This window comes from Triticum aestivum, chromosome 6D (genome assembly GCF_018294505.1).
Source record: "Triticum aestivum cultivar Chinese Spring chromosome 6D, IWGSC CS RefSeq v2.1, whole genome shotgun sequence".
Taxonomy (NCBI): Eukaryota; Viridiplantae; Streptophyta; class Magnoliopsida; order Poales; family Poaceae; genus Triticum; species Triticum aestivum.
The window spans coordinates 259104077-259176165 of record NC_057811.1 but is presented as its reverse complement, the minus strand read 5'-3'; the positions used below and the strand labels follow the sequence as shown (position 1 = coordinate 259176165).

Sequence of the window (72089 nt, the reverse complement as noted above, 5' to 3'; positions counted from 1 at the left end):
AAGCCGTCAACTGAGGCACCTGCTCCGCCTCTTGCCGTGCTCTGTCTTGGTCTACCGCGTGAAAGGCTCCGTTATGAGCCGGGCCGTGGCCAGGAGGCAAGTCATGGCATCGGACGTTGCTTGAGCCGGGCACTGAGGCCATGTGTCTGCTATAACTCGGGCTCCGGCCTGGACGAGGGGTTGAATGAATCCTGTCCCAGCTATAAGAATATGCCTCCTGCTGTGCCAGAGCCGTCTGAAGGAGTTCTCTGACCCGGCGGGTTTCAACCGCTGTTGGAGAGTCACCATCGTTTGGGAGAGCCGCCAGTCGCGCTGCCGCGGCGACCATGTTTTCCAACGGGTTGGCATAATGACCCGGTGGTATTGGCACATACTGAGGCGGGGCAGCGTTCACCCAGGGAGGCCCCATCACTTGGGGCTGAATTGACGTTCCAGCCCCGGGCGTCGTGACCTCTGGCGGGTTACTGGGCCCTGCACCAGGCGTGTTGAAGAGGTTTCGAGGATCGTAAACCGGAGGGAGTCGAGATTGGGCCTTTTGATGCCTCCTTCTCATGACCTGATTGGACGCGTTCTGATCCATCGTGAGCCGGTAAGACTGTGCCTGAATTAGCTGAGTCTGGGCGTCGAGAGCCTCCCTCTCCGCAGCCATCCTGATCCCTTCCGCCGCCAGATCCTCCTTGGCTTTTGCTAGATCCAGCTTTAACTGTGCCACCTCCGCGTCATGCTGAGCTTGATCCGCTGGGGCGACCGTAGCGGTTAACAAGGCCGTCATCTTGTCTGTGAGATCCAACAGCACCTGAGCCGGCGAGGGCACAGGGCTTCCTGCCCCGGCGGTGGGGTTTTGAACAGGTTGTGCGCCAGCCATGAAGATTCCAACCCGGCTCGGCGGCTCAAAGGGGTCCGGAATACTGTCGCCATCGGAACAACCCCTGAGCCTGCCATCTTGAAGTTGGTATAACAAATCGGTCTACTCTGTGGATGACTCGCCGTCAGAACGAGCGGCCGTCTCATCACCAGATCCAAATCCTTCAGAGAGCTCTCCATGGACGCACCCCACGAATACACGCTTCAAGGCAGGCAAAGTCCGGGCGGGTCGTGCACGTTGAGCCGTCTCGATGAGATCGGCGCAGAGGTCCGGCTCAGGGCCCGGCTCACCAATCTTGCCAATGAAGACATGGATTCCGCCGAAGGGGACCCGGTACCCGTACTCAATTGAGCCGGTGTCGGGGCCCCAATTGGCATCGTCGATGTAGAGCTTGCCGCGACGACTCTTGGTCATCCGGCCCACAGCGTATCCCTTGATCCCTTCGAAGCTGCCCTTCAAGAACTCAAATCCACCATGCGCTGGCCCCACGGTGGGCGCCAACTGTCGTGGAATTGTCACGACAGATGTCCTCGTGCAAGGACTTAGTCGTGGAGCCATCGCTGCTAGGAAGCTTAAAGTGGTTAAACGGGACAAGGAACACGAGGGTTATACTGGTTCGGCCCCTTACGGTGAAGGTAAAAGCCTACGTCCAGTTGAGGTGGTATTACTTAGGTTTTCGATGACCAGGGAGCTTAATCGCTATGCCCAGCTCTCGATCTGTTGTCTCTCGTCCTGAACCGCCACCGGGTCGTCCCTTTATATAGAGAGGTCGACGCCCCGCGGCTCTCAGAGTCCCGGCCGGCTTATAACAGTATCCGGCTCGGACTCTTAACTACTCTTGCCTTACATTACAAGTCTTGCCATAACGGCGGGTTATCACTACGGGCCTTAAGCCGCCTCCGGGTCTTAAGCCCATTATTGATCCGCCATCCTCAAGCTTGGTATTGGGCTTCACGTGATGATCACTATGACGTAACCCGGCCCCTCCTGGGCGGGTGACTCCAATGGTTATATCCTCAACACTACGAGACCACTGTAAAACCAACCGTGGAAAGGCGGACCACTAGACGTCGAACCCCAATCTCATATCATGCATCTGTCGGAAAGATATCCTAAGAGCTACTTGAATTCCCACTTATAAACTCCCTAAACTTTCTGGTTATGCAATCTGGTGTTGGGGATACAGGGGACACAAAATATATCACCCAAACTAGCAATCCCTAGATCCAGCTGTATCCATCCATCAACACATAACCAAGAAACCTTCGGAAATCGTGTACCTCAACCTTCGAAAAGCATCCGTTATATGAGTTGTGGCAATACTCCCGAACTAGCGCCCCAGTACTGGGTGGCGTCGAGGTGATCTCACCAACAACTGCATAAAAGAGATTTTCGATGTCGGCGAAACTCAGGTATTCCAGAACTGCAACGATAAAATTGTGACGACAACACCTCGGAGCTCAACTCCCCGGGACACTGCCACAACCCCTAAATGTCAGGAGGCACCAAGAACAATATTCTCGTCACAAAACCATCGGAACGATTCCAAGATACCCGCGTGATCCTAAAAAAAATTAGTGAAATTTGAGGAGAGAAGAGTCAAAACTTCTATGTCAGGAGGCCTCACTAGAGCGACGAAGGGACTGAGGAGTAAAAAGAATCCTGCTCTCCGATATATATAATCCTAAGACTCAAAACATTTTTTTTAGACTGAACAACGCCAGCGATTCGATCAAGCAGGGGGCTCCTAAGTCGGGGATGGCTCTGATTACCAACTTGTAACGCCCACGATGCGGCTATATCTCCCACGTGTCGAGGCACAACTTAGAGGCATAACCGCATTGTGGTTTTGTCGCAAGAAGGGTCATCTTCACACAATCCCATGTAATGAACAAGAATGGGATAAAGAGTTGGCTTACAACCGCCACTTCACACAATACATAAATATAATTCAAACATCATACAAAATCCACACATAGACCGACTACGGTCAAATCCAAATGAAAATAAGATAACCCCAAATGCTAGATCCCCGATCATCCCAACTGGGCTCCACTACTGATCATCAGGAAAAGAAACATAGTAACGACCACGTTCCTCAACGAACTCCCACTTGAGCTCAGTTGCGTCATCTGCACTGGCATCATCGGCACCTGCAACTGTTTTGGTAGAATCTATGAGTCACGAGGACTCAGCAATCTCACACCCGCGAGATCAAGACTATTTAAGCTTATAGGAAAGGATGGTGTAATGAGGTGGAACTGCAGCAGGCACTAAGCATATATATGGTGGCTAACATACGCAACTGAGAGTGAGAAGAGAAGCAACGCAACGGTCGCGAAGCTAGAAATGATCAAGAAGTGATCCAAAAACTACTTACATTCATACATAACTCAAACCGTGTTCACTTCCCGGACTCCGCCAAGAAGAGACCATCACGGCTACACAGTTGATGTATTTTATTAAGTCAAGTCACAAGTTCTCTACAACCGGACATTAACAAATTCCCATCTGCCTCATAACCGCGGGCACAGCTTTCGAAAGATAATACCCTGCAGGGGTGTCCCAACTTAGCCCATTATAAGCTCTCACGGTCAACGAAGGATAAACCTTCTCCCGGAAAGACCCGATCAGTCTCGGAATCCCGGTTTACAAGACATTTCGACAATGGTAAAACAAGACCAGTAAAGCCGCCCGAATGTGCCGACAAATCCCGATAGGAGCTGCACATATCTCGTTCTCAGGGCACACCGGATGAGCCAGACGTCGGGTTGGCATAGACCCTGGTTGCCCAGGGGGCGCCGGACGTCGCTCTGTTTGGGCCAGCACTCGAAGGAGCACTGGTCCGGGGGTTTAAATAAAGATGACCCTCGGGCTCGCGAAAACCCAAGGGAAAAAGGCTTAGGTGGCAAATGGTAAAACCAAAGTTGGGCCTTGCTGGAGGAGTTTTATTCAAGGCGAACTGTCAAGGGGGTCCCATAAATCACCCAACCGCGTAAGGAACGCAAACTCAAGGAACATAATACCGGTATGACGGAAACTAGGGCGGCAAGAGTGGAACAAAACACCAGGCATAAGGCCGAGCCTTCCACCCTTTACCAAATACATAGATGCATTAATTAAATATGAGAATATTATGATATCCCAAAAATATCCATGTTCCAACATGGAACCAACTTCAACTTCACCTGCAACTAGCAACGCTATGAGAAGGGCTGAGCAAAAGCGGTAACTTAGCCAAACAACGGTTTGCTAGGAAAGGATGGTTAGAGGCTTGACATGGCAAATATGGGAGGCATGATATAGCAAGTGGTAGGTAGCGCAGCATGGCAATAGAACGAACAACTAGCAAAGCAAAGATAGAAGTGATTTCGAGGGTATGGTCATCTTGCCTGCAAGGTTCTCAGAGTTGTCGAAAGCTTGATCCTTGTAAGCGTACTCAACAGGGTCCTCGTTCGCGAAATCGTCTCCCGGCTTTGCCCACAACAAGAACACAAGCAACGGAACCACAATCAATCACGCGAAATGCACAAGCAACATGATGCAAAACATGCATGATATGCGGGATATGATATGCGATGCGTATGCGTGCTCCGGAGGAAAGATGATGAACAAGGCATTAACTTGGCAAACCAAGCATGCCACTGGAAAGATGAGATGATTTCAGTCGAAATCGATATAAAGATCACCGGAAACGGATGCACGGTTTGCAAATGGCAAGCAAAACAAGAATGACACGATTCTGCGATTAACAACATGATAGCACTTAGAATACAACAAGTAACTACGCTACAGCACCCCAACATAGTAACAAAGCATATCGCAGTAATCTACAGGAGCTTCTTGACAAAAGAGGAACACTGAGCTACGACTAGATCACAACATAACAGGCTCAAACAAGCATGGCAAAAGTGCAAAAGATATCAGGTTCACAGACTCGGTGAAATTACTGGACATGCTAGAATCAAGCATCAGGTAGCAATGTTCAGAGCAAGAAATCAACATCCTACAGGATCTTAACTTGGCAAAACAAGGCATGGCATGAATCTACTAAATGCATATGCCAAAAGTCCCTTACTGACCATAAGCCAAAAAGGACCAGAAGATATGAGGGGAACCATGTAAACATAGCAAGTTTCGTTAGCAGGTTTCAGACTTGGCAGAAAACAGAGCATGGCAGAAACAGTAATATGAAGGCATCTTGGTGAGGTTGATGCACTCACCACAAAGCAATTCATGACAAAACAAGCATACCTTCAGCAAGATGGCATGTTTATGAAGCTATACATGGCAAGAACAAATACATAGCATGTATGAAACAACTACAACAACCTTGGAAAAATTGAATATCATGTTAACAATCTGCCAAAGATATTTTATAGCAAAAGTAGAGCATGATTAAGATATGCTATAGCACTCCATAATTGCAAACAAGGGCATGGATGGATAGAGCACAATTATATCTACAAACCATCGTTAGTGAACATCACCAAAAGAAGCATGGATCTCTCTGTAGCCACATGGATACATAGCAACAAAATAACAGCAGTCACAGACAGCAAAATTACTAAGTCCCTGAAATCAGAAACATCACGAAGCCTTGTTTGCATGCTTGTGCTAGTCACCACAGAAACCACACAAATAAATGGCATACACCTCTGTAAAGATGGCATGGCATACATCAAAACACATGTAGAGCTCATGCCCATAAGATGCACACATCAATAGCAACAAAAATAACAAATCACCAAGATCTGATAAGTAACAGCAGTTAACAGCATATAGCACTCTTGCACCAGAGATTTGGGCATCAATATGGACTCAAAAGAACATGACACAATGGAATAAAATGAAGAAAATCTAGAGGCGAACATTTCAATATATTACACGCACGAAACGGAACAGTATGCACGGAGTTATGACACGTCAAAGTATGCAGCATATTGTGAAAATGTTCGGGACTTGGAGAAATTTGAGGGGGGGAGTCAACCGGTTGGATCTGATCTGGATCGGATCGGCGCGCAGCTCGAGGTTCGCCGGGGACGGAGGACGGGTCGGCCGAAGCTCGGGGAGAGGGAGGAGACCGGAGGAGGAGGTGCGCCGCGGGGTCGGGGACGACGGGCGGCGGCGAGGCGGGGTCCGCGCGGGCGGAGGACGGCGGCGGCGCCGGCGAGCGCGGGCGGCCGCGGGTGCGGGCGGCGGCGCCGGCGGGAGACGCCGGAGGAGCCGCGAGAGGTCGGGCGATGGAGAGCGCGGGCTCGGGGGCAGGGCGCACGGGCCCGCGGGGGCGGCGTACGGGCCCGGCGGGGCGGGCGACGGAGCGGAGCCACGTGTCGCGCTGTGATTGGCGCGGGGCGGCGGCGCTGAAGCGTCCGGCGGCGGTGGACACGTCCGGCGCGCGGAGGGGCGATTTGCTAGGGTTTGGACCCGGATTTCGGAGGGGGAGGTGTTTATAAAGGCATAGGGAGCTAGGAGAGTCCAAATGAGGCACGGTTTTCGCCCACACGATCGTGATCGAAGGACCTAGAGCATGGAAGTGACTTAGATGGGTTTTGTGCTTTTTGGAGGGGGTTTTGCTGCAACAAACAAAAGGCTTTTGCGGTTACCCGGTTAACCGTTGGAGCATCAAACGACCTCCAAATGGAACGAAACTTGACAGGTGGTCTACCGGTGTTATACCAAGGCCACTTGGCAAGACTCGGTCCATTCCGATAACGTTCAACACCCGCTCACGAAAAGAAACAAGAGGGGTGCGCCGGTGCGTGTGGGAGTGCCAGATTGCAAAACGGACAACGGGGAAAATGCTCGGACGCATGAGACGAACACGTATGCAAATGAGATGCACATGATGACATGATATGAGATGCATGACATGAACAAAATGCAAAACGAAAAAAAAAACCGACCACGAAGGGAATATCATAACCCATAGTCGAAAATGGCAAGAGTTGGAGTTACAAATATGGAAAGTTCCATCCGGGGTGTTACAATAAGCCGGAGGGTTTAGTCCGTAGAGGCAATCATAACCATACAGGCTAGACATCTAGGGTTTAGCCATTACGATCTCGAGGTAGATCAACTCTTGTAATTCATATACTCATCAAAGTCAATCAAGCAGGAAGTAGGTTATTACCTCCATTAAGAGGGCCCGAACCTGGGTAAACATTGTGTCCCCTGCCTCCTGTTACCCTCGATTCTTAGACGCACAGTTCGGGACCCCCTACCCAAGATCTGCCGGTTTTGACACCGACATTGGTTCTTTCACTGAGAGTTCCACTGTGCCGTCGTTGAAAGGCTCGATGGCTCCATCAATCATCTACAACAATGCTACCGCGAAGGAGATTTTTCTCCCCGGCTAGATCTTTGTATTCGGCGGCTTCGCACTGCGTGCCAACTCGGTTGGCCACCTGGAGCAGATCGAAAGCTACACCCCTGGTCACCAGATCAGTTTTGGAAATCTGAACTATGTCGCTGATATCCGAGGATACCTGATCTTCCAAGGGTTCGCGGCCCCAACCACCGCTCCGGCCTTAGATGCGAACCGCGTCACCAGGTCCGAAGTCGGGAGTTTAGAGCCCGTCGGACTCTCTGCAACTATAGAGCTCAACACTGGAGAACCAGAGGCGCCACCGGCAGTCATCACAAAGCCGAGATCTTCTCCGGACACTAGCTTCGAACCCTCGAAGTTCGCGTTATGCGAGTTCGGCCAGAAAACTTCTACCCCCATCAAAACCTCGCTCTTAAACGAGGCTCTGGACTTAATGCGATCCCTCGCTATTACAGAGGAACCGCTTCTAAATTGCGCCCAGCCCAGACTAGGGGCTGAAAATAGGGAATTTTACTTCCCACCCACCACCCACCTTATAGCCACTGTCGAGGATCTCACCGACATGCTTGATTACGCCTCCGAAGACATCGACGGTATGGACGACAATGCCGGAGAGGAACAGGCCCAAAACCCGTCGTTCACCGGATGCTGGATGGCCACCTCCTCATACGACGTATACATGGTGGACACACCTAAAGAAGGCAACTACGATGACGGGAAGGATCCAGCTGAGGATAAACCTCTGGAGATACCACCTAAACGTCGACGTCAGTGGCGCCGCTCTAAATCGCGTCGCGAAAAAGACAGCAATGCCGGCATCGGAGACAATGATACTCCAGAAAACGCTGAAGACCAAGAAGACCCCATCGAACCAACATCCGAACAGAATGATCGGGAGGACGGGCAAGTTGACCCTGACGAGCAAGCAGGGAATGAAAACTCAGAGGATAGCAACTATTTGCCACTCTCCGACGACGACGTGAGCCTCGGCGACGAAGATTTTATCGTGCCAGAGGAACCCCTAGAACAAGAGCGCTTTAAGCGCCGGCTAATAGCCACGGCAAGAAGCCTAAAAAATAAGCAGCAACAGCTTCAAGCTGACCAAGATCTGCTCAATGACAGATGGACTAATGTCCTGGCAGCCAAAGAATAAGGCCTCGGACGCCCAACAAAGAGTTACCCGAAGCGTAAGCTGCTACCCCAATTCGACGATGAGGTGTTGGAACCTATACCACCCGCGCGTAATGCGGCGAACGGACCCGATCGACCACCACGTGGCCGGGATAGAACGACAACTCAAGCCGAACACCAGCCCGCACCACCGCGGCGTAAAAGCAGAGAAACAACAGCTCGGGGATACACATATGACCTACGACAGGACCTGGAAAATAGAGCAGGTCAGACCAGATCAATCTATGGATCGCGGGGGCACACCCCGGCGCAAGAGGACGGTTACCAATCCCGGCGCGGCAAGTACAACCACGCCCCGGCCGAAAACTACATACGGACTTCATTCGAACTGCGCCATGACACGGCCCGATATAGGGGTGCCGCACATCCCCTATGCTTCACCGATGAGGTAATGGAGCACCAGTTCCCAGAAGGGTTCAAACCCATGAACATCGAATCATACGACGGCACAACAGATCTTGCAGTATGGATTGAAGACTTTCTTCTCTGCATTCACATGGCTCGCGGTGACGATCTACACGCCATCAAATACCTTCCACACAAACTTAAGGGACCAGCACTGTCAGGGTTCAAGAACGACACCTATGGGATCATGGGGAATCCCTACTACGGTTGCCGGGCCGCGGGACTGTACAAAGAGCGGGTTTAGAAGATCAACGCGGGGGAATTTTATCCAGCTCCGGGCCGCAAGTGATGCATAATACCCTAGTCCTGCTTTGGTGTATATTTGGTGTTCTTGAGATCTTGAACTAGCTGCGGTGCATGCCTAGCCCAAAAAGTCTGAATCCTCTCTCAGTACGCCTCGGGCCTCCTTTTATATGTCAAAGGGGCTACCACAGCGGCACACAGGAGGTGGAAAGTGTCTATGGTGTACAAGTTTATCTCTGACATCGTGGGACAAAGCGCATTAAATGCGTTGCCGACGTGTCCTCTTGCTTTATCGGGGACGGCAAGGAAGCTCGTCCCGTCTGTCGCCGCCTCGCCTTGCTTCGACGCGCGTCCAAGCTGTCAAGGCATGCAGCGCCACGCTGGCTGGCTGGCTGCTGCGCTGGTGCGGTGGCAGCGTCTTCACGAAGATCTGCATGCCACCACGCAGGTGCTTGCCTGGTTGGCCTAGAAGCCACATGCTGCCACGTAGGTGTGTGCCTAGTTGGCAGGCTGGCTGCTGCGTCGGAACGGCCATGGGGCAGTGGAACCTGAGTAAGTGCAGGCCTGGCTGTGGCCCCACAGATGTCCCCCGCAAGGGTCTTGCCGGGGTCTTGTGGGCGTCCCCGGCAAGGCCTTCGTCTTCTGGTTCTCATCTAGTCTTGTAGGCCTTTGGTCTTCACAAAGATCTACATGCCACCATGAAGGCGCCTCCCGAGCCTTGGTTCCAATGTTGTCGATGGTGTTGGAACTCTCGGGCTCAAGGGTGGCGGTCCTGCTGGTGTTTGGTAAGCTGCCCCGGCAAGGCACTTGCCGGTGCAGCGTAGGTCGTCCCCGGCAAGGCTCTTGCCGGGGGAAACCCACCTTGCCCCTTCGCACTTCGCGCCTCTGGCCTCAGCCCAGCCCTGGTAGTCTTGTTCCTTGCTTCCTCTGCCCCACCAGGCGTGGCCGCAGGTGTGGGTACAACTGCCCATGCACAAGTAAAGGGTTACAGAAGGCCCCTACTTTTGTACACCGACAGGAGCCCCCGGGCCTAGGCCACACATAAGCACAGAGTGTTGTTGGGTCAGGCCCAGAACGGTGCGCGGGCACGCGTGGCAGAGTTTCACTGCGGTAATTCCGCCAGTTGCGCTTCCCCACGACCCATGTTGAATGCGTGACATGGGGGTCGTGCATGGGGCGGTTGCTGCACACTCGCGTCACGTCGTGGTAAATGATAAAGAGGCGGCCCGCGCCTTCCCCATAAAAAGGAAAAACCGCACGTGTGCTGCTCATTTACCCTCTGTGCCTTTTCCAATCTCGGAACCGTCGTTCCCCTCTTCTTCTTCCTTGAGCGCGAGCTGAAGCTCTTGCCCCTGTTTGCTGCCGCCGCGCCCCCATTACCCTCGACTCTTCTCCCATCTAGGCCGGCCCCATCTCATCGGGACCGGGGCTTGCCGGGGGTTCCGCCTTGCCGGCGTTAGGCCCTGCCGGGGAAAGCCCCAACCCGTCATCTGACGGCTCCGCTGCTACTGCTGCTTCTACCTCAATTTCCCTCAGTGCCACCAGTGCAGCACTGACCACTTGATTTGTTGCCGCTAGATATAGCAGCAACGGCTCATGTGGCTTGGGCGCGACTAGTATTGGAATTGAGGAGAGGTACCTCTTCAAATCTTGCAGTGCTGCCTCTGCCTCCGGAGTCCATTTCATTGGACCCGCCTTTTTCAAACTTTGAAAAAGGGGAGGGCGCGCTCAGCTGATTTGGAGATGAACCTACTCAAGGCAGCAACGCAGCCAGCAAGCCTACGGACGTCTTTGACCCGTCTTGGCGCCCCAATCTGCTCAATTGCTTCGATCTTGTCGGGATTTGCTTCAATCCCGCGTTGAGACACAAAGAACCCAAGAAGCTTGCCGGATGGGACACCGAACAGACACTTCTCTGGGTTGAGCTTGAGGTTGATCTTGCACAGATTTGTAAATGTTTCTTCTAGATCTTGCACGAGCGTGGTCCTATCCTTGGTTTTGACCACTATATCATCCATATAAGCTTCCATGTTTCTATGTAGCTAGGGTTCAAAACCAATTTGGACCACTCGGGCAAACGTCGAACCAGCGCTTTTCAACCCGAAAGGCATTCGTACAAAACAGTACGTACCACATGGAGTGATGAACGCGGTCTTTTCTTCGTCTTCCGTCATCATGAAGATCTGATGGTATCCTGAATAGGCGTCAAGGAATGATAGCAGGTCGCACCTGGCAATGGAGTCCACTATCTTGTCAATGTGTGGCAAAGGGAAAGGATCCTTTGGACACGCCTTATTGATGTCTGTGTAATCAATACACAACCTCCACTTCCCATTTGCCTTACGCACCACCACTGGGTTGGCCAACCACGTGGGGTAGAGCACTCCTCTAACCAAGCCTGCTGCCTCCAACTTTTTGATCTCTTCCATGATGAACTCGTGTCATTCCAAAGCTTGCTTCCTGACCTTCTGCTTGACGGGCCGCGCATGAGGACAGATAGGAAGATGGTGCTCAATCACCTCCCTGGGAACGTCGGGGATGTCGGATGCTTGCCATGCAAACACGTCGACATTCGCCCGCGGGAAGGCGACGAGCGCACTTTCCTATTTGCTGTCAAGGGTGGAGCTTATAGTAAAAGCTCCGCCCATGCCGTCCTCCTTGACGGGCACTTTCTTGGTCTCCGATGGTGCTGTCTTGGATTTCTTGCTCTTGCCGGTGGAGCTCTATGGCACGTCCTCAACGGGAGCGCTGCACTCCAAAGAAGCGCGCTTGTTGGAGTGGGTATAGGAGGTCCTGTCGGAAGAGGTCTTGTCGAAAGAGTTCTTGCCGGAAGAAGTCTTGTCGGTCTTCTTCGGGGGGCTACAGCGGCAGGAGCAAGTGCCTTGGCGGCGGTTGCTGCAACTGCCTCCCGATAGAGTTGGTCGGCGCAGATGAGCATGTCTTTCTTGTCAGGGGGGCGGTGATGATGCTCAGTGGCCCGGGCATCTTCAACATATTGTAGGCGTAATGCGACGCCGCCATGAACTTGTCCAGCGCTGGGCGGCCAAGGATCCCATTGTAGGGCAAGGCGATCTGGGCGACATCAAAGACGATCTTCTCCGTCCTATAGTTTAGCTCGCCCCAAAAAGTAACGGGCAACGTGATTTTACCCTTCGGCTGACTCCTCCCTGGGTTGACCCCTTGAAACGTGCATGTTTCCTCGAGATCTCCATCGGGGATTGGCAGCTTCTCGATCACAGCGGGTGAGATCAAGTTCAGATCGGCCCCACCATCAACTAGCACTTTGGTCACCTTGAGGTTGCGTATTGTTGGTGAAACCAACAACGTCAGGCACCCGACCGCAATTGTGCGGTCAGGGTGATCCTCGGTGTCAAAAATGATAGGTGTGCTGGACCACTTCAGTGGCTTTTGGGCATCGAATGTTGGCTCTGCCGCAGTGACCTCACGCGCCCACTGCTTCAGCTGGCGGTGAGAGGTGTGCAAGGAAGCGCCACCGTCGACGCACATGGCCTCCGTGGCTTTCTGGAACTCGTGCTCACCGTACTCGTCGTCCTCACCATGATCATCATCCTCCTCCTTGTCACGGCCCCGAGCGGGCCTCTCTTGTTGATTATCCTTGCCGCAGCGACCCCCTTGGCCGCCGCGCTTCTTGCCGGACCCCTCGGCGCCATCTTGACCCTTCTCCTTGTCCCGCCTTTCATATTCAGCTTTCTGCTTCTCCGCAAGCAGCTCAATCTGTCGGTAGTTCTGGAGGTCATGGCCCTTGGTGCGATGGATCTTGCAGTACTGCTTGTCGGAGCCTCCTGGCTTGTCGGCAGCCGCCAAGGTCCGGCAGGCGGCACACCCGGCAACTTCCTTGCTGGGGTCGTCTTCCTTGGCCTTCTTGGCGCCGCCGGGGTCGCCGGATCCCTCAACGGCAAGCACGGTCTTGCCCTTACGCTTCCTGTTGCGGCGTCGGCCCTTCTTTGCTAGGGCGGCGGCGTCTTCGTCTGTGGAGTCGGTTTCCGCACCGGCGTCCTTGCCGGGATACTTCCTTCCTTCTTCAGCCCGAGCACATCTGTCAGCCAGAACATAAAGCTCGGCTACATCCTTGACCTTGTTCATCGCCAGCTCTTCACACATCTTGCGGTTGCGCATGTTCTGATGAAACACACTGATGACGGCGGCGGGGTGAACATCTGGGATGTTGTACTGCACACGGCTGAACCTTTGGATGTACTTGCGCAGGTTCTCGCCATCCTTCTAGGGGATAGCATGCAAATCACTTGCGTGGCCAGGACCTTGGTGGCCTCTGGTAAAGGCGCCAACAAACTCGTGGCACGGGTCCGACCAAGAAGAGATGGACTCCACTGGCAAGTGCATCAACCATGACATGACGTTCGGCTTAAGTGCCAACGGAAAATAATTGGCAAGCACATTGTCATCGCGAGCCCCGACGGCTTGCATCGCGATAGTGTAGATGCTGAGGAATTCCAACAGGTGAGTCTTGCCGTTGTACTTCTCCCCAACATCAGGATTGAACGTGCGGTGGGAGGCCCACTGGAACTGCCGCAGCTCACGGGTAAAGGCCGGACAACCCACCTCGTAGGGTAGGTCGCCGGACCCCCCCCCCCCCCGGTGCTGGGTGGTCCATAGTGGGCCCCGCACGCCTATCTGACTGATAGCGCGCTTCACGGCGTTGCTTGATGGTGGTCCGAGCTTCCTCCTGGGCTCGCTCCCGAAGAACTTGACGTTGGTCACGGCGGGCTCGTGGGTCGGACGACGCTGTGGAAACATCATCATAGGCATCGGCCCGACGAGCCGGCGGCTGCTGTTGCTGGTGTGGGGGAGGAGAGTGCACCGTGGTTGCAGTGCCTCCGGTCCTCCCACCATCGGCATGTGCCGGTTCTATGGAGCGCCGGCACGAGGGTCCTGCTGGTCGCGGTTCATCTTTGTTGGCGAAGCTGATGAGGCTCCAAATGGTGGCTCTCCACTCGTCAAGCTTCTCCACAGCAGGAGGGAAGTCGAGGAGCAGATGCACGCGCGCCAACGCTTCCGGTGGCGTGGGAGGTGGCGAAAGCTGCGTGGACCGTGACGCGCTTCAACTTCTAACCATGTTAGAAGGAGCTCTATCATGGTCTCGCAGTCGCGCGCCGCTCCCGCCTGCATCCAGGCGTGCATGCTGGCCCGGTGCGTCATGAGAATGACGCAAAGGGCTCTTCCCGCGGCGGCGCCCAGGGGCACCGTCATCGCGGTGTTGCTCATCGCGCGCGGCCTGGGAAGGTCGCGGCGCAGGCGCCGGCGGGGGCGTCGTAGAGGCTGCTGCGCCGCCCGTGGGCAGCACGGCCCCGCCTCTGGACCCAGCGGCTCGTGGCTCGTCGTCTTGGGCCCGAACGACGCTGCTTGCCTGGCTTTGATTGCCAGAGTGTCGTGGGTGCTTGCTGGCCATGCCTCCGGCACCACCCACGGCCACCCCGTCGCCCGCCCGCGCTGGTGCGGACGGGCCGGCCCCGGATGACTCGATCGCTGTGATCCCCTTCTTCTTGGGGGCCATGGCGATGATGAAGTTGGTGAGTTGGCTTCAAAAACCGGATTTTCACAGCTTGCGCCCCCTACCTGGCGCGCCAAAGATGTCGGGGTTCAAGAACAACACCTATGGGATCACGGGGAATCCCTACTACGGTTGTCGGGGCGCGGGGCTGTAAAAAGAGCGGGTTTAGAAGATCAACGCGGGGGAATTTTATCCAGCTTCAGGCCGCAAGTGATGCGTAATACCCTAGTCCTGCTTTGGTGTATATTTGGTGTTCTTGAGATCTTGAACTAGCTGCGGTGCATGCCTAGCCCAAAAAGTCCGGATCCTCTCTCAGTACGCCTCGGGCCTCCTTTTATATGTCAAAGGGGCTGCCACAGCGGCACACAGGAGGTGGAAAGTGTTTATGGTGTACAAGTTTATCTCTGACATCGTGGGACAAAGCGCATTAAATGTGTTGCCGACGTGTCCTCTTGCTTTATCGGGGATGGCAAGGAAGCTCGTCCCGTCTGTCGCCGCCTCACCTTGCTTTGACGCGCGTCCAAGCTGTCAAGGCATGCAGCACCACGCTGGCTGGCTGGCTGCTGCGCTGGTGCGATGGCAGGGTCTTCACGAAGATCTGCATGCCACCACGCAGGTGCTTGCCTGGTTGGCCTAGAAGCTGCATGCTGCCACGTAGGTGTGTGCCTAGTTGGCAGGCTAGCTGCTGGGTCGGAACGGCCATGGGGCAGCGGAACCTGAGTAAGTGTGGGCCTGGCTGTGGCCCCGTAGATGTCCCCGGCAAGGGTCTTGCCGGGGACTTGTGGGCGTCCCCGGCAAGGGTCTTGCCGGGGGCCTTCGTCTTCCATTTCTCATCTAGTCTTGCAGGCCTCTGGTCTTCACAAAGATCTGCATGCCACCATGCAGGCGCCTCCCGAGCCTTGGTTCCAATGTTGTCGATTGTGTCAGAACTCTCAGGCTCAAGGGTGGCGGTCCTGCTGGTGTTGGGTAAGCTGCCCCGGCAAGGCCCTTGTCGGGGGAGCGTAGGTCGTCCCCGGCAAGGCTCTTGCTGGGGGAAACCCACCTTGCCCCTTCGCTCTTCGCGCCTCTGGCCTCAGCGCAGCCCTGGTAGTCTTGTTCCTTGCTTCCTCTACCCCGCCAGGCGTGGCCGCAGGTGTGGCTACAACTGCCCGTGCACAAGTAAAGGGGTACAGAAGGCCCCTACTTTTGTACACCAACAAGCACGGCACTGGCCGAACAGTCTACCAGAAAATTCTATTGGTAACTGGGAGGACCTGGAGGATGCATTCAGAGACAACTTCCAAGGTACCTATGTTCGGCCCCCAGATGCCGATGACCTTAGCCACATAATCCAGCAACCCGGGGAATCGGCCCGACAGCTTTGGACAAGGTTCCTAATCAAAAAGAACCAGATTGTGGATTGTCCGGACGCAGAAGCCCTCACGGCCTTCAAACATACGTCCGGGACGAGTGGCTTGCCCGACACCTCGGCCAAGAAAAGTCGAAGTCCATGGCAGCCCTCACCACACTTATGACCCGTTTCTGCGTGGGAGAAGACAGTTGGCTTGCTCGCAGAAGCAATAGCACCAGCGACCCTGGTACCTCCGAAACCAGGGACGGCAATGGCAAGCCACACCGCGACAAGCACAAGCGTCGAAACAACAATGAAGGAACACAAGACACGGCGGTTAACGCCAGATTTAGCTGCTCCAAACCCGGTCAACGGAAGAAGCCATTCAAGGCAAACAAAGATGGCCCATCCAGTTTAGACAGAATACTAGATCGGCCATGCCAGATTCACGACACCCCCGATAAACCTGCCAATCATACCAACATAAACTGTTGGTCTTTAAGCAGGCCGGCAAGCTTAATGCCCAATACAAGGGAAAAGGATCGCCAAGCGACGATGATGACCAAGAGCCTCGTCAACCGAACACAGGGGGACAGAAGCAATTTCCTCCCGAGGTAAAAACAGTGAATATGATATATGTCACACATATCCCTAAGAGGGAGCGCAAATGCGCACTACGGGACGTCTACGCCATGGAGCCGGTCGCCCCAAAATTCAACCCATGGTCGCCTTGTCCGACGACCTTTGATCGAAAGGACCACCCAACCAGTATCTGTCACGGAGGTTCGGCAGCTCTGGTCCTCAATCCAATCATCGACGGATTCCACCTTACGCGAGTCCTTAGGCGGCAGCAGTCTCAATCTAATTTATCAAGACACTGTCCGCAAAATGGGTGTTGATCCGTCAAGAATCAAGCCCACTAAAACTACCTTCAAAGGAGTAATACCTGGCGCAGAGGCCCGCTGTACAGGCCCAATCATGCTGGAGGTCGTCTTCGGCTCGCCGGACAACTTCCGAAGCGAAGACTTGATCTTCGACATCGTCCCCTTCCGCAGGGGCTATCACGCACTGCTCGGACGAACCGCTTTTGCCCGCTTCAATGCGGTCCCACACTACGCCTATTTGAAGCTCAACATGCCCGGTCCATGTGGCATCATTACAATCAATGGAAACACGGAGCGCTCCCTCCGTACTGAGGAGCATACCGCGGCCATTGCGGCCGAAGTACAAAGCGGCCCTATCAAGCTGCACACCTCATCGGCTATTAACCCACCGGAATTCACCGCCCAAGGCCAGTCAGTTCTACATGCCGGCAGTCCGGCAACTTCAGGGCTGGATTAGCAGCTTCGCGTCCGTCGACCGCCGCGTACATTAGCAAAATTCATACCGCGCGTGCATAATTATGCACTCAAAATACCTTGGGCATCGGCGGAGGCAATATACGGACAGGCCTATAACACGGTTCGACCTTACACGGCCTTCCCCTTTATTTAATCATCTGTTCCCTTTTACCACAGTTGAACAAAACCTACTCGTTCTTCGGACTCACGAGGACTCTCTCTGAGCCCGGTTCCATATACATAGCCGAAGACCATTCCTCTAAAGGAATCTTCCTTATTTGGGTGAAAGCGGCGCAGACGTGCGGCAGGAAGGTGCCAAACATTTTGCAGACCACAACTTTACTCAAGAACCTGTATAGAGCTTTTCCCTTAACCCTAGGCCATCGGCATGTAAAATGGCCTTGGTGATTATGGTACCTTCTGTAAGATTACGTTTTGACATATCTATTAGATTTCAGAGAACCAAAATTCTTATTCAGTATCGTCTTTACTTATAGACCTTATTCCGCATGTTAAGTTGTTTCACGCACACACCTCGGCATAAAATTTCCAGGGGCTCTATAAGGCAACATATGTGTTGCCAAACAAAAGTCTAAACAGTTGTATAGCACAATTCGGCGTCCCGAGTTCGGCATTATATGCATTGGCTCTGAATCATGTCTTTGGTCAATAGTTGGGTTGTCTGGCTCCTATGCTTGCTACCTTATGTTCTGTCTAATCGGCTAGGGTAGTAAAGGGAGAACTACTGCAATTGTGTTTCTGGTTCGTCCGGTTAAACACCTCAGTAGAGAAAGCCAAAAACTGACTGTCATGATGCGGCAAGAGCTGGTCAGCCACTCGGCGATTCATTACAATCCTTAGCGATTTTTCCGTATTACACGAAGGACTGTTTCCCGGTCAAATATGTAACGCATCCACATCAGGGTAGTCGTGTACATACCAGGGGCTACCTATTAGACCCATTGTCAAACTCCTACAGCTAAGTGAGAGCAATAAAACCTAATAGTCTGATTGCCTGGTTCGCCGCACTGACACCTCCTTCAGGGACCAAGACATTTGATTAAATGTAGTCATGTGCAATTCCAAACACCCTAGTAGTATCTACATGGGGGATGAAGCCGACGACTGGGAACTCTCAGATATAACAAACGGCCGCACAGGAGGATAAAACTTTTCATCAAGAAATGAATATATTACAAAATACTTAGTTCATAATACAAATCCCCGGACAGTTGGGACTCTTTTATTCGAACACTACGTCCTTAGAGCATTGGCCCTCTATAAGGCGAGCACCTTTTAGCACGTCTTCAAAATAGCACTCCGGTGTGCGGTGGGCCTTGCTTTTGGGAGGGCCCTCAACTGCCACCTTTTCAGCACTCATCTTCACCCAGTGCATCTTGACACGGGCGAAGGCCATACGTGTTCCTTCTATACAGGACCACCCCTTGACGGCGTCAATCCAGGGCAGCGCATCAACGAGACGCCGCATGAGGCCAAAGTAGTTGTCTGGAATGGATTCGGCAGGCCACAACCGGACTATGACGTCCTTCATGGCCGCGCTGGACATCTTATGCAGCTCCGCCCATTGTTTCATCTGGTCATTTAGCAGTACGGGGCGCTCCTGCCCCACAAACTGCGACCAGAAGAGCTTCTCCGTCGCATACCCCTCTTGGGCTTGGAAGAATTGGACGGCGTCCGCGGCACTCTTCGGCAGATCCGCATAAACGTCTGGAGAACTCCACAGTCGATTAAGCAAGGCATACTTCGGATCCCCAAATTTAGCCTGTAAAAGAAAGGGCTTACCAGCCGCTATCTGTCCGGCTTGATGGATTTCCTCGCGCGCGGAGCGGGATTCGGACTGCGCCTCCGAAGCATCGTGAAGGGCCTTGGCGAGTTCGGTCCCCTTCGCCATATTTTCTGATTCCAAGGACTCGCACTTGGCGGCAGTGTCCTTGAGCTTTTGCTCCATCTCAGTCACCCGTTCCTCAAAACGGCACCGAGCGGCCTGTTCGGCCGTTAAGTCCACAGCCGCCTTATCAGTAGCTACCTTGCTTACCCGCGCTTGCTCCTTGGCTTGAGCAAGCTTGCCCCTGAGGGTCTCCACAGCGGCGGCACCATCTGTACAAACATGCACATGGCAGCTTTTCAACTTCCACAAAAACACAGACATAAACAGGCATACAGTAAGATGTATATTATACCTTGCGCCTGGTCGAGCAGCGTGTTCACAAGGACTAGATCCTCATCGGCTCACTCCAGTTTCTGTTTGAGTCCGGAAATTTCTGCTGACTGGGTAGTCGCCGCTAACAGAGAAGCCTGTTTTACACCCAAATAAAATAGCATGTTATCACCTAAATGTCAGGAGGCACCAAGAACAATGTTCTCATCACAAAACCATCGAAACGATTCCAAGATACCCGCGTGATCCTAAAAAAATTTTAGTGAAATTTGAGGAGAGAAGAGTCAAAACTTCTACGTCAGGAGGCCTCACCAGAGCGGCGAAGGGACTGAGGAGTAAAAAGAATCCTACTCTCCGATATATATAATCCTAAGACTCAAAACATTTTATTCTAGACTCAACAACGCCAGCGATTCGATCAAGCAGGGGGCTCCTAAGTCGGGGATGGCTCTGATTACCAACTTGTAACGCCCACGATGCGGCTATATCTCCCACGTGTCGAGGCACGACTTAGAGGCATAACCGCATTGTGGTTTTGTTGCAAGAAGGGTCATCTTCACACAATCCCATGTAATGAACAAGAATGGGATAAAGAGTTGGCTTACAATCGCCACTTCACACAATACATAAATAAATTCATACATCATTCAGAGTACAATCAAGGTCCGACTACGGAACCAAAATGAAAGAAGACAACCCCAAATGCTAGATCCCCGATCGTCCCAACTGGGCCCCACTACTCATCATCAAGAAACGAAACATAGGAACGACCAAGTTCCTCGTCGAACTCCCACTTGAGCTCGGTTGCATCACCTGCACTGGTATCGTCGGCACCTGCAACTGTTTTGGAAGTATCTGTGAGTCACGAGGACTCAGCAATCTCACACCCACGAGATCAAGACTATTTAAGCTTATGGGGTAGGAAAGGGTAGTGAGGTGGAGCTGCAGCAAGCACTAAGCATATATGGTGGCTAACATACGCAAAAGAGAGCGAGAAGAGAAGCAACGGAACGGTCGTGAAGCTAGCAATGATCAAGAAGTGATCATGAACTCCTACTTACGTCAAACATAACCCAAAAACCGTGTTCACTTCCCGGACTCCGCCGAGAAGAGACCATCACGGCTACACACGCGGTTGATGTATTTTAATTAAGTCAAGTGCCAAGTTCTCTACAACCGGATATTAACAAATTCCCATCTGCCACATAACCACGGGCACGGCTCTCGAAAGTTTATACCCTACAGGGGTGTCCCAACTTAGCCCATCACAAGCTCTCATGGTCAACGAAGGATATTCCTTCTCCCGGGAAGACCCGATCAGTCTCGGAATCCCGGCTTACAAGACATTTCGACAATGGTAAAACAAGACCAGCAAAGCCACCCGATGTGCCGACAAATCCCGATAGGAGTCGCACGTATCTTGTTCTCAGGGCACACCGGATGAGCAAGACGTCGGGTTGGCATAGACCCTGGTTGCCCAGGGGGCGCCGGACATCGCTCGGTTTGGACCAGCACTCGAAGGAGCACTGGCCCGGGGGGGTAAATAAAGATGACCCTTGAGTCTGCAGAACCCAAGGGAAAAAGGCTTAGGTAGGCGAATGGTAAAACCAAGGTTGGGCCTTGCTGGAGGAGTTTTATTCAAAGCGAACTGTCAAGGGGGTCCCATAAATCACCCAACCGCGTAAGGAACGCAAAATCAAGGAACATAACACCTGTATGACGGAAACTAGGGCGGCAAGAGTGGAACAAAACACCAGGCATAAGGCCGAGCCTTCCACCCTTTACCAAGTATATAGATGCATTAATTAAATAAGAGATATTGTGATATCCCAACATATCCATGATCCAACATGGAACAAACTTCATCTTCACCTGCAACTAGCAACGCTATAAGGGGGGCTGAGCAAAAGCAGTAACATAGCCAAACAACGGTTTGCTAGGAAGGGTGACAGAGGTTAGAGGTTCATGGCAATTTGGGAGGCTTGATAAGCAAGTGGTAGGTAACGCGGCATAGCAATAGAGCAAACAACTAGCAAGCAAAGATAGAAGTGATTTCGTGGGTATGGTCATCTTGCCTGAAATCCCGCTAGGAAGAAGAACGAGTCCATGAAGAAGACAAACGGACGTAGTCGAACGAATCCTCACAACTCCGGAACGAAACCGAAGCTAACGAGAGAAGCAACCCGGAAAGAAACAAACAACATAGTAAACAACCATCACAAATACATGGCATGATGCACAATCAAGTATGATGCATGTCCGGTTTAATGAGCATGGCATGGCAAAGTGCAACAAACAACACTACAAATTAAGTGGAGCACAATATGCAACAAGTTGCATATTGACGAAGCACCACATCAATTATTTAGTTCTCTCTCGTTTATATACCCAACAATATTAAATGTTATTAAACATGGCAAGAGGTGAAGCATAGTAAGACTACCTATCTAGGCAAGTTTAAATGAGGCCGGAACAACAAACAACAATTCCGGAAAATCCTCATATGCATATTTTGGATTTGGTACTGTTCTGCCATAAACACAATTTTAATGTTGTTAAACAGCAAAATAAAGTACACCATCTTAAACTACGCATTTTTCTACCCCATTTACATATAAAGAACATTTAAATCTGAGCTACGGTTATTTAGTTATGAAATAAATCATTTTAGCATTGCATTTATACAAATTTAAACAAACAGCAAGTTTAAACATTTTTAACATGGATGAAAGTAGCATCTTATGAAACTAGATGAAATTCTAAGCATTTTACATATATAATGTTTTTACATAAGATGCACTGTTAAAGAGTTATTATATGCATGATGTTTGAGGGTTTTTTTGTAAAACTGCAGTCTCTGGATAATTAGGAAAATCGTCCAGAACTGGGAAAAAATGTGTCGGGCCGCGTCTGGAGCACTGCTGGGCTGAATCTGGAACAGGGCAGCGGCTGGGAGGCTCACCATGGGCTCTTGGCCCGGTCGGCTTGGAGAGGGAGGCTGCAAGGGGGGCGCTGGGCCTGCTTGCTGGTGGCCCACGCGACCGCTGCAGCTGGGCCAGGGGCGCTGGCTACGGTCAACGCGGCAGGGATGAGCGGCGTCCTCTGCACGACAGGGGGCAGAGCCGCGGCGGAACGGCTGCTCACCGGAGAGATGGCAGGGAGGCGGAGACGGCGGATCTGGACGGAGGGGGCCGGATGCCGATGAAGAAGCTCCAGGCTGTAGTAAAATATTTGGTTTCTGTTTGAATTAGAACCAGGTCTGCGGTGGAAATGAAGTTCTCAAAGTCATGCCGTGTGAACTGGAAGACCTGAGGATGAGTTCTACTGCTAAACTATCCAGCTACTGTTCCTTGTCGCCACGTGTCCTGAACTAGTGTTTTCCTGTAGCATTGTTGTCAGGCGTGTTCTCGAGGGTGTACTGGACCACAACAATTTCCTGGTTGTGCCTTCGATTACGAAGGGTGTGGTTCTTGTAAAGCTTCCCGACAAATCTGATGCAGACTGTCTTCATCGTCATGTTTATGAGTGGAAAGACCACTCTGTTAGGTTCTCCAAGGTTGACGAGATGGTGATGGTGCAGGTAGACATCTCTCACGAAGTCCATGGCCTAGTCAGATATGCGGGGTTCATCCCATAGGTCGGTGGCAAGAAATAGTCTACAGAGTTTAATTAGTGCAACTTTTCTTGTCTGTAGTAAGTACTAATGTTCAGTACTTGATTTGCGTGTGTGAACCCTGTATTGTTTAGTACTGCCGCTTTTGGTGTGTGGTGAGTCCTAAGAATAGTCTATGTTAATGTATGTCCACTCAATTCAGTATGTATATTTTGAAGTATCCAGATCATCTTTTTTGTGAGGACGGTTTATCAATTATGGTTACACTCCAATATCTATATGCATTACAGGGTTTATCGCACCCACCAGGATTTCCAGTCCCATGGATGTTATACGATTTGTCACGACATTTGGACTGTCCTGCTTATTGGAGTAGGCGGGGGCCCCGCATGCCACACATAGTTGGACGATCAATCTTCTGTTTAGTACTTGAACATAGTAATTTCCTGGTAAGGATTCACTCGTGTCACATCAAGTAAATCTTATTGATTTACTGTCTAAATCTTACTGTTTTAATGTCATGTTTTCTTACTTTTGCTGCAACTTTACGATGTAGGTTTTGCCATTTGACATTCATCACAGAATAGACCGTTTGGTTTGCTCTACGATGGTTATTTTTGTAGGTTTCACTTCTTACGTCGTGTCAGTAACGAAGGCATTGTCCATCACTTATATTACTGGACACAGTTGGATCAGTCTGAGTACAAGTTGAAGCCTTATGATGAACTGTAGTACGGTTTAACAAACACGCCACAATTAGTCCTTCTCGCGTTTAAAAGAAATGAACAAAAAGACTGGATCACGGTCACGGAGCCTAGTCAAGTTAGAAAGCTGGTCATAGCAGACCAGACACGATCGTTGTTGTCTCGCACATCGCTACCACCATCAGCAACGGATCAAGCACCGGCACCTTCTCCGACGGCACTTGCTCTAGCACTGACAGCGGCAGTAGCTCAGTCTGATCCACCTGAGGATTGGGCATCGACCGCGTCAACGGATCAGGCTGATCTACTAGAGGATCGGGCATCGACACCGGCACCTGCTCCGACACCGGCACCAACTCTACAAGGAGCACCATCTCCGGTAGCAGCAGCGGCACTACCAGTCACACCGGCACGGGCACCAGCAACGGCTCCGGCACCTGCACCAACACTTGCACTTGCATCTGCTCTGGCCCGTGCAGCGGCAACGGAACCAGCAGTTGCACCGGCAACAGACTGGGCTGCAGTTCGCACTGCATATACCAAAGTCCTTACAAAAACCGACATCTCCACCTTCTTGGTAAGCATTGGCCGCCCAAGTACTTCGTTCTTTTTTCTTTCCATGTTGTTTCACATGATTCACTATGTTGATCTAACTGCTTGTGTATGTCTTCTTGTTTGCAAATAGAGAATTCCTAGAGCAACGAGAGAGTCGTTGAACCTGCTCAATATACCGTAAGTACAAAGGATGGTCGCATGATGATTGATGCTAAAGGATGGTCAAGGTTCAAATCTTGTGGTAGGGGGTGATGTCAAAATTGAACTTTCTCGGCAAGGAGAGCTGGTCCAAATCAACTTTGAAATTCTTCAGTAGCAGCACGCAACTGCCGAACTGATCTATCCTCCAAGAGATTTTGATGTAATAATCTGGCATGGTGAAACAAGTGTCATGTGTGCATAAGTAGTACGACAGTATTATTTATCATGTAGTATATCGTTGATAGAATTGCAACTCAGATTGCTGGTTAGGAACCATCATTCGATTTCATTCTAACAACCGCCGCACTTTATTCAATTTTCTATATTCGCCTTGCGACAGCATCTAAAACCAGCGCTGTACCGATCGCTTGCAATATGAAAAGCGCTGAGGTAGAACACATGGGCCCCCAAACATGCAGGCCCACTGGCCTGTGGCCCAAAGTCCAGAACCGTGAGCCTGTCTGAGTATTACATTCTTAGCTGAACCCCCATATTATGTTATATATATTCCCCTTGATTTCTCTTATGTATAAAGTTGTGATATAAAAGATTTTTATATTTCTTTACAAAGGGAATATCTCTCTCTCAAAAATATATTTATGTGTAACTAGTTACTCCTGCCTTTCTACTTCCTTTCGCGGATATGTGGGGCATCTGGCAACGGGGTCCATGTGCCATGCACAAAATTAGAGTGCACAACTGCACGGTAGACTCAGCCCGGTTGTAGCGCCGCAGTAATGCCCAATGAGCCGTCAAATCACAAAAAACCCCACCTTTCCAGCTTTAGCAGTAAGCTGGATAGACGAAGTAGCAATATTTCACTGGGCCTGAATCCCCTTCTCCCTTGTATGCTTGTTCAGAGAAAACCCCCGCTCAGCGATTGCATAGAGTTTTCTCATGGAGAACCAGGTACGAATTCTTCATCCATCCTCGATAAATCCAAGTCCCTTGGTCACGGGTAATCCTAGGATGGCAGCTGCCGCCATTGATGCATTTTTCTTCCTACTGAATCTAGTGTGTTTCATTTGCAATGCCCAAAGTGCGAGGACCCTACAGATTTCTGCGCCCTCGGCGAGACACCACACTTGTTCCTTCTCATCCTAACACTGGATTTTAAAACGCGCACAGTATGTTCCTAGAATCCTCTTTTCTATCCGGGAGGGTGGGGTTTTTCGAACATGATGTCGAGTAATTTGGAAATTTGAATTGCTACATTTGGATAAAAGGTACTAGTACCATGGTCAACACTGACGTGAAGGAGGAAATTTCTAGATTTGGATAGGGAATACATTGTGTTCTCATATTATTTTTCCTGCGGTGCATTCCTTTCTCTGCCAGAACACATGTACTCAAGATGCTCGGCTTTGCCATAACTGAAAACACCAGTTTAATGGTCACAGTGACGACAAGCCGTGGATATAAGTTCCGAGTTGGGTTCACGAACCAAGAAGATCGCTACTTTTTTAGGGCCGAACTTGGATAAACTTTCTCAAGTGTTACAGACTGAAAGTTGGCGCACGAATGTTGATGGAAATAGCAGAACCTGGTCTCATCTTCACTGTGATCTTCCACCCCGACGTCATTCCAATTGTTCATCCATGTTAGTTTTGTATCTGGTTCTTGCTTGTTGCCTCGATTACTTCTTAATCCACCTATTCTGTCTAACTAATCACAATTTAACTTTAGAAGTAGCAACGAATCTCTCAGAAGATGCTACTTCTAACTAATATTTCTTATAATTGGTGGCATGTGTAGGTTATTTCAAAGTTAAGCAGGCTACTCGTTTGTTATTCTATAAGAACTCGATATTTACTGATGGCACTTAAGTTGACTGGGACAATATCCACAAGTTCCTACACTTTAGTGATCGTCTTGAGGTCCTTGCGGGGCGTTTCAATGGTGGAAGGCCACGTGGGATATGTGTGCCACTGCTGCACTCGTTGAACAGGTCCAACTGGGTCGAGAAATTTATGGTATGAGTTGTTTTCTGTTATATATGTTGTTCATAAACTCTTGATTATACACAGTTTTACCGTTGTGGTCTTCTTGAAACAGAAATTGCCCAGTTCTATTGTTCCTATACAGATGTTTGACCATGGTTGGGTCAGACTTGCGCTTGGTCACAACATGATGCTTATGTCGAACTACTCCATTACCCTTGGAGGTGAAAAGATATTTATTCATGGGTGGTCTCAAATAATGAAGGCCCGTCAATCTTGGAGAACGGGACAGAAGATTATGTTCATGCTTTTCCATGGCTCTAAAGCGAATATCTTGTTTATTGACCATATTGCGAGATGAAGCCGCTTTCAGAAGGTTGTGGATGAGCGGGGTGGCACCTGGGCCTTGTCCTGGGGCTTGGTGGCCTAACCCTTGGTTAACTGTAGGCAAAGTAGCACTGTTCGAGGCGTGCTTTGTACGGTTGAACCTGTATAAGTACTCATACTGCTTTTAGCTATGGTTGTTAAGTGCCCCTGCTGGCTTCAGTTAAGGTTGTTAAGTACTCATGCTGCTTTTACAGTCTGTCGTGTTTCTTCAGTCCTGTCTTCTTCCAGTCGCCAAAACCAAACCAGCGCCGGCGGGGCCGCCTGCTTCCGCCTCCCACGGCTGGTTGTGCCTCAGCGCACGCATCGCCTCCCCACCGTCTTCTAAATCGTTAACGCCGACATCCGAGGCCTCGCCGTCGTCCTCCGCGCGCTTTGGTGTGCTCGCCGTGGCGCCGCCCTCTCGCGTTCTCAACATGGTCAACAAACAAGAGGAATCGGGAGAGGACTGTATGTGGAGAGGATGACAGTATGGGCCCACCATGTCCATGGCCGTATGCAAGGAAGTTCCTCTTTTTTTTGTTATATATACTCCACTGTCAGCGTATAGAAAAAGAAAATGCTTCCTCCTAGTGGTTTCCTGACATCTGGGACTGTTGGCGTTCTGGGAACGGGGGTCCCCAGACTTGCCTGTCTGCGGCCCACGGCGTGGCCAAGCAACAGGTCGTACGGCCCATCTTCGTCAACAAGGCACCCAAGACCCTCGCGAGGGTCCAAGCCTCGCGAGGAGGATGACGCAAGACCTCCTATGGAGTGGCCTAGCCAGGCAGGCTCACGAGGAGCGGAGATATCAAGGCAAGGCAAACCTCACGAGGCTCTCGTGACGTGAGCCATGACGAACGGTACCAGGCGGGTGCCAGGCGGGCGCCGATGCGCGCAGTGTCCTTATTTCCTCTTTGGTGCTAAGGAGGCCAGTGCAGGCGAAGAGTACCGAGGCATCAGGCAAAGGTTGCCATATTGGTGCAACGAGACCAAGACCAGGAGGACGGCAAGGCGGAGTTCATCGTGGAGCCCAAGACGGCATCACCCTAGAGCTTTTCGCAGGCGAAGACAGCTTTTGTCAGGATAGCTTGTACTAGCTGTCCCCCTTCAAATTTGCCCGCCGTTGTTGGCTCCCTCCCCGCTCGATTTTTGGGAAGAGGACCAGGGCCTCTATAAATAGGACTAGCCACCACAGTAGGAGAAAACAGATCTCGAACTAGTTCAAATCATCCTCAACTACACAAGTATAAGAACACCTCAACCTCAGGACGCTGTTCTTCCCTTGTACTGTTCATCATCAGCCCAAGAGGCAATCCACCACCACCACACTGGAGTAGGGTATTACACCACAATGGTGGCCCAAACCAGTATAAACCCCGTGTCTTTCTATGTTGCAAGTTCGTCGAGTTCATCCGCGAGATCTTAGCGAGCTAGAGCGTAGATCGGTAGGAGGGAGAGACTTTCCGCGCACCCCAGTGTTCGAACCTTAAGGGTTTGCCGGAACCCCACATCCGACATTTGGCGCGCCAGGTAGGGGTGCGCCGGAGCTCCTCTCCACCAACCTGCGCCCCGTGCCGCCGCGCTTCGCTCCCATGGCAGGTGCGCCGCCATCCGCCTCTGCGACCGACACCAGCAGCAGGGAGTCTGGGTACCGAGCCCTGGCCCCCGCCCTGCGGCGAGTGCGGTGGCCAGCCAAGTTCAAGCCGGAGATGCCGCCGCATTACGATGGCGCGGCAGACCCGGCGTCGTTCCTGCAGGCGTACGAGGAGGCCGTCCTCGATGCCGGAGGTGATAGCAAGATCATGGCCAACTGGTTCCCCATGGCCCTCACCGGCGAGCCACGCGCCTGGCTGCTCAACCTCCCAGGGTCCATGGTGGCGTCCTGGGAGGAACTCCGCGACCTCTTCATCGCGCACTACGCGGTGCCGGCGCACCATGCGGTCGCGGCGCTACTGGGTGGCTCTCAAGCACCGCCTTCAGATCACCACGTCAAGCCTTTCTTCCGTCAGATTGGGGCAGCCTCCAAGCGCCCGGGGGCTCCGCCGGGTTGGGCTGCGCCGGAGGCCGACCTCACCTTCGATTCAGAAGACCACCCCGGCTCCACCACCGGCTCTGGCATGCTCCCAATGCTCTGCACGCCTACCATCTGCAACGTGGCCGTCACCAAGACCCTCATCGACGGCGGTGCCGGCCTCAACTTGCTCTCCGTAGAAGCCTTCAGCCTCCTCCACATGCCGCCTGAGCGGCTCAACCTCAGCAAGCCTTTTTTGGGAGTGGGTGGTGGAGCTGCCCACTCTCTGGGGCACATCCGCCTCCCCGTCACCTTCGGCACGCGCGACAACTACCGCACTGAGCTGGTGGACTTCGACATCGCCCGCATCGGTCTCCCGTACAATGCCATACTCGGGTACCCGGCTCTTGCTCAGTTCATGGCGGCGACTCACCCGGCCTACAACCTCATGAAGATGCCAGGGAGCAAGGGCATCCTCACCATCAAGGGGGACACTAAGGAGGCGGTGACGGCGCTTGGGCTCGCCTTCAAGACCGCAGCCAGCCGGCGCCAGTACGCCCGAGACCAAGGAGACCGCGCCCGCCAAGAAGAAGCAGTTGTTCACCCAAGACAAGGCGGAGACCAAGCAGGTGCCGGTTGACGAGGACGGGTCTTCAGGAGCCACCTTTACCATAGGAACCAGCCTAGACCGGGGACAAGAAGAAGCTTTGGTGAGGTTTTTGCGCGCGAACAAGGAGATATTCGCGTGGGAGCCCAATCAGCTGGTAGGGGTCCCGAGAGAGGTGATCCAGCATCATCTAAGGGTGTGCCCCAACATGCGCCCCGTGAAGTTTGATACCCTGATTGGCTGGCGAACCCCGTCGTAGTACCGAAGAAAGGTGGGAAGGAACGGATGTGCGTCGACTTCACCAACCTTAACAAAGCTTGCCCCCAAGATCCGTTCCCCCTCCCGCGCATCTATCAAATCGTCGACTCCACCTCCGAGTGCGACTTGCTATGTTTCCTGGATGCATTCTCTGGATACCATCAGATCAAGATGGCGGTGGAGGATGTGGAGAAGACGGCCTTCCTGACACCATGTGGGGTGTACTGCTACACCTGCATGCCCTTCGGCCTTCGCAACGCGGGCGCAACCTTTCAGCAGCTGATGCACTTCGCCTTGGGGCGGCAGCTCGGCAAGAACATAGAGGCCTACGTTGATGGCATAGTGGTCAAATCTCGCGAGGCGAGGACGTTGATTCAAGACTTGGAGGAGACCTTTGAGAGCTTGCGCCGGGTGCACTTGAGGCTTAACCCGGAGAAGTGCATGTTTGGCGTCCCCTCCAGCAAGCTACTAGGGTTCCTCGTGTCCCACAGAGGGATCAAGGCGAACCCGGAGAAGATCAAGGCCATCGAAGACATGAGCCTACCGCAGATCCTCAAGGAGATGCAAAAGCTGGCAGGACGGGTGACCGCGTTAGGGCGTTTCATCTCCAAACTAGGCGAGCGCGCCTTACCCTTCTTTAAGCTCATGAAGAAGAAGGGCCCCTTCGAGTGGACCCCGGAGGCCGACCGGGCCTTCCAAGACCTCAAGAAATACCTCACCAGCCCCCCGGTGATGGTGGCACCGCGGCCTCTCGAACCTCTAGTACTGTATCCGCCACCCCGTACTCCGCCAGTGCGGCGCTGGTGGCGGTTTGGGAGGAGCGCCAAGACAAGGGTGTGCCGCGCCAAGCCAGAGCCAATGCAGCGCAGGGTCAAGAAGGCACAGCAGAGCCATCAGCGGTGGAAGACCAAGCTCAGCAGGGCAACATCGCAGAAGCTCCTGAGGACGGCCAAGTCTCAGGAAACCCTCCACCTCAGGATATGCCACAATCTCCGTAGGACCCGAGCCTCAACAGTGTGCCAGCCCTCGTCGAGCACCCGGTGTACTTCGTCAGCACCGTACTGCGGGACGCAAGGGCACGCTTACCCATGCCGCAAAAGCTCCTGCTCGCACTCTTGGTGGCCTCGCGCAAGCTACGACACTACTTCCAGGGCCACCCCATCAAGGTCGTCTCATCTTACCCATTGGAGAGGGTACTCAGGAGCCCAAACTCAGCCGGAAGGGTCGCTGAATGGAACATCGAGCTGCAAGCATTCCAGCTGGAGTTCAGCACCACTAGGGTCATCAAGGGAGCTGCGCTCGCCGATTTTGTGGCAGAATGGACAGATGCCCCGGCTCTTGAGGAAGGAGAAGACCGGTCCACCTCCCCAGGAAGTGAGGCACCAGACGGCTGGGTCATGCATTTCGATGGCACCTTCGCGCACCAGGGCGCGGGGGCTGGAGCAGTGCTCATCTCGCCCACTCAGGACAAGCTTTACTACGCCGTGCAACTCTGCTTCCAGCACGGCGAGAAGGTCTCCAACAATATCGCAGAATACGAAGGCCTCATAGCAGGCCTGAAGGCTGCGGCGGCTCTGGGGGTGAGGCGCCTTACCGTCAAGGGCGACTCGCAGCTCCTCGTCAACTTCTCCAACAAAGTGTACGAGCCGAAGGACGAGCACATGGAGGCCTACCTTGCGGAGGTGCGCAAGATGGAAAAGCAGTTCTCGGGCCTGGAGCTGCAGCCGTGCCCCGGGGCACCAACAAGGAAGCCGACGACATCGCCAAAAGAGCATCCAAGCGGCAACCGCAAGAGCCCAGCATCTTCGAAGAGCGGCTCTTCAAGCCGTCAGCTATGCCACCTCTTTCCAGCACGACTCAGCCTCGGGAGGAGCTCCCACAGCCCCCGGCCACGGGAGCCCCAGCTTGCGGCCCAACCTCAGGAGCTCGGCTACTCTTGGCGCTCGAGCCCCAAGAGGAGTGCTGGACCAAGGAATTCAAGGAGTACCTGATGCACGGGACGCTGCCGGAGAAGGAAAAAGACGCGGAGCGCGTGGCCCGACGGGCCACGGCATACTACATTCAAGACGGCGAGTTGTACAGGAAACGGCTGAACGATGTCACGCTGCGCTACATCTCCAGCAATCAAGGAAGGGAGCTGCTGATTGACATACACGGCGGGGACTGTGGACATCACTCATCGTCAAGGACCCTCGTCGGCAAAGCCTTCCGCAACGGATTCTATTGGCCTACAGCACTCAACGATGCAGCCGAGTTGGTGAAGTCCTGCGAAGCTTGCCAATTCCAGGCCAAGCAAATCCATCAGCCCGCTCAGGGCCTCCAAACCATTCCGCTCATGTGGCCGTTCGCGGTCTGGGGGCTAGACATCTTAGGCCCGTTCCCACGAGCGCCAGGGGGCTACCGTTATCTCTATGTCGCCATCGACAAGTTCACCAAGTGGGCGGAAGTGGAAGCCGTCCGTACCATTCCAGCCGGCTCTGCTGTCAAGTTCATCAAGGGCCTCGTGAGCCGCTTCGGGGTCCCCAACCACATCATCACAGATAACGGCTCGCAGTTTACTAGTAACCTCTTCAAAACCTACCGTGCTAACCTTGGAACGCAGATCTGCTACGCTTCGGTGGCCCACCCCAGGAGCAATGGTCAGGCCGAACGCGCCAACGCTGAGGTCCTGAGGGGTCTCAAGACCAGGACCTTCAAGAAGAAGCTGGAGGCCTGCGGCAGGGGCTGGCACGACGAACTCCAGTCTGTGTTGTGGTCCATCCGTACCACCGCTACCAAGCCAACGGGCGAGACTCCGTTCTTCCTCGTCTACGGAGCCAAAGCAGTCCTCCCTCACGAGGTCAAGCATCGCTCTGCGCGGGTCCTGGCGTTCGACGAAACGCAGCAGGATGCCATGCGGGGGATGGATCTCGTGCTGGGGGAGGAACGCCGACGCAAAGCCGCATTGAGGGCGGCAAGGTACCAACAAGCGCTGCGGCGGTACCACTGCCGCAACATCCGCTCCAGGACGCTCGAGGTGGGTGACCTCGTCCTGAGGCGGGTCCTCTCCAGGGAAGGGCTGCACAAGCTTTCGCCCATGTGGGAGGGCCCGTTCAGGATCGTCCATGCATCCAGGCCGGGTGCGGCGCACCTGGAGACGCGGGACGGGATACCCATCCAGAACGCCTGGAACATCCAGCACCAGAGCCTGTGAAGAAGGCCTGGTGCCTGTGAAGAATCGCCGCCCGTGACACTCTCACGTAATAATGAGTGGGGTTGTACACGCCCCGGAGTCTCAGGAGCGCCGGCCTCAGGCCCTGGGGCTCCCTCCCACGCCTAGTGGACAGCACTTAGCTCCGCGCTGGTGAGAAGACTTGAAGACTAGATTAGGTGCCGGACGCGGCTTTTCATTTGATTTCCGTAGTTGGCTCGCTTTTCCTTAATCAGATTTGCTCTTGGTGTTCGTTGCTGATTTGGTTCCCTAGCCTTTTACCGCTTTTTTGGCTCTAGTTTGCTATGTTCTCTCTCTCGCATACCTCACGAGGGGGCTAGGCAGGCGCCCTCGCGAGCATTTCTCTTCTCTTTGCCTTCTCGCAAGCCACCCTCGTTCGAGCCTGGAAGCTGGCACATCTCTCCTAAATCTGTGCCCCTCGGGTACCGCGATACAAGGTGCCAAGTCAAGGCTTGGGTAGACGCAAATCCTTTAGTGCACCTCCTAAGGAATTTTTTGCAGTTTCCAAGCAACGCACACACCACGTGAGGGAAAGGGCGTCCCAAACGCACCAGGTTAAGTTATCTTTTGCACAAAAAACAACACGGCATGGGAGCGACACGCACAGTGCATTAACCAAAGAACCACAGTTCGATACACGCCCCTCTGGGCCCATACTGGTTTCGTTTTCTGATGCAGGAAAGAAAGAAAAACTAAGCTAAGCAGCGTTGCAGCAATCCGCAGAGGCAGGCCCTTGGCGACGCCCCGAGCCTAGCCAGACCCCTCCTCGCGCTTCACGGAGGCGCAACGACGAGATGACCCGCTGCCTCCTTTGAAGCGGGCGCGGTGGCTGGTCGTAGCCACCACTGCTGGAGCTGTCACCGGAGGAAGAGCCGCCATAGCTGGAGGAGACACGGTCGCCGCCGAGGGCAGGCTCGCCCTCGTCCTCATCGCGACCATCACCAAGGCCGAGCACCTCCTCATCGTCTTTCGTCTCGGGGCAGCACCCGGCGCGGCGACCATCTTCCCCGAACACCCTCACATAGAGGGTCGATTCACCATCGTACCTGAAGTGGAGAGTGCACCACCTGCCCAGGCCGCGCGCGCGGGCGAACGTCTGCCAGCCGCAGGCCAGGGCTATGTTGCCCGCGGCGGAAGTCTTGACCGCAACCCAAGAGGCCCTGCTGCAGCAGCCGTCCGCCTGCAGCCAGAGCCCGCCCGGACCAAAGCCCGGTAGTTCACCGGCGAAGAAGCACGGAAGATGGAGCCAGTTACCGGCCGGGCTCTCCGACCAGACAACGAACTTCGGCGACACCTCAGCCGAATGGAAGCACGGGCGGGGAGGCCGCGCCACCATCGCGCGCCTCCCCTCATCGGCTGAACCACCATGGATGGGACGATCCCCTCCGCGTGCCGCGGTGCCACCTCGACGGTGGGCCACGGCGGGGGTCGCGGCATGCTTGCGCGGACGGCCGCGGCCGCGCTTGGGCGCCGGGGAACCGAGGCCCTCACGAGGGGCCTTTCCTTTCTCGGCGGCAGAGAACTTCTTTCGTGGCGCCATCGATGGCACTGCAAGCAATGGAGCAGAGAAGCAAGCAAGCGAGGAAGAAATGGGCAACGGGGGCTCCGCCTCCCTCCCCATTTATAGCAAGAGAAGGCCAACCGGCGTCTCCCACGATGGCGGGTAATGATGGTTTTCCTTGCATGTCACAGGGACTTGTCAAGTCATGCAGTTGCCGAGGCAGCGTGGGGAAGCGGAGATGCCCACGTCCAATCAACCGCCACGCATCGACCGAGGCCGCAGGCTTTTGGTGCCCGCGGTGCTCCGAACTTGACCCTTGGCTTCGCCGCGAAGCCAAGCCCGAGCGCACCTTGGGCCCGGGGGCTACTGTCGGCGTTCTGGGAACGGGGTTCCCCAGACTTGCCTGCCTGCGGCCCACAGCGTGGCCAAGCAACAGGCCGTACGGCCCATCTTCGTCAACAAGGCACCCAAGACCCTCACGAGGGCCCAAGCCACGCGAGGCGGACGATGCAATACCTCCTCTGGAGTGGCCTAGCCAGGCAGGCTCATGAGGAGCGGAGATATCAAGGCAAGGCAAACCTCACAAGGCTCTCATGACGTGAGCCATGACGAACGGTACCAGGCGGGTGCCAGGCGGGCGCCGGTGCGCGCAGTGTCCTTATTTCCTCTTTGGTGCTAAGGAGGCCAGCGCAGGCAAAGAGTACCGAGGCATTAGGCAAAGGTTGCCATATTGGTGCAACGAGACCAAGACCAGGAGGACGGCAAGGCAGAGGTCATCGTGGAGCCCAAGACGGCGTCACCCCAGAGCTTTTCGCAAGCGAAGACCGCTTTTGTCATGATAGCTTATACTAGCTGTCCCCCTTCAAATTTGCCCACCGTTGTTGGCTCCCTCCCCGCTCGATATTTGGGAAGAGGACCAGGGCCTCTATAAATAGGACTAGCCACCACAGTAGGAGAAAACTGATCCCGAACTAGTTCAGATCATCCTCAACTACACAAGCACAAGAACACCTCAACCTCAGGAGGCTGTTCTTCCCTTGTACTGTTCATCATCAGCCCAAGAGGCAATCCACCACCACCACACTGGAGTAGGGTATTACACCACAACGGTGGCCCGAACCAGTATAAACCCCGTGTCTTTCTGTGTTGCAAGTTCGTCGAGTTCATCCGCGAGATCTTAGCGAGCTAGAGCGTAGATCGGTAGGAGGGAGAGACTTCGCGTGCACCCCAGTGTTCGAACCTTAAGGGTTTGCTGGAACTCCACATCCGACAGGGACCCACGACATTGTCAGCGTATATAGTCAATAGACAAGAGAACAGCACAAGATCGGCTGACACCTGGGATGTAGCTGCTCGAGCAGTATTTTTTTGTTATTGTTGAGACGGAGCAGGGTTTCAACTAGGTTGTGGCCCATCTAGCACAGGCTTATATTTTACGTTCACCACATGACCAGCCCAGCTATTTTCTCTTTGTGAAAATGAGCCCAGTTTATTTTTTCTGAAGAATACCCAATCTAGGCCTACCTATTTTTCTACGCCCTGATGGGCTGCAACTCTTTCAAGACGCCTGCTAATCTTGAAAGTGATACGAAATGGGCTGTAAATATAAAAAATAGATGACAAATTGGAAATTACTTTATAATTTCTGAATTTTTTCACATTTTCATATTCCAATTTCACTCGGCTTTAACCTAATTTAAATATATCTTCAAAGTACTGTAAATCTGGCTTGATATTTTGGTATTAAAAATAGTTTGGAACCCACAGAAATATGCGGAATTTTGTTTAAATTTTTAACCCTGGCTCTTGCCAACAAAAAACGAACTGCAATAAATTGCATAAGAAGTTGCAATGAGCTGTAAATTATTTAAAAAATAGGGAATGGTCTGATTTGTGGGCCTATTAAGTTGGCGTGTATGCAAGAATTTTTTACTTATTATATACGTCAACAAACGACTCTAGTAGACCTAACCATTGGATGTCAATCCAACGGCCATCGTGCTTCTTCACTCTCTGGTCTTCTTGCTCCAGCCACCAAATCCAGCGCCGGCAGGACCGCCTTCTCCCGCCTCCCGTGGTCGGCTGTGCTGCCGCGCAGGCCTCACCGCCCCCTACTACCCCCACCGCTGGCCAGGCCATCCCTCTACTCACCCACATCCCTCCACTGGTGTGGCTTCGCCGCCTCCCGGTCATTCCCTTCCTGGGTCTCGCCGTCGTCCATCACGCTGGTGTTCTCGGCACGGCGTGGTCAACGTTGTCAACAAACGACAACATCGCAAGACGGGTGTACATGGAGAGGCTAACAGTTGGGACCCACATGGTCCATGGCCGCACGCAAGCAAGTACCTCCTTATTATGCCAAAAAGAATGAATACTCCCAATGACAACTCGGACTCACCAGCTATATCTTCGCACGCAAGGAAGTGCCTCCTTATTACGCACAAATAAATGAATACTCCCCCTACTAGCTGGGACCCACCATAGTGGGAGGCTGACTCATGGGCCTACTAAGTTGACGCGGACGGAGGGCTTTGTCAACTTAGTCAACAAACGATTCTATCAAGAGTGACCGTTGGATTGTTAACATCCAACGGGCGTCCTGCTTCTTCAACCTCTGATTTTCCTGCTCCAGCCGTCCAAACCACTGCGTGCTCCTGCCTCTCGTGGTCGGCTGTGCTGCCGCGAAGGCCTCACCGCCCCCTACTACTCCCACCACTGGCCAGGCCATCCCTCTACTCACCCACACCCCTTGTTATTCTGCGGCGACGGCAGCCTCACACCGCAGCCGAACCAGTCAACCCTCGTACTCCTCTCCGCGTGGGCATCCACTGTCACGTCTTCCCCGGCTCCGTGTCGTCCCCTTCCTAGGCCTCGCCGTCGTCCACCGCCTTGGTGCTCTTGGCGCGGCGTGGTCATATGTGGTCAAGGAACGACTTCCATCGGAAGAGTACTATACGTGGAATGGCTGACAGCTGAGTCCACGGCCGCAACAAGGAAGTGCAACCTTATTACGCGTAAAATAATGATTCCTCCACCTGACAGCAGGGACCCACTGGATGGGCCACCGTATTTCGCGAAAAAACATTTCCCCCTCACTGCTGGGACCCACTAGCTACATCTTCGCATGCAAGGAAGTGCATCCATATTACTGGCATGAAAATGATTCTCCCCCTGACAGCTGGGACCCACCAGCAATAACTTTGCATGCAACGAAGTGCCTCCTTATCCTCCCTGACAGTCGGGACCCACCTGGTTGAAGCGTACGTAGCGTTGTCATTCTGGTTGCGAACGTGTCTGTACATACTGGTCGATCGATTTGTCTGCAGGCTGCAGCGATGAACTGTGGCCGAGTAAGGAAGGGCACGTGTCATAGTAGAGGCGCGGACGTAGCATGGCACACAGTCCCGTCAATATCGTGTACATGTACGTATAACCAGGGTGCAATAAAGTAAATACGGCCACATACGTACATACGGACGGGGTCTCGAACGCCTACCCGCGCATACGTACGGCCAAGGCTCTTGTACATGGAGAGGCAACGACGGCGTCCTGTTCATGGGCAGCCAACCGGCTGGGTCGAAACGGAGGAAACAACGTCGTGTTCACCGGGAGCCAAGTGACTGGGTCGGAACGCGTCTTGTTCATCGGGAGGCAACAGACTGGGTCGGAATGGGTCGTGTTCAATGGGAGCCTACTGGCTTCAACGGAACAGCCAGAACGGGGTCTGGCGTACCGCAAAACGGAGGAAAACGGTCTTGTGTTCGACCGCGTACGGTCGAAACGGGGTCCTGTTCATCGGGAAGGGTCTGGCGTACCGTAAAACAGATGAAACGAACTTGTGTTCGAGCTCCTACGGTCGAAACGGGGTGCAGTTGATCGGGAGGGGTGTTGCGTACCGCAAAACAGAGGAAACGGACTTGTGTTGGAGCACCTACGGTCGAAATGAGGGTCCTGTTCATCGAGAGGGGTGTGGCGTACTGCAAAACGGTACTCCACGGGCTACTGTTCATCCACCGTCTACTGCCTCGCTCCAGCCTCCACGGGCTACTGTTCATCCACCGTCGACCTCCTCCAGCCTCCACAAGTGACTGTTCATTCACGGCGTCTCCCTCCTACCTCCACCAGCTATTGTTCATCCACGGGCTCCTGTTCATCCAGCCTCCACCGCTCCTCCACCAGCTACTGTTCAACCAGCCCTCTCCACGGAGTCCTATTCAACCATCCCTCCACGGGCTACTGTTCATCCAGCCCTCCAACGGCTACTGTTCAACCAGCCCTCCACGGGGTTCTGTTCATCCAGCCCTCCACGGGGTCCTGTTCATCCACCCCAACTGGCTTGATCAGGGTCATGTTCATCCAGCGGCAACGGCCTCTACTACCACGGGGTCCTGTTCATCCAACCCCCACCGGCAACTGTCCATCCAACCCCCAACAATGCTCACTATTCATCAAGAGGCAGCAGGTTCGATCGGCTTTAGTTAGCAGTAGTAGTGAAGGAATCACTCGATCGGGTTCAGTTAACAGCCAGCGATCGATCGATCGCTCGGGTTCAGTAACGCGTAGCCTGCTGTGCAATTGCTCGGGTTCAGTAGACGAACGCCTCGCTCGGGTTCAGTTAGAGCCCAACGCCTCACACCCACGCGCGTACGTGTATGAGAGAAATGTGCATCGCTCGGCCCCGACCACCCACCGTAACCGGGAACTCCCCGATATTTTCCTCGCCCTCGCTTCTACCATGGTTTTTTCCGTCATGGACGGCCCAAAGAATGTCATGCAGCCATGTCTCCGGCCCGCCCAAGACGAAAAGCCCATTTTCTGCCATGATTTTTTGTCATAGAAGTAGGAGCCCACCACATCTATGATGATACCGGGTTTTGTCACAACTATCATCATAGAAGTGTCATAAGCATGACAGAAAAAAAATTCGTTCGGCCCAAAATGTCACGGATGTGTCTTTTTTTTGTAGTGAAGACTTGCACCCGAAGGAACATGATAAGATTGTTTACCTGCATCTTTACCTTCGGCGCATCCTTTAAGATAGGAAGTGGTGTCTTTACCTAGGTAGACCTATTTTTTCACCACTGATATAGGGTAGCAAGTTCTTCCACGATATCAACATAAGGTGGAGACCCGCATTGTTCCACCTTGATGCTCCTCTTCCCCTTAGCTAATAGTGTTCCCTCTGGCTTTTTGCCACTTGGCTTACGATAAGCTTACTTTTGGTTCTCGGGTGGAGTGGTCTTTTTCACTATTTCTTCTACCATGTGGATGGATTTAGACTCCCTATTGTGTTTCAAGTACTTCTTCTCTGGCAAATTCAAGAACTTAGAAAAGTTTTTCAAAACATGCAACATGGGGTCAGTTCCAATATTTAGCTCACTACGGAAGTCTTTTACCTTTGTAGTTCTAAGGTAATACTTAATAATATCATAAACAAGATCAACCTTACTCTTTTCCTTTGAACAAAGCTGATAATCTTCCTTCTTATCGTGTATAATTTCCCTTGAGGATAATAATGAGCATAGAATGCAGCCAATAATTCTGGCCAGTTTCTCAAGACAATCGCAGACTGGCGTTCTAACCATCTGGCAGCTCCTCCATCTAATGAATAAGGAAATATTTTTGCCATTATCTCTTCATTAGTCAAGTCCTACAACTGAAAGTTCCACACGCAATGTTAATTTTGTTAATATGCATATATGGGCATTCAGTTGCATCACCTTGGAATATATTCCCTTTCAGCACATCAATTAACCGAGGGTTTATCTCATAAGCTTTGCCAAGTAGGTCGGGACCAAATGATATAACATTCTCTCTTCTAGACGGTCCTGCCATCAATTCCACTCCTACCTGACAAATTTGTTCGTAAAGGACCATGGTTGCTTTCTATCTGCAAAAACCATTAGGACATAAAATAATTCAAAACATAAGGCCTGCAGATAATTACTTCGAAATGGCCTGCAAGTGCATAGGCTTTAGTTGTAGCTTTTTTGAAGTAAAAGTATCGATCCCACAAGGAACACAGGAATCAGCCTTTTGCCTCTTGTAGAGAATTATGTATTTTCGTGCCTGCAGATAATTGTAGACTTAAAGTAGAGTGAGGGTGGATATAAATGATAATTGAGTAGTGGAGTGACTTATAACAAAATAACATAAAAGTAAATAAAGTGTCGGTGGGAACGACACCTATGGGATCACGGGGACTCCCTTCTACGGTCGGCGGGCGCGGGGTTGTGGAAAGAGCGGGTTTAAGAGATCAACACGGGAGATTTATCCAGGTTCGGGCCGCAAGTGATGTGTAATACCCTACTCCTGGTGGCTTGTGTTTATCTGGTGTTCTTGGACTAGCTACAAAGCGTGCAGGGTCCAAAAAGTCTGAATCCTCTCACAGTACGCCGCGGGCCTCCTTTTATAGTCAAAGGGCTGCCACAGTGGCACACAGGAGGTGGAAAGTTGTACAGTAGTCGAGTTTATCGCCTGACATCACAGGACAAAACGCATTAAATGCGCTACTTAGGTGTCTTCTTACTTTATCGGGGATGGCAACGAAGCTCGTCCCGTCCGTCGCCGCTTCGGCACGCGTCTAGGCCACCGAGACGTGCAGCGCCATGTAGGCTGGCAGGCTGCTAAGCCGGTGTGGTGGCAGGGACTTCACGAAGATCTGCATGCCACCACGTAGGTGCTTGACTAGTTGGCTCGGGAGCCACGTACTGCCACGTGGGTACCTGCTTAGTTGGCGGGTCGGCCGCTGAGCTGGGGCGGCGACGGGGCGGCAAGGCCTTGCCGCGTTCTTGCTGATATTCCCGGGAAGGGTCTTGCCGGGGCCTTGTGGGTGCCCTCGGCAAGAGTCTTGCCGGGGCCTCATGGGTATCTTCGGCAGGAGCCTTGCCGGGGCCTCGTGGGCATCCTCGGCAAGGGGCCTCGCTGTTGTCTTGTCCTTTGGTTCCTACCTAGGCCTCGCATGCCCTTTGTCTTCACAAAGATCTGCATGCCACCATGGAGGCGCCTCCCGAGCCTTGCTTCCAATGTCGTTGGTGGCGTCGGAACTTTTAGACTCAAGGGTGACAGCCTCGTTGGTGTTGGGTAAGTTTCCCCAGCAAGGCTCTTGCCGGGGCTGTGAAGGCCGCCCCGGCAAGGGCCCTGCCGGGGGAGTTTCGCCTCGCCCCTCTGCTCTTCATGCTTCTGGTCTTGAGCGTGGCTCTGGTAGTCTCATGACTTTGCTTCCTCTTCTGTTCCGCCAAACGCGGCCGCAAGCGTGTGGGTGCGACTGCCCGCGCACAAGTAAAGGGGTGCAAAAAGGACCCCTACTTTTGTACACCGACAGGTGCCCCCGGGCCAGGGCCACATATAAGCACAGGGCGTTATTGGGCCAGGCCCAGAACGGTGCGCGGGCGCGCGCGTGATGGAATTTTATCGCAACAACTCCCCCGCCAGTTGCGCTTCCCCATGACCTGCGTTGAATGCGTGACGTGGGGGGTCGTGCGTGGAATGACCGCGGCATGCTTGCGTCATCCTGCGGTGAATAGTAAAGAGGCGGCTTGCGTGTCCCTTTAAAACAGCAGGGCCGCTGCTCATTTACTCTCTCTGCCTTGGAACCATCGTTCCACGTTTCCCACTACGCCTGGCCCTTGTGCCACATACGCCGCATGCACGGCGTGGGGTAGGTGACAAACGCACGGGATATGGGAAGGCGCGTAGTGGCCGTTACTTACGTGCCTTTGATTGGGCGGGGAGGGCGGTCGATGGACTTGCTCATTGCCACTTAATGAGCCGGACCTGAACGGGCTCTTCAGAGGCGTAGAGCTAGTCTTTTGGCCTCCCCCGCCCAGCTATAAAAAGGGGACTCGGGGGGAGGAGGAGCACCTCCTCGCGTCTTCCCTTCATCTTCATTCTCTATCCACCGCCATGGCGAGAGGGCGTGGTCGCGGCCGTTCTTCTGCGGAGGCGACCAGGTCTTCCTCCCGCCAGAGAGACGCGGCGGTCAAGGAAGACCCTGCCGTCCAAGGCGAAGGCCATGCTCGAGGTGGAGGCGCCGGACGGGGCCGCGGTCGGCGAGGTGGTCGAGGCAGAGGCGGTCGCGGAAGGGGAACACCTGCGTCATCGCCATCTCCGTCCCCATCTCCGCCACCGTCTCCTCCTGCTTCATCGAGCGACCATGTTGGGGACACGGTGCTGGAGTTCATCCTGCAGCTGCGTGAGCCAGCCGCCTTCACCTTCCCGAGGCGTTCGCGAGGGTGGTCGAGATCGACCAGCGGCCGAGCAAAAGGCTTCACATGAAGGGGTGTTGCAATGGCGATATGTGGGTGAACACAGGGTTCCCCGCCCCTCACGTCAACCTTGGCTTGCCGATAAGACTCTGCCACGCATGGGGTTACATGCCTTGCCGGCAAGGCTAGTACATAGGGTTACATGCCTTGCCGGCAAGGCTAGTACAAAAAGGGGGTTGTCGGGGCTCCCGGTAACCGCGCCTTAGGGGTAAAACTTGCGAAGATGTTCGATATTCCAGGAGCTGCTCACTGGAATGCCATCTTCGGTCTCCGTGCGGACTGCGCCGGGCCTGGTGACTCGCATTACTCGATAAGGGTCGTCCCACTTCGGCGTCAACTTGCTTGAATTCTTGGCGGATTGAATCCGCCGAAGAACAAGGTCGCCTTCCTCAAGGCTTTGGGCATGAACCTTGCGGCTATGATAGCGGCGCAAGGCTTGCTGGTAGCGAGCAGCTCGCACAGCAGCCCGAAGACGATCTTCCTCAAGGAGCATCGCATCCTCTTGGCGCAACTGCTCTTGCTCAAGCTCATCATAAGCGAGCACTCAAGGTGACCCGTATATGAGTTCCGTGGGGAGAACTGCCATTGCCCCATAAACCAGGGCAAATGGTGTCTAGCCAGTAGCTCGATTTGGCATTGTTCTAATCGACCAAAGAACCGTTGGCAACTCATCAACCCAGCGCCTTCCGCACTTGTGCAGCTTGTCAAAAGTCCTAGTCTTGAGACCTCGCAGCACTTCTACATTCGCCCTTTCGGCCTGGCCGTTACTTCTGGGATGGGCAACAGAAGTAAAATAGGCCTTGCTGCCGAGGTCCTGAATGTACTGCATGAAGGTGCGGCTCGTGAACTGCGTGCCGTTGTCGGTGATGACTCTGTTGGGCACACCAAAACGGCAGACTAGTCCCTTGAAGAACTTGATGTCTAACTGTGTTGTCACCTTTCTCACTGGTTCCACTTCTGGCCACTTTGTGAACTTGTCGATCGTGACATACAAGTACTCAAAGCCCCCGACAGCGCGGGGAAAGGGGCCCAGTATGTCGAGCCCCCAGACCGAAAATGGCCAGGAAAGAGGGATTGTCTGAAGGGCTTGGGCTAGTTGATGAAGATTCTTTGAATGGAACTGGCACTCTTCACACTTGGTTACTAGGGCAGTTGCATCCTGGAGGGCGGTGGGCCAAAAGAAGCCTTGCCGGAACGCTTTGCCGGCAAGGGCTCTCAACCCTATGTGGGAGCCATACATGCCTTCGTGTATTTCTACCAACAGCCTCAGCCCGTCTTCCCGAGGAATGCACTTCAACTTCACACCGTTCGGTCTCATTCTGTACAGGGCATCATCCACAAACTGGTACATGCTGGACCGACGGACTACTTTCTCTGCTTCTTCTTGTTCCTCAAGAAGCTCCCCTATTTGGAGGAAACGGACAGTGGGATGCGCCCATGCCGGAGCCTGGGGCTCAACGGCAAGGACTAAAGGCACATCTTCGGCCGTGAGGGCAGCTGCCTCTACGGCTAGGGCTTGAGGCCCTGCCGGGGGTTGCTGCTCTCCGGCAAGCTTGGGACACCCGGCAACGTCCTTGCCGGCAGCTCCTGGGAGCTCAGCGGGAAAGTACTTTGCCGGGGCCCACCTTCCTTCGTTTGCTCTGTCCTGCTGATGGTTCAACGGATGGCTGAGTTAATTGAAGTACAAAGGTACCTGGTTCCACAGGCAACTTGAGGGCAGCGCGTTTTGACAGGTCATCAGCAATGCCGTTCTCCGCTCGGCAAACATGCTCTGCTTGGAACCCGTCAAAGCGCTCTTCCAACTTCCTCACTTCATCCACATAGGCCTCCATCAACAGGCTCTGGTAATCCTTGTTCACTTGCTTGACGACGAGCTGCGAATCACCTCTGGTGATGAGCTTCCTGATTCTGAGGTCTGCCGCAATCCTGAGACCAGCCAGCAGTCCCTCGTACTCCGACATGTTGTTCGTTGATTTTTCCCGGGGAAAGTGCATCTGGATTACATACTTGAGGTGCTCTCCGGTGGGTGCGACGAGTAGCACGCCGGCACCAGCACCTTGGAGTGAGAAAGCTCCATCGAAGTACATAATCCACTCACTGCTCGTCTCCTTGCCGGGAAGGGTCGTCTCTTGAATCTCCTCGTCGAGCGTTGCGGTCCATTCTGCTATGAACTCTACGAAGGCTCGGATCTTGATTGTTGAAGTACTTTCAAACTTGAGGCCAAAGCTCGACAGCTCCAATGCCCACTCCACAATCCTCCCAGTTGCATCTGGGTTGTGCAAGATTCGTTGCAACGGGAGGCGGTGACAACGGTGATCTCATGTGCTTGGAAATAGTGGCGCAGCTTTCTCGAGGCCATGAGGAGGCCGAAAAGTAGCTTCTGCATACCAGAATATCTTGACCTAGCCCCCTGCAAGAGGGAACTGACAAAATAAACTGGGTGCTGCACCATCTTCTTGTTCTGTTCAACTTCACCCATCTGTGCAGACTCCGCCTTGCCGTGACCGGGCCTTGCCAGGGGTTCCGCCTTGCCGACGTCAAGCCCCACCGGGGAGGGCCTCGGCCGATCACCTGGCGGCTCCGCTGCTGCCGCTGCTTCTCCCTCGAGTTCCCTCTGTGCCACTAGCGCAGCACTGACCACTTGATTTGTTGCCGCTAAGTATAGCAGCAACGGCTCTTGTGGTTTAGGTGCGACTAGTATCGGCGTGGAGGAAAGGTACCTTTTCAAATCTTGCAGTGCTGCCTCTGCCTCCGGAGTCCACTTTACTAGACCCGCCTTCTTCAAACTTTTGAAGAAGGGGAGGGTGCGCTCAGCAGATTTGGAGATGAACCTACTCAGGGAAGCAACGCAGCCAGCGAGCCTACGGACGTCCTTGACCCATTTTGGCGCCTCAATCTGCTCAATTGCCTTGATCTTGTCGGGGTTCGCCTCGATCCCATGCTGTGACACAAAGAACCCGAGAAGCTTGCCAGACGGAACGCCGAAGACACACTTCTCAGGGTTCAGCTTGAGGTTGATCTTGCGCAAATTTGCAAATGTTTCTTCTAAATCTTGCACGAGTGTGTCCCTGTCCTTGGTTTTGACCACTATGTCGTCCATACAAGCTTCCATCTATGTAGCTGGGGCTCAAAACCAATTTGGATCGCTCGGGCAAACAACGAACCAGCGCTCTTCAACCTGAAAGGCATTCGTACAAAATAGTACGTACCATATGGGGTGATGAATGTGGTCTTTTCTTCGTCTCCCTTCATCATGAAGATCTGGTGGTATCCTGAATAGGCATAGAGGAACGACAGCAGGTCGCATCCGGCAGTGGAGTCCACAATCTGATCGATGTGTGGCAGAGGGAAAGGATCCTTTGGACAGGCTTTATTGATATCCGTGTAGTCAATACACAGCCTCCATTTCCCATTTGCCTTACGCACCACCACTGGATTGGCCAACCACGTGGGGTGGAGCACTCCTCTAACCAGGTTGTCCGCCTCCAACTTCCTGATCTCTTCGATGATGAACTCTTGTCGCTCCAAAGCTTGCTTCCTGACCTTCTTCTTGACGGGCCGTGCATGAGGACAGACAGCAAGTTGGTGCTCAATCACCTCCCTGGGAACGCCGGGGATGTCGGATGCTTGCCATGCAAACACATCGACATTCGCCCGCAGGAAGGCGACAAGCGCGCTTTCCTATTTGCTGTCGAGGATGGAGCTTATAGTAAAAGCCCCGCCCGTGTCGTCCTCCTTGACGGACACCTTGATTTCTGGTGGTGCAGCCTTGGATTTCTTGCTCTTGCCGGTGGAGCACTCTAGCATGTCCTCGACGGGAGCGCTGCACTCCGAAGAGGCACGCTTGCCGGAGTGGGTGCCGGAGGTCCTGCCGGCAGAAGTCTTGCCGGCCTTCTTCCTTCCCGGGGCTTCAGCGGCAGGAGCAAGTGCCTTGGCGGCAGTTGCTGCAATTGCCTCTCGGTAGAGCTGGTCGGCCCAGATGAGCGCGTCTTTCTTGTCGGAGGGGACGGTGATGATGGTCAGCGGCCCCGGCATCTTCAATGTGTTGTAGGCGTAGTGTGGCGCCGCCATGAACTTGGCCAGCGCTGGGCGGCCAAGGATCCCGTTGTACGGCAAGGGGATCTCGGCAACATCAAAAACGATTTTCTCCGTCCTGTAGTTGAGCTCGCCCCCAAACGTAAAGGGCGGCGTGATCTTACCTTTCGGCTGACTCCTTCCCGGGTTGACCCTTTGGAACGTGCTCGTCTCCTCGAGATCCCCATCAGGAATCTGCAACCTCTTGCTCACATCGGGCGAGATCAAGTTTAGACCAGCCCCACCATCAACCAGTACTTTCATCACCTTGAGGTTGCGTATTGTTGGCGAAACCAACAATGGCAAACACCCGACCGCAGTTGTGCGATCAGGGTGGTCCTCGGCGTCAAAAATGTTGGGTGTGCGGGACCACTTCAGTGGCTTCTGGGCATCGAACGATGGCTCCGCCGTAGTGACCTCGCGTTCCCACTGCTTCAGTTGGCGGTGAGAGGTGTGCAGCGAGGCGCCACCGTCGACGCACATGGCCTCTGTAGCTTTCTGGAACTCGTGCTCGCCGGACTCGTCGTCCTCGTCATGATCATCATCTTCCTCCTTATCGCGGCCCCGAGCAGGCCTCTCTTATTGACTATCTTTGCCGCGGCGACTCCCTTGGCCGCCACACTTCTTGCCGGACCCCTCAGCACCATCCTGACCCTTCTCCTTGTCCCGCCTTTCATATTCAGCCTTCTGCTTTTCAGCAAGCAACTCAACCTGTCGGCAGTTCTGGAGGTCATGGCCCTTGGTGCGGTGGATCTTGCAGTACTGCTTGTCGGAGCCTCCTGGCTTGTCGGCGGCTGCCAAGGCCCGGCAGGCGGCGCACCCGGCAACCTCCTTGTCGGGGTCGTCATCCTTGGCCTTCTTGGCGGTGCCGGAGTCACTGGATCCCTCAACGGCAAGCACGGTCTTGCCCTTACGTTTCCTGTTACGGCGCCTGCCCTTCTTCGTCGGGGCGGCGGCGTCTTCGTTCGTGGAATCGGTTTCCGCGCCAGCGTCTTCATCGGGGTACTTCCTTCCTTCCTCAGCCTGAGCACACCTATCCGCCAGAACGTAAAGTTCGGCCACATCCTTGACCTTGTTCATCGCCAGCTCTTCACGCATCTTGCGGTTGCGTACATTCTGATGGAACGCACTGATGACAGCGGCGGGATGAACGTCTGGGATGGTGTACTGCACACAGATGAATATTTGTATGTACTTATGCAGGGACTCACCATCCTTCTGGGGGATGACATGCAAGTCACTTGCCTGGCCAGGAGCTTGGTGGCCTCCGGTAAAGGCGCCAACAACCTTGTGGCACAGGTCCGACCAGGAAGAGATGGAATCCATCGGCAGGTGCATCAACCACGACATGACGTTGGGCTTAAGTGCCAACGGAAAGTAGTTGGCGAGCACCTTATCATCGCGAGCCCCGGCGGCTTGCATCACGATGGTGTAGATGCTGAGGAACTCCGACGGGTGAGTCTTGCCGTTGTACTTTTCCCCAACATCAGGCTTGATCGTGCGGTGGGAGGGCCACTGGAACTGCCGCAGCTCTCGGGTAGAGGCCGGACAACCCACCTCGTAAGGCAGGCCGCCAAGGCCCCCCGGCACTGGGTGGTCCATAGCAGGCCCCGCCGCCGATCTGACTGATGGCGCGCCTCCCGCCGTCGCTCGATGGTAGTTCGAGCGTCTTCCTGAGCTCGCTCTCGAAGAACTCGACGTTGGTCGCAGCGGGTTCGCGGGTCAGACGACGCCGTGGAAATGTTGTCACGGGCGTCGGCCCGACGGGCCGGCGGCTGCTGTCGCGGCCGCGGGGGAGGAGACTGCACCGTGGTCGCAGCGTCTCTGGTCCCCCCACCGCCAACATGCATCGGCTCAACAAAACACCGGCGTGAGGGTCCCGTTGGGAGCGGCTCGTCTTTATTGGCGAAGCTGACAAGGCTTCGGATGGTGGCCCTCCACTCGTCGAGCTTCTCCGCAGCGGGGGGAAGTCGAGGAGCAGTTGCACGTGCGCCAGCGCTTCTGCTGGCGTGAGCGGCGGCGAGAGCTGCGTAGACCGTGACGCGCTCCGACTTCTAACCAGGTTAGAAGGGGCTCTGTCACGGTCTCGCGGTCGCGCGCCGCTTCCGCCGGCGCCCGAGCGTGCATGCCGGCCTGGTGCGTCCTGCGAGTGGCGCACAGGACTCTTTCCGCGGCAGTGCCCAGGGGCTCCGGCATCGCGGTGGCGCTCATTGCGCGCGGCCTGGGAAGGCCGTGGCGCGGGTGCCAGCTGGGGCGCCGTAGAGGTTGTCGCGCCGCCCGTGGGTAGCACGGCCCCGCCCCCGGACCCAGCGGCGTGTGGCTCGTCGTCTCGGGCTCGGACGACGCCGCTCGCCTGGCTCCGATCGCCAGAGTGTTGTGGATGCTCGCGGGCCACGTCTCCGGCCTCATCTACGGCCACCCGGTCGCCTGCCCATACTGGCGCGGACGGGCCGGCTCCGGGCGACCCGATCGCTGTGATCCACTTTCTCTTGGGGGCCATGGTGATGATGAAGTCGATGCGCTGACCTTCAAACCAGATTTTCACAGCTTGTGCCCCCCTACCTGGCGCGCCAAAGATGTCGGTGGAAACGACACCTATGCGATCACGGGGAATCTCTTCTACGGTCAGCGGGCGCGGGGCTGTGGAAAGAGCGGGTTTAAGAGATCAACACGGGAGATTTATCCAGGTTCGGGCCGCAAGTGATGCATAATACCCTACTCCTGCTAGCTTGTGTTTATCTGGTGTTCTTGGACTAGCTATAAAGCGTGCAGGGTCCAAAAAGTCCAAATCCTCTCACAGTACACCGCGGGCCTCCTTTTATAGTCAAAGGGGTTGCCACAATGGCACACGGGAGGTGGAAAGTTGTACAGTAGTCGAGTTTATCACCTGACATCACAGGACAAAACGCATTAAATGCGCTACTTAGGTGTCTTCTTACTTTATCGGGGATGGCAACGAAGCCCATCCCGTCCGTGGCCGCTTCGCCTTGCTTCGCCACGCGTCCAGGCCAACGAGGCGTGCAGCGCCATGTAGGCTGGCGGGCTGCTGAGCCGGTGTGGTGGCAGGGTCTTCACGAAGATCTGCATGCCACCACATAGGTGCTTGACTAGTTGGCTCAGGAGCCACATACTGCCACGTGGGTACCTGCTTAGTTGGTGGGTCGGCGCTGAGCTGGGGCGGCGACGGGGCGGCAAGGCCTTGCCGCGGTCTTGCTGATATTCCCGGCAAGGGTCTTGCCGGGGCCTTGTGGGTGCCCTCGGCAAGAGTCTTGCCGGGGCCTCGTGGATATCTTCGGCAGGAGCCTTGCCGGGGCCTCGTGGGCATCCTCGGCAAGGGGCCTTGTTGTTGTCTTGTCCTTTGGTTCCTGCCTAGGCCTCGCAGGCCCTTTGTCTTCACAAATATCTGCATGCCACCATGGAGGCGCCTCCCGAACCTTGGTTCCAATGTGGTTGGTGGCGTCGGAACTTTTAGACTCAAGGGCGACAGCCTCGTTGGTGTTGGGTAAGTTGCCCCGGCAAGGGCCTTGCCAAGGGAGTTTCGCCTCGCCCCTCTACTCTTCATGCTTCTGGTCTTGAGCGTGGCTCTGGTAGTCTCGTGACTTTGCTTCCTCTTCTGTTCCGCCAAACGCGGCCGCAGGCATGTGGTTGCGACTGCCCGCGCACAAGTAAAGGGCTGCAAAAAGGACCCCTACTTTTGTACACCGGCATAAAGAGAAAGGATTGTAGTGACGGATGAAACAACAGAATGGAAAGGTGTTCTCAAGGAGTTCAGAATCCTCATTGGTATGTTTCTACTGCACCTATGCATATGCAATTTTCGAATTTGGTACTGTTCTGCCTAAAACATAATTTTATTCTTGTTAAATAGCAATAGTAAATGCACCATGTTATTCTATGCGTTTTTGTAGTCCATTTACATATATAATTTATTTAATTCGGAGCTACGATTTAAAAGTTATGTAATAAACCACTTAAGCATGTTATTTATATAGATTTAACACAAACAACAATTTAAATATTTTTAGCATGTGACAGAGTTGCATATTATGAATCTACAAGAAAATCTAAACATTTTACATATAATAATCATTTTAATCCGATGCATGGTTTGTGAGTTATTATATGTATGACCCTACACACTAGATGTGACTTATGGGCAGATTTGGAACATTTATGGAGAAAGTAAAACTGCAAGTAATCTTACTAAAAGGCCTTAAAAGGAAGATTAGGAAGTTGAGTTGGTTAGAAAGGAAAGTTGTTGAATAGTGCAAATGTGTTATGGGTGATTCCAAGTTAATGAAATGTTGTTTTAGCTCCCTACTAATTTTGACGGTGCTACGGCGGGCTTACGCCAGCCTGAACCATTTTCATTATAGATAAGATTGAGATACAACACGACGGTTACAACAGATATCACCCGACACATAGGAGAAGGAACTAAGAACAACAGAATATAAGATGGAATAAGGAACAACAGAAAAAGAACCAGAGGCGAGCTACGACAAGCAGCCAACACCAAGAACTTAGCATCCATCACCACCAGTGGACCGAGAAGAGCAGGAACTAGCTTTGTTGGATCCGTCGAAAGGACATCCGCCACCGAGAAGACGTAGAGAAGAAGTTGCTTGCTACCATGCGATCTCTGCACCTTGAAGAGCTAGGAGATCGTAGCCACCATCGAAGAGCATCCTGCCGCCTAGGAACGTCGCGGCAGAGAAAGCCACAGACCGTGCCGAAGGGCAATTTTCTGCCGAGATAGCCCTACACCTCCTCTGAGCCACACCACGGCCACCATCACAAATAGAGAGAACCATAGCACTCCGCATGCCACCAAACCTCAAAAGCCATCGAAGGGTGCCGAACACCGAGACCTCACCACCGCCACAAGCCCCAAAAAGAGAGGTCAACCATCAGCATAGGATGACCAAGGTACTGGTCGCCGCCACAGAGCACCTCCACCGCCACCGCCCTACAAACCAGCAACCTGAACCAACACTCCAGCCCAGACATCAGACGACCAACCGCGGATCCCTGGCTCCTGAAACGATGCCCCCAAGGGGGAAACAACATTGAAGATGTCGTCGTCGTCCGATCCAGAGAAGGATCTGAGACTTTCGCCCGAAGCACAAAGAAATAGCCAGCAACGGTAGCTCCCCAATGATGCCTTCACGAAGGGACACGGCGCCAGGAGACGTCGTCATCATCGTTGCCGACGAGGTCGACAATAGGCTTTTGCCCGAAGCATCCCAGCCCGGCCGACTCCGCAAACGCCGGCCGCCGAGTCCGGCAGCGCTAGACCTTCCCCTCTCCTGCCAGTCCACGGCGAGCGTCCCCCCTTGGTCCAGCAAGAGTCATCCGCAAACACAGCCGCTCACCTCGAGCACCTGCATAGACAGAGTTGGTTCTGTCTCGGCTGCCACGTGCACCCAACCCCTCACTGCCGGCCACAACACCACACCACCACACGCCTACCCCGCCGACAGCAGCCACCGCCGACCCCCCAGCCGCAACCATGGAGTGCACCAGCCGTTCGAGCCACCGCCCCAGAGGGGTCCAGATCTGGGCGAAGAGAGGCACCCAGACCAGGCATGGCAGTCACCAGGGTCACCGCCACGGCCTGCTCCACCACGCTGCGCTGACCACCACACCCGCCTACGCCACCAGCCCCCAGTCGCGGCCGCGGGGACCGCCGGCCAAGGGAAACGGGCCGCCGTCCAAAGGGAGTTGGATCTGGAGCTCCCCTGGGCAGAGCGGCGTCGGATCCTTGGAGACACAGCTACCCACGCCTCCGCGCCGCTCGCGCCGGCGCACAGCGCGACCATTGCCGGTGCGCGCCCCCGACCACCCGCGCCCGCCCGCGAGTCCCCGTTGCCGGCCAGCGTCCCGCGCCACGCCTGGAGAAGAGGAGGGAGAGCCGTCCCCGCCGCCGCCGGTGCCGAGGGCTTTGCCTAGGGACGCCCTCCGACGGCGGCGGGAGGAGGAGGGGGGAGGCGAGGGTGACTGTCGGCGGCGGCTGGGGTTTCTCCCGAGCCGCCCGCGAGAGCGACGCGGGAGTCAAATCTGTTAGACTATCTGCTACTCTAGGACCTGGCGTTCGATTTTCGTTTGCGTTCCTAGCTCCCTACTAATATTGGGAGGATATATGTTTTAAGAGAAATCACCATGTGAATTTCCCTCAATTTGAATGGATTGAAGATCCATACAATTTATTTATATGAGGAACATTTAGGTTTGTAAATTTAATGCATTATCACATGATGCAATGCAAAAATGAAATAGAGCAAACAATAAAACAACAATAATAATAGAAGGAATTGGTCTCGGGCTGTTACACACCAACTTTGTTTGAATCTGTTGGAAGGCGAAAATCAAGGAATGATGAGGCTCCTCCCAAAAGTGAAAATTGGAGTACTCATCTATGGAGATGAACAGCAGTGAAAAAGATGACGGTGCTGGTGAGAAAAGGGTGCCTAGAAGTCTCACTGTGGCATCTAGCATGGGACGTCCCGACGGGAGGACTGAAGGAGATGCTCAAGAGATAAGGAGGTAGAGGCGATTAAAAAAAACCGACGACTTGGTGAGATCAAGGAGGTACTCAGAGAAGAAACAACAAAGTTGGAGATGGAGGAGAAGAAGATCCAAGAGAAGAGATGGGATGTCATGCAAAGCAAAAGGACTCATGAAGAGATGCGGGCATATAGAATCCAGGTTGAGGAGGCATGGTTGGCGCAAGATTGGTTCGCCGGGGAGAACCAATTCATCATATAATGGATCCAATGGCAAGAGCATTTTGAGAGGAGACGAGGATGGTGATCATACATCCTGGGGCCGCAAACGCAGGAGAGGGCACACACGCCAGCGACATGTGTACACGTCGGTTTAACACTATAGTTGATGCAACTTGCTAAAAATATGTGCATGATTGTTTAAAAATTATGTGAATAATTGTTTGATGTCACAAACTTTGATTTTAATGGCGATTGAAGTATTTAAATTTGAATGAGGAAAAGAAAAGAGATGAAGTTGAGACGTGGGACTAAGTTTGCACGTCACCTGGCCAGCCTCCAAAACATTATGCAATGCAGCGCACCCTATGAGAGTACCTCTGATAGCCGCATTGTCAACACGTGTGAGGCATCAACAGTTAGATTCTCAGCACGGAAGCGTGATGATCTATTACCCTTCTTAATAAGTTAATTAATAGCCTTAAATTGAGACACCTACATGCAGCCCACAAGTTTCTGCCTAACTAGCCACCCTTAATATGTATTGTTACATGTATGCAGAACTATAATCCAGTCCGGTGATCATAAACTATGTGCACAGCAACCCATAGCTCTCATTCTTCTTCCTCCGTCTCCTCATCGTCATCGCCGTCGCTAGCAGCTCTGTATCTCAATCCCCCCTCCTCAAGGTTATCTCCCTCTTCCTCGGTCTCCTCACTATCATCTTCGTACAACACCTTCCTTGGCCACTGATGCTCCTCAGGGATACTGACAGCTGGAGATGGCACCGTATAACCGCTGCGCTTAGAGATCTTGGCGAGTGGCATGCTGGTTGTGAGGTTTGGCTTGCTTCTACGGGAATTCTTCGATACTGTGCCCCTCGACGGACCAGCTTGAGCACCAGCATCTGAATAGTGGTTGGGGTGCTCTTTCTTCAAATGGAGGTTAAGTTTGTACTCGTGAATGTATGCCTTGGCACACCCATCGTAAGGGCAGACATACGGACGATCAGCTGATGGAACTGGTGGTGTTACCAGAGATTTCGCTGTGTTATGAGGGTGATCTCCTAGTGCATTGCGGTTCATTACAGGCCCACCTGGATTCTGTGCACCAGACTGTCTAGTCTTGTGAGTATAGGTTATGCGACAAGTTGCAACTGACAAATATCTCTATACATCTTACCTTCTCATGCTGTGCCCTGAAATGAGCCCTTAGTTTAGATTCCTGTGTAAATCTTCGACCACATTCTGGGTATGGACACATATGATAGTTATCCGCAAAATGGGTTTTCATGTGTGCCTTCAAATTAAAATCCAATGAGAAAGCCTGCAATAACCAGGAATAAAAGCAGATTAAATCCATGAGTTCCCAAATCCACAACTATGATGAGGGAATACCAATTTGCTGCGTTGCACTTATTCCATCAGTTACAAAGTAAAGCCCACCCGGTGCATCCTACTAAGCTAACATAATTTCTCAAAAATACGTGAAGAAGTCTCTTGCTGGTGACTGCCACTCCAGAATGAGCATGTTAACATTTGTGTACACCATTATTTGAATTTTTTAAAACTATAATCCCTTGACATGGAGAGTTCTTGGATTGCAGACAATACTGCAGCGGGTTCATGTCCAGGTAGTGATTTCTCTCTCGTGTGCATGTGAAATTCATATGATGTACATAAAAATGTGCTTGCTGGATACAAATCAAAAACATCATCCAAATGCAACCAACAGAATGATTGAAATGCCAAAGCCCTAGGATAAGAAATAGAACTAAAACAGAAACCAAGGATGGAGCTTTTCTATATTTAATTAACATAAATAACATTTCTCCGTAATTAAATATTTCTGGTAACTTGTTCAAATGTACAAATTATATATGACTAAAAACCAAATTCTGTACAGAAAAGCATAACAAGTACATGGAGAAAGCATGGTAATAACCTTGCCACAACCTTCATGAGGGCAGACGAAGTTCTTCTCGCCTGTATGAATAAGAAAATGCCTCTTCAACTTAGAGCTATCTAAAAATTTCTACAAAACGGATTCAGCAGAAAAAATTAGATAAGCAGCTCAGTATAAAAAATGTCACTGCCATATGGAAATGGCTTTGTGATGTAGGCAAGACAGATATGGATGACACAATACCTTCCCACATCCCTCGTAGTGACAGACATACTGCCTCTCCCCATGCACGTGGGCATGTTTCCTAAGAGCACCTGCATCAACAAAAGTTTTCCCACAGCCATCATAGCTGCATAAGAAAAGAACCTCAGTGGCAGGGTCAGGCTTTGCAGTGCATGCCCCTTCTTCCTTGTCCTTGGACTTAAGAGCAGCCAACCTATCCTCTATGAGGGAATGAAGATAAAAATATTAGCTGAATGAGAATGCTAAACTAAAACGCAAACATGTCAAGAAGAAAATCCAACTAGTTTGTCCTTATTGCTACATTGCACCTGATTTCTAAATTGGTCTGAAGTTGTACACAAAGAAGAGGTGTAAAAGGAATGCAATACTTTTGTTGTGGACATGGGCCCACAGTACCAACATAAAGCAAGCATGGGAGGAGTCCATGACAGAAAAGTACTTCTTCCGCCCGGGATTGAAGGACCTGTGAGCCACGGTAAGCCGTTTGAATTTAAAAGGCCGCAGTAATTATAATGGAAGTATTTCGACTCGATTCCCCTCCAGTTTGCTGTGTTAATTACGACTGGCAGCATGCAGTCACTAAAAGCGCTCCTCCAGTCAATATGCCAGCCAAGCATGCAACCTATTACAGCTAACGGCATGCATGCAGCCAATTAAATTGCCACAATTAATTAAGCCAAGGCGTGTGCATGCAGTTCACTACAGCTGCACCTTGGTCTTGCCATTTTGGCCCCTGAGACCTATTCTAACCTATAAGAATCCGGGACGACCCGCCCCCCCGAGCGATCCATCGATTTCGCCTCGTTCTGACCGTTTGATCGAGGCTGGTCGGGTCAACGCGCCTCTGTCTGCCGCCCGTTTTTTACTGCCTATTTTGACCCAGCGATCGATCGTGGACTACGATGACTGGTGGGCTCGCCAGGTTCTTCCATTGGCTGGGTTAGAAATCCTCGGGTGGACCGCCCCTGGCGCCTCGCGTGGGCTGCTGCGCGCTGACCGCGGCGTGCGTCGTGGGAGGACGCGGACGGATTCGCAGACGCATGCACACCCGTTTTGGGCGCCCTCCTCGCGATGACAGGCGGGCCGGTGCTGCTCCTGGTCCCGCTCGTCAGCTACACTGGCTGGCTGCTCCTCGCGGGATGGGGTGGTCGTGCGTCACGGGGTTGGTTGCGCGTGCTGAGCAGGGCCTGCGACATGGGAACGTGCGAAAAGCTTTCCGTCAATCCGCGACGTGCATGCTGTGCTGTGGGCCATCCCCGGTGGACCTTATTTTCGGCTGGTCCCATGCCTCTGTGGGTTGACTCGTTTGGGTTTGCGTGAGGGGTTGTTGCGTCTCTACTGCCATCGGAGGGAGAGGCCTGCCCAATCCTATGCGTCTCCTCCCGCGCCGCGCGCGACGTGCGCTCTGCAGCCGCGAAAGCTTAGCAATGCGTGGAAAAATCCCCTCCGCTGCCGCACACACTCGTCTCCTCTCTTTTACGCCTCCCTCGTCGTTCCCGGCTCTCCACCCCACACCGGGAGTAAGATGGCGGCGGCGGGGGCTGAGCTGGTCCATGGTGAGGAACGGCCGCGTTGGACGCCGTCCTCCAGCTCAAATCGGCCATGGTAAGGTGGACCAAGATCTGAGATGGTGCGCCTCGACCTCACCTTCCTCTTCCACTTTCTCGCCGACTGCAACCAAGCACGGAGAGAGAGATAGCGGCGGTGGAGGAAGGAGCCGGGGCGGAGGTCGATGCAGCATCGAGGAAGGGCACGAGCGAAGGTCACGCCGCACGGAGGCACGATGGGGTGGCCAGGGAAGGCAGCGCATCCGGCCGGACAAGGCGGCTCCCAGGCACAGGATGCAGCGGCGCTTGCTTCTCCTCTCCCCGCGCCGCCGCTGTCCTGCGTCATCGCTGCCGCCACGTCCTTGCTCGCCATTGACCTCCCGGTCTCTTCTCTCCACAAATGGTGCCACCACTGCCAGATCGATTCAAGCGCCAGGTGAAGACACCTTCCTGATTTGATTTTGTTTATGATTTGTATGGAGATTGAATTAGATCAGCATAAATTGGAGATTCTTCTTTTCTGCATGGGCGCTTGCAGATATATGGAGCAAGATTAGTTAGCAATCCCAAGTTCGATTCAGCTAACGCAGCGCCATGTCTATCCAGGTAAGAAAACTATATTTTATATGAAGTTTGCATGTCCAATTCATAAACGTCCTTGAATTGCATTACAATGACGACATATTTGTTTGTGTTCATATTTCTGACAGGGGAATACAGCACGTGCACTTAACTTGTTTGAGGAAATTGAAATATTATTACTTATTGGTGTAGCTGGACGTTTTCATGGCATTGTCCATAGATGTATTTTTTTCCTGATAAGTAGTATATTACAGATAATATTAGTTGGATACAGTAAAAAAAATTGCTTGGAGACGAGTTTGTTCAGCCTACTAATTAGCTAGAATAAGTTGAGCCAAGAGGTTGATGTTATTTGTTCTTTTTTGCGCCTTCTTTTGTTGATATCCAGTCTTAACCTCACAAAACTGCGCTTCACCTTCACTTATAATGAGCCAAGAGAGAGTTCATTAGTTTTCTTTGGTTTTAGTGCACATAAATAATTTGCTAAGTTTGGTTTTATATTTACCATCTGTGGTTTCCAAGCATTGAACAATGGCAGCCTGTTTTTTCACTTGACAAGTTACCTTAGCAATGTGTAAAAGTTTGTCAAATCTCTCATTCCTTATTATGCTATAAACTGAAGGCCAAGATAGATTACTCAAATTACTGTTTGTTTGCACTTTCTGAGCACTGCAATCTATATATTTTAGATAAAGTAGCGTTTTCCAGTAGAAGTCATCGTTGGATCAACATATTTTTTTCCACTTAACATTAGCATATTTAGAGTTTTCTATATATTTTGGATTTTCTTTCAGCGAGGTAAAATTGTCTAATTTTTTGTTTTGCCAGCCAGGTTCAGTTTCTAACAAAGCAAAGCAGCGAATACAACTGCAATGATCTTGATGTGGTCAAATAAGACTGTTTGTATGTTTCTCTTGGCGAGGTAAAATTATCCAATTTGTATGTGTATATACTGTTTTGAATGATTACTGAGCTAGACCAAGAAGTGAGCTACAGGTTAGGTTTTTCTTTTTGGCAGAGTACTCTGACGAACACATCATTTCATGCTATGTTCTTAAAACCTTACTTTCAGTGGTCTTCAGCAAATATTGCTATGTTCGAGATGGTACATATCTAAACCAAAATTTCCCTAGCAGATCTTGCTCGATAGCCTCATCTTTTTTCTTAAAGTTGGTCGTTTGTTGTGCAAGGTGAGCTTATCCCATTGTTCATTCTACAGTCAGGATTCATCTCTGTTTCACCATCATTCGCTTTTTATGCTATTAATCCATTGGTCCTTGACATTGGCATGCTCTGTTTTAACATTTAGCTTGATTTTCCTGCTAATTACTACAATTGCTTGCATGTGAACACACCGACCCATTTATGCCCTGCTTAATTAAAACTGCTATCAATTCCCTTTTTAATTCTTCTCAGGCAACGAGGCATGAGGAGACGATGCCCCATCCATCTTCTGCAGCCTCATAGTTTTTCTTTTACCTGAGCATGTGATTATTTTGGGATTTTAGCTCTATGCAGCCACTTTACTTGATTAAGTTAAGAATATGGCGGCAACAGTTTGTTGAATGGTTGAAGTTGGTTCATATGCTTTGAATACAATTGTTTTCATACATCATGTTATGCACCTAGGATGCATCCAATCAGTTTTTTATTTCACAAAATGACGTTGCGAGCGTAAATTTAGATCCGACAGAGATAGCAATATACCAAGGGTTCTAAGAATTCGATTACAGGGGAAAACAACATTTGTTTTCTCGATTCAGTTTTGGTTCTTGTTGTAAAAATAGTCGGATAGTGATCTTACTGAATTTTTGTTTTCATACAAGTCGATGGTACAATTTGCACCTGGTAAATAAATTTGTATCACTATCTATTTTATCAGGTAAAAACACCATCATGTTGTTTGAGGTGCATGTATCAGTTGGAGCGAAGATGTGTGTATAATGATGCATTGCTGACCATGAAGCACTGCAAGGCTTCAGGATATGTACCACAAGAGACTTTGACACATTGCCTCTTGCTAAGTGGTCGATGCTTTAGGGTTGAACTATTGATTAATCCCTTTTTCCCTTAATCTATGTGATGGTGTTGCTTACCATAAACACTTGTTATGTGGATTCAATAGAAATGATGTTTTAGGTTTGATAGTTATAAAACAAATGTCATAGAAGATAGCTATTGCTATTATGGAGACGTTTCGAACTATTGTTCATCTGCTATTCAATGTTTGATGCTCCTTCATTATTTTTATACACAAGAGCTAAAGCTCCAATCATACATGTTTGCTCAAACCAAAAGCTCCTAACTAATGAAAATATTTTGAAAGCACTCATGCTTTTCAAGGTACATAGATTTTTAAACAAAATCCTATGTATTTTTTGCTCAAATACAAGGACACTGGAAAATGCAAATGTTTTCAATGCTACATGATTTCAATTGGGTCTTTGCGAACATGGTAGCAAGTATTTCGTGCTATCAAATTAGAATATGTATATACATCTCACTGTAGACAACAATCCACCATGTTTCCTATTCAAGGGGATTAAACCATGGATTATTTTTTCATCGCGTACATGGATTTAGCGTGCCTCTACGCCATTTGGCGTTACGCCATTTGGCGCAACGGGTCCACTAGTAAAGTATAAACCCGGACGGAGGAAGTAGAGTCCATTGGGAGAGCATAGGGGCAGGAAAGAGTGCAATTGCATAAGGAAAGATCTATGTCTAATCGTGTTAGGAGAGGTCAAAGGCTTGATCATCCGTTATATAAGGATGACACATATCCATGTTTGAGGCAAGCAAGAACAATCAATCTAATCTCTCCCAGTTATTCTCTTGTCTCAACATATGTCTACCCAATCCCTCCTCACAGCCACACCGTCTGGCGATCTTCAGCACGGTAGTTATCCCGTTGCAAATCAAGGTTGACATCATTTGGTATCAGAGACAGCCACCATGGCTTTCAATGCCGACTCTTTCATGGAAGAGTTCAACGCCTCAATCCAATCTATCTTTGACAAATTCAAGATTCGTATATGCTTGAGATCAAGGCAGCAAAGTAAAGGAGGGCAGCAATGGCTTCAGCGACAAACATGGCGAGCATGGCAGCAATATCATCACTGCAGCCTGAAGTCGGCGTAGCAACGGCGGTTTGCAAGAAGCTGTAGAGGCGCACGAAGAAGCAGCAAGCAGCAGTTACGAGACATCCGGATGCAGAAGCTACAGATGCAGATAGAGGAGCAACCAGGCACAGCAGCATTGCTAGCGACAGTGCCGACACAACCATGCATAACAGCATCAACAAAATCATCTTCAGTGGAACGGTTGAGGCAGGCTAGAAAAGGGTCAATTGCTGAGCATGGACCTAGCATTGGAGTTGTCCACGAAATTGATCTGGGCCATCCAAAATCATCTTCAGTGGAACAGTTGAGGCAGGCTAGAAAAGGGTCAATTGCTGAGCATGGACCTAGCATTGGAGTTGTCCACGAAATTGATCTGGGCCATCATTCATGTGTGGACGTTGGTTCAAGCAAATGTTTAGTTCTGTGTGCATGAGTGCATACAGGAAGAGATAATTTGGTGCATAGAATATGTAGAAGTTATATTTCAGATTGGAAAGAAAAGCACGAGAATTATTATGCATGCATGAGAACAAATCAAATGGGATTCGTATTGGCTCCAGCTGTTGCATTTTCCATAAAACAGAAAATAGCCTAGGTTGGTTTGTATGGCGTCCACCAGAAGAACGTGACCAAGGGGGTGTCAAAGGAATATGTGACCAACAGGACATGGAAAGAATTCTATTGCCAACTGAATGTCAGCGACATAATAAGGGACGTTCCAAATTTCCTGGAGAGGATCTCAGACAGAAGTATCAGGGTGACCTAGAGATATACAAGTTGTACCTGAGAGAATTAGGCAAGAGGTCTGGCAAAACGTAGAGCTGCAGTCACAGTATCACTATCACATTGATGCGGGGCTATGAAGGAATTCAGCCCTGACCACCAACAAGCAGCTTGAGGACAAGCTGCTTGTCCAGGAGGGGTGTAATGTTGCGGACAAAGGGTTCACAGTATCAAGGCAAGAGTACCAGCGTGGAAGGAGTCCATGAGAGTGAAGTATCCTAAGAGTACACTAGGAAAGTATAGGATTAGGAAAGAGTCCAATCGTATAAGGAAAATTTTAAGCCTTATTAGGAGAGGTCAAGGACCTGAGCATCCGTTATATAAGGATGGCATGCATCCACGTTTGAGGCAAGGAAGAACAATCAATCTAATCTCTAGAATTATTATCTTGTCTCAACCTATTACCCAATCCCACGACGTCTGGCTATCTTCAGCACGGTAGTTAACCCCTTGTGAATCAAGGTTCACAACAATTGCCCACACTAAACACTTGTAATTTAACATATATCCTTTGACATGTTCATCGCAATCTCCATCTGAAATCTCAACTTCTGCTATTTGCTTTGAGAGAACGCATCACTAGACTAATGGTTTATTGGTACATTGCATGTAACTCCTAAATTGTTCGGAAGTTGTAAACAAAGAACAGGTGTAAAAGAGTGCAACATTGTCCACACCAAACACTTGAAATTTAACATAAATCTTTTGACATGTTGATCACAATCTACATATGAAATCTCAAATTCTGCTATTTGCTTTGCGAGAACTCATCACTAGATTAATGGGTTTATTGGTTCTCAAGTCTGTACAGATTAAACAGAAACTTCACAATCCCCATGTCAATCTCCAATTGTAGAATGTTTGCAGTAGACTAAATCAGAAAAAGAGCAGACTACTACTTGATGCAATTGGTACAACATATGCTTGTCGTAATGATATTTCAATAATGTAGAGAATTACAAGGTTAGAGTTGTGGAGAGAGACATTGGAAACTAATGTTTTTAGGCTTAGAAGAACTAAAACCAAGTACATGAGGTGCGGTTTCAGTACTACTAGGCACGAGGAGCCTTGCTGGGCAGCTGGTACCTCAGAAGGACACCTTTCAATATTTGGGGTCAATGCTGCAGAAGGATGATGATATCGATGAAGATATGAGCCATCGAATCAAAGCTTGATAGATTAAGTGGCACCAAGCTTCTGGCGTTCTCTGTGACAAGAGTGCCACAAAAGTTAAAAGGCAGGTCTATAGAACGGCGATTCGACCTGAGATGTTGTATGGCGCTGAATGTTGGCCAACTAAAGGGCAACATGTCCAAAGTTAGGTGTAGCAGAGATGCACATGTTGAGATGGATATGTGGCCACACAAGAAAGGATCGGGTCAGTGCAACGTGTGGCAGTACAACATGCAGGGCATCGACATTAGTGGATGAGTGGCCGTCTTTTCAGCACGGGCAGGGCATCCTGTGTGCTCTTGTTAGGCCTCCAGGGCTAACTTCTCATTGTGTGGGACACGCCGGATCTGGCCTACACAGAGGGGGAGGCAATGCCCCAGTGCTGCAAGGATGGCTTCAACAGTGGTGTGTGGCTGCACCATTGTTGGGCCGTGTTCACGAATCATGACAAACATTTCCACTGGTCAGCCATCGGAAGATGATAAGCATTTAGGCCAGTTGCATTTCTGGTAGTGTGTATGCTATACTTGCCTCTAGCAGTCGTTAGTTGCTATCTTGCTGGAGTGGTGTTAGGTTGTAATGGCCCAACCTTAAGCTTTCTCGAAAGTTAGGCTAGCTTGCACCTGTGACTAATGAAACCAAAGCCTCTATCTAATAAACACCCGGTGGAATTTAAGCAACGGAAACCACAATAACAACCAAAGAAAGATCATGTCAAGCAGCAATTGCAGGCACGATGACACTAAGCAACAAGTGATGGAGCCGTGACACAACAGTAAGTCAAAGTAAGAATTTACAGCAACAAGAAGAAGGCGACGTACCTCGCACCCACTTGTAAAGCGCGCACGGGCCGCCGGCGATGACGAGGTCCTGCGGAACCCTAGGAGAAGGACGCGGCGCAAATAGTTCAGATCCAAACCACACGAAGCGGAGTGGAATTCGAGGGGTGGTAGGGGTTGGGAGACAAACCACTCCTTGATCCATCGGTAGCGGCGGTGGAGTCCCTGCATCGCGTCTCCCCGCGGCCGCGGGGCGGAAGGCGATGACGGCCTTACGGATGATTGTTGCAAGGGAAGATTCGGATTTGGGGCTGGGGCTGGCGGCGACTTATGTTTACCGGGCTACGGGTGGGTACGGACAGGGAGGGAGGCTCGGAGTCGGATGGCATGGTGGATGAGGAGCAGCATGTCGTGCTGCGAGGAAATCTATGGCTACGCCTCGCGGCCGCGGCTGCTCCGTTCCCATCATCATCTCATCACAAGACCAAAGGCAAATGAAACAGGTCCCTTGCGTTGTTTCCGGTTGTGGGGGCGTCTAGGTGGCCGAATGGGTGCTGGGAAGGGAGAGATTAACACGTGTGTACTATAAGTTTATAAGTTTTAGAGATTTCGATGCAGATTACATACCAAGCAAAATGAGTGAATTACCCTCTAAATTATGTACATATACATCTATATATATATGGAATATCCAATTCTGAGCCCGGACACATCTGCACCCGGTCAAGAAACAATTTATAAAAAATTAAAAAAATCCAACTTTTTTATGGAAGGTAGATAATTTGGTGTGTGAGGTGCGCTCCAAATTTCAGATCATTTGGACATTTGAGTAGCTCTTAGCAAAAAAGACAAATTGGGTCAGAGTATATGAACAGTACACTATTTAACGGACCCCAAATTCGTCTTTTTGCCAAGAGCTACTTAGATGTCCAAATGATTTGAAATTTGGGACGGACATCAAGCACCAGATTACCTATCATGCCAAAAAAATTAGAAATTTTAGAATCTTTTTAGTATTTGTTTTGACTTTTTTACTCAACACGGGTGCAGGTGAGCCTGGAAGCCAAAACGCCTCACTCCGTATATAGTTCTTATTGAAATCCCTAAAAAATCTTATATTTAGGAACGGAGGGAATATATTTTTAGGTTTTTATCATTTATGGTCACTACTCGATTTTACCATTACAAGTTACAACGGCTCAAAAATGTCATCGTTCTAGGAGATGCTTGCTAAAAATGTTATTAGATATCTAAAAAATGCCATAACTCCATGAGACGATTGCTCAAAAATGACATTAGACATCGTTATTATCAAGTCAAACCTGTTGACCATGTTATATGACAAAAATACCCTTAGTCCCACATGTTAGCTCTTTATCTCACATGGTAAGTGTAGCTCCACTTGTTAGAAGTAAGCAAGCGAATAATTTTAAGAAAAATAAGAAGGCTGTTGGGATCAAGTGGGACCCATACTTTTGTTGTAGTGAGATAAAGGGAGAGCTTACATGTTGATCCATAGGTATTTTAGTCATTATAACACATTAAACAAGATTTGAGGTGACAGTAATGGTGTCACGTGTCATTTAAGAGCATGTACCTAATGAAGCGATGTCACTTTTGAGCAGTTTAAATTTCTACTGGCAAAATTGAGTAGTGGGACATAATCAGTGGATCTCCTCCTTGAAGAGTTTCTTCCAAATAGGTTCATCATGTTCGCGTATAATTTTCTGAAAAATTTTGAGTGACAAAATTTTTCAACAAAACTTTACAAAATTGATAGCAACTGCTCATAGGGATACATATAGGCCATAGCAAGCAATCAAACTATTTAGAACTCTAAGAATTCAACATGCAAACTCATCTACAACAGCACCAAGAGTAGCTAATTATTCAAAATATAAACTACTAAAGCAAAAACTAATTGGACAAACGGTGGAGTCACATACCAAACAACAATGCCCCGAAACAGTTTCGGAAACGGAGCTTCGAGTAAAGAGATCGAAATCCGCGGGTTTGAGAGCAATAACGCGCGAGAGAGAGCAATGGTGAATTTTTTCTGAAGGTAGGTGATGATGTGGTGTGAAGGAATAAGTGAGGGGTCCCACGTGGGACCACAAACCACCAGGGCGCGCCTAGGGGTCCTGGCACTCCCAGGTGGGTTGTGCCCACCTGGTGCACCTCCCTCTGATATTATTTGCACCAAAAAAATTTAAATATTAAAAAAAATCATATTAAATTTATAGAGCATTCTGAGAACTTTTATTTTTGGGTCATTTTTTATTGCACGGGAAATTCAGAAAACAGACAAAACATGGTATTTTATTTTATTTAACTAATAAAAACAGAAAACAAAAGGTAGGGACAGAAGGTAGTGCTTACTAGATTCATCAATTTTATACCTCTCAAAAATGATCCATTAATAAGGTTGATCAAGTCTTATTAACAACCACTTTCGATTAGCATGAAACCGAAGAACTATCGTAAATCACTAAGTTACCTCAATGGGGATACGAATATCCCCAACAATAAGCATTTCATATTTCTTTTTAACAGTAGGTAGAGGTAGTTGAAAACTTCCAATAGTGATTGTCGGAAAATTTTCAATAACATTAATACCATTCACTTGGAATTGTTTCTTCGGAAAGTGCACTGTATGCTCATTACCATTGGTATGAAAAGTGACCTTGCTTTTATTGCAATCAATAACAGCCCCTGCAGTATTCAAGAAGGGTCTACCAAGGATAATCGACATGTTGTCGTCCTCGGGCATCTCAAGTATAACAAAGTCAGTCAAAATAGTAACATTAGCAACAAAACCGGGCACATCCTCACAAATACCGATAGGTATGGCAGTTGATTTGTCAGCCATTTGCAAAAATATTTCAGTAGGTGTGAGTTTATTCAAATCAAGTCTTTTATATAAAGAGAAAGGCATAACACTAACACCAGCTCCTAAATCACATAAAGCAGTTTTCACATAATTTCTTTTAATAGAGCAAGGTATAGTTGGTATTCCCGGATCTCCAACTTTTTTAGGTACTCCATCCTTAAAAGTATAATTAGTAAGCATGATGGAGATTCCAGCTTCCGGTATTTTTCTCTTATTAGTGATGATGTCTTTAATATAATTTGCATAAGGGGGCATTTTTAAGATATCAGTCAAGCGAGTACGCAAAAAGACTGGCCCCAGCATTTCAGCAAAGCGTTCAAATTCTTCATCATCTTACTTTTTAGTTGACTTAGGTGGAAAGGGCATAGGTTTTTGAACCCACGGTTCTCTTTCTTTACCGTGTTTTCTAGCCACAAAGTCACTTTTATCATACCTTTTATTCTTAGGTTGTGTGTTATCAAGATCAACTGGTGGTTCTATCTCAACATCATTGTATGGTTCTTTATTATTTGTTTGAGTATTTTCATGAACCTCATCATTGTCATTTTCATTATCAGAAGGTGAGTGTTAATTACCAGATTGAGTTTCAGCATCAGAGATAGAAACTTCATTATCATTATCAGGAGGTTTCTCTATTTCAGGTTCACTAGAAACATGCAAAGTCCTATCCTTTTTCCTTTTCTTCTTCTTTTTAGAAGGACTACGTGCATCAGTGTTAGCTCTTTGTGAGTCTTGTTCAATTATTTTTGGGTGTCCCTCAGGATAAAGTGGTTCCTGAGTCATTTTACCTCCTCTAGTTGCTACTCTAACAGCAAAGTCATGTATATTATTATTCATTTCATCAAGCAACTCTCTTTGAGATTTAGCAACTTGTTCTAATTGAGTTTGAACCATAGAAGCATGATTTCCAACACCTCTAACATCATTTGAGATTCTAAATAACAAGTCATTCAAGCGAGCTATCATATCATAATTATACTTCAATTTTTTCATAACATTTGCATTGAAGTGATCTTGTTTTCTAATGTAGTTTTCAAACTCATAAAGGCATTGGCTAGGGTGCATATTGTGAGGATTGTCATTATCATTGAACTTCATTAGAGAATTTGCCTCTACCACCTTAGGTGGTGGTGGTGTATCAAGCTCATGTATTTCTTCAATAGGAGGTCAATTTTTAACATCCTCAGCTTTAATACCTTTTTCTTTCATAGATTTCTTTGTTTCTTGCATGTCTTCAGGACTGATATATAATATACCCTCTTCTTCGGAGTGGGTTTAGGCGGTGGTTCAGGAAGAGTCCAATCATCATAATTTTTCAATATGTTATTCAATAATTCTTCAGCTTGCCCAACAGTCTGTTCCCTGAACACACAACCAGCACAACTATCTAGGAAATCCATAGAAGCATCAGCTAGTCCATTATAGAAGATCAAGTATTTCATTTTTCTTAAGAGGATGATCAGGCAAAGCATTAAGTAACTGGCAAAGCCTCCCCCAAGCTTGTGGGAGACTCTCTTCTTTAATTTGCACAAAGTTAAATATTTCCTACAAAGCAACTTGTTTCTTATGAGCAGGGAAATAGTTTTCAGATAAGTAATAAATCATATCTTATGGACCACGCACACAACCAGAAGCAAGAGTATTGTACCAAGCTTTAGCATCACCCTTTAATGAGAATGGGAATAATTTGAGAATAAAATAATAGCGAGTCTTCTCATCATGAGTAAAAAGGGTGGCTATATCATTCAACTTAGTAAGATGTGCCACAACAGTTTCAGTTTCATAACCATGGAAAGGATCAGATTCAACCAAAGTAATTAACTCTGGGTCGACAGAGAATTCATAATCCTTATCATCAATAAAGATAGGTGAAGTAGTAAACTTAGGATCATATTTCATTCTAGCATTTAGATATTTTTCTTTGTACTTGCATAATAATTTCTCTAGATCATCTATATCCTTACAAGTAAGAATGTCTCTAGTTGTCTCCTCGTTCATAACATAACCTTCCAGTACCTTAGGCAATTCATATCTAGGAAGGCTAGTTCTAGCAGGTGTTTCAGGAGTTTTAGTTTCAAGCTCATCATCAGATTCAACAACATCATGTTGAATTACTCTAGCAATTTGTTCATCAAGAAAATCACCAAGTGGCACATCATTATCATCAAGCAAGGTACTAGCATCATCGTAAGTATCATTCATAGCAGAAGTAGCATCATCAATAACTTGCGACATATCAGGATTAATAACATGTGGTGGTGTTACAAGTTTACTTATAACTGAAGGTGAATCTAAAGCAGAAGTCGATGGATGTTCCTTACTGCCCCTCGTTTTAGAGGGATAAATTTTAGTCTTAGCATTCTTTAGATTCTTCATAGTGATAAATTGATAATAATCCCAAGTGACTCAAGAAATATAGCTATACTCCCCGGCAACGGCGCCAGAAAAAGTTCTTGATAACCCACAAGTATAGGGGATCGTGATACGTCTCCAACATATCTATAATTTTTTATTGTTCCATGATATTATATTATCTGTTTTGGATGTTTAATGGGTTTTAATATGCTCTTTTATATTATTTTTGGGACTAACTATTAAACCATAGCCCAGTGCCAGTTTCTGTTTTTTCCTTGTTTTTGAGTATCGTAGAAAAGGAAAACCAAACGGAGTCCAGTTGACCTGAAATTTTACGAAGATTATTTTTGGACTAGAAGAAGCACACGGAGTATCGGAGATGGACCAGAAGAGTCCCGAGGCACCCATGAGGGTGGGGGCGCGCCCTACCCCCTGACTTGTTCCCCACACCAACACCTCTTATATACACCCAAACTTCCAGAACATAACCTAGATTGGGAGTTCCGCCGCCGCAAGCCTCTGTAGCCACCAAAAACCAATCAGGACCCTGTTCCAGCACCCTGCTGGAGGGGGGATCCATCACCGGTGGCCATCTTCATCATCTCGGCGCTCTCCATGACGAGGAGGGAGTAGTTCACCCTCGGGGCTGAGGGTATGTACCAGTAGCTATGTGTTTGATCTCTCTCACTCGTGTTCTCGATTTGGCACGATCTTGATGTATCGCGAGCTTTGCTATTATAGTTGGATCTTATGATGTTTCTCCCCCTCTACTCTCTTGTAATGGATTGAGTTTTCCCTTTGAAGTTATCTTATCAGATTAGGTCTTTAAGGATTTGAGAACACTTGATGTATGTCTTGCATGTGCTTATCTGTGGTGACAATGGGATATTCACGTGATCTACTTTATATATGTTTTGGTGATCAACTTGCGGGTTCAGTGCCCTTGTGAACTTATGCATAGGGGTTGGCACACATTTTCGTCTTGACTCTCCGGTAGAAACTTTGGGACACTCTTTGAAGTACTTTGTGTTGGTTTGAATAGATGAATCTGAGATTGTGTGATGCATATCGTATAATCATACCCACGGATACTTGAGGTGACATTGGAGTATCTAGGTGACATTAGGGTTTTGGTTGATTTGTTTCTTAAGGTGTTATTCTAGTACGAACTCTAGGATAGATCGAACGGAAAGAATAGCTTCATATTATTTTACTACGGACTCTTGAATAGATCGATCAGAAAGAATAACTTTGAGGTGGTTTCGTACCCTACAATAATCTCTTCGTTTGTTCTCCTTTATTAGTGACTTTGGAGTGACTCTTTGTTGCATGTTGAGGGATAGTTATATGATCCAATTATGTTATTATTGTTGAGAAAACTTGCACTAGTGAAAGTATGAACCCTAGGCCTTGTTTCCTAGCATTGCAATACCGTTTTCGCTCACTTTTATCATTAGTTACCTTGCTGTTTTTATATTTTTAGATTACAAAAACCAATATCTACCATCCATATTGCACTTGTTTCACCATCTCTTCGCCGAACTAGTGCACCTATACAATTTACCATTGTATTGGGTGTGTTGGGGACACAAGAGACTCTTTGTTATTTGGTTGCAGGGTTGTTTGAGAGAGACCATCTTTATCCTACGCCTCCCACGGATTGATAAACCTTAGGTCATCCACTTGAGGGAAATTTGCTACTGTCCTACAAACATCTGCACTTGGAGGTCCAACAACGTCTACGAAAAGAAGGTTGTGTAGTAGACATCAAGCAATTTCTGGCGCCGTTGCCGGGGAGGTTAGTGCTTGAAGGTATATCTTTAGATCTTGCAATCGAATCTTTTAGTTTCTTGTTTTATCACTAGTTTAGTTTATCAAAGAAAACAACAAAAAATTGGAATTAAGGTTGCCTCATATGCTTCATCTTTTTAATGTCTTTCGTGAAAATGATGGGAAGGAAAATTGTGCTCAAGTACTAGAAGAAGAATTACATAGAATGCTTGGCATAAAATATGTGAATTATGAGCATGATTGCAATGTTGTTAGTATGAATTCTTTGAATACCCATGATGCTAATGATATGCAAAGCGACAAGCTTGGGGATGCTATGTTTGATGAAAATGATATGTTTAGTCCCCCAAGTTTTGATGAGCAAATTTATTATGATGAAAGCATGCCTCCTATTTATGATGATTATTGTGATGACACGTATGCTATAAAGAATAAAGATAACGATGAAACTTGTCATCTTGATTTTAATTTTCAATCACATGATAGTTATTTTGTTGAGTTTGCTCCCACTACTATTCATGAGAATAAATTTGCTTATGTGGAGAGTAATAAAAATTATATGCTTGTAGATCATGAAAAGAATGCTTTATGTGATGGTTATATTGTTGAATTCATTCATGATGCTACTGAAAATTATTATGATGGAGGAATATATGCTTGTAGGAATTGCAATAATATCAAGTTTCCTCTCTATGTGCTTAAAATCTTGAAGTTATGCTTGTTTTGCCTTCCTATGCTAGTTGATTATTGTTCCCATAAATTGTTTGCTCACAAAATCCCTATGCATAAGAAGTGGGTTAGACTTAAATGTGCTAGTCATATTCTTCATGATGCTCTTTTTGTGTTTCAATTCTTATTTTTTATGTGAGCATCATTGAAATCATCATGCCTAGCCAGGGGCGTTAAACGTTAGCGCTTGTTGGGAGGCAACCCAATTTTATTTTTGTCCTTTGATTTTGCTCTTGTTTAATAATAAATAATTCATCTAGCCTCTGTTTAGATGTGGTTTTATGTTTTAATTAGTGTTTGTGCCAAGTAGAACCTTTGGGAAGACTTGGGTGAAGTCTTTGCGATCTTGCTGTAAAAAACAGAAACTTTAGCGCTCACGAGATTAGCTGCCATTTTTTACTGGAGAGTGCTTTTAGGTTGATTCTTTTTGCAGATGATAATAGACAAATTCCTCAGGTCCACCAATCTATTTCAGAATTTTTGGAGTTCCAGAAGTATTTGAACAAAACAGATTGCTACAGACTGTTCTGTTTTTGACAGATTATGTCTTCTATGTGTTGTTTGCTTATTTTGATGAATCTATGAGTAGTATCGGAGGGTATAAACCATGGAGAAGTTGGAATACAGTAGATATTACACCAATATAAATTTATAATGAGTTCACAACAGTACCTAAGTGGTGATTTATTTTCTTATACTAACAGAGCTTACGAGTTTTCTGTTAAGTTTTGTGTTGTGAAGTTTTC

The 72089-nt window shown here is 50.5% G+C and overlaps 1 protein-coding gene across 4 annotated transcripts; it reads right to left on the bottom strand.

The window, feature by feature from the left end:
• Positions 1-53868: 53868 nt before the first annotated feature.
• LOC123144586 (zinc finger transcription factor YY1) lies at positions 53869-64091 on the bottom strand. Of its 4 annotated transcripts, none has more exons than XM_044563793.1 (6): positions 63769-64091; positions 63621-63679; positions 55593-55792; positions 55400-55429; positions 54627-54770; positions 53869-54547 (listed from the first exon to the last, which is right to left on the bottom strand). In XM_044563793.1, exons 1-6 carry the CDS (start codon positions 63807-63809, stop codon positions 54059-54061), a joined length of 963 nt encoding a protein of 320 aa, XP_044419728.1. In that variant the 5' UTR covers positions 63810-64091; the 3' UTR covers positions 53869-54058. The 4 variants fall into 4 exon arrangements, with proteins under 4 accessions (XP_044419728.1, XP_044419727.1, XP_044419725.1 ...); XM_044563792.1 differs by having other exon boundaries at positions 53869-54559; positions 63769-64090; XM_044563790.1 differs by having other exon boundaries at positions 53869-54559; positions 55389-55478; positions 63769-64084.
• Positions 64092-72089: the final 7998 nt, after the last annotated feature.

Bases quoted from the DNA above. Each gene is read 5' to 3' on its own strand.
- LOC123144586 (XM_044563790.1), bottom strand. From the start codon at position 63,809: ATGCAGGGACTCCACCGCCGCTACCGATGGATCAAGGAGTG. The intron at 55,479-55,592 runs GTATTGTGTCAT...TCCGTTTTGTAG, and splicing joins ACTACGAGGGATGTGGGAAG to AAATTTTTAGATAGCTCTAA. The intron at 54,560-54,626 runs GTAAGATGTATA...AAGACTAGACAG, and splicing joins TCAGGGCACAGCATGAGAAG to TCTGGTGCACAGAATCCAGG.